The following is a 72089-nucleotide window of genomic DNA, read 5'->3' as shown; positions in this document are numbered from 1 at the left end:
TGGGGTTTGGAATTTATGTATATATTTATGGCTGCGTCCATAGCATATGGAAGTTCCCAGGCCAGGAACTGAATCTGGATCCTTTAACCCACTGTGCCAGGCCAAGGATCAATCCCAAGTCTCTTCAGCGACCAGAGCCCCTGCAGTCAGATTCTTAATCCACTGCACCACAGAAGGAACTCCCTGGGTTTTTAATTTCGATGCAACAACTGAGTTCCTTAAGTGTCAAGGCTGAGACAATGATGGACCATGTACAGGCTAAAGCTGAGGAAGCCCTCATCCCCATAGGAGCTCTCCTATGGGGAAAAGCAGAAGTGTGTGGGCCCCTGAAAGAGAGGGCAATAGAGGGAGTGGCTCATGCCAATCTGTATATTGCTCAAGAGTAGAGCTTCAGAATCGATTAAACCTGAGTGTGAGCTCTGGCTCCTTATCAATTAGCCTGACCTTGCCCAAATTACTTAACCTCTTTAAAACTAATTTTCCCATCTGTAAAATGGAGCTAGTAGGTAGTATCATTCTCACAGGGTCGTTATTAGAATCAAAAGAAATATGTATATGAAATACTGCACAGTGTCTGACCCATAGTAAACTAACAATGTTAATAATATAATTATATATAATGTGTTAAATATAATATGACATTTACAATAAAAACAAAATGGCATATAATAAAAGTTAAGAGCTTCCAATTTCAATTCCCAACCAGTCCCAGATTCTATTCTTATTTCTCAATGAAATCTAGGTATCCTTGTAATAGCCCCCACTTATCTCCCCCCTCCTTCCGTGTGTGTGTGTGTGTGTGTGTGTGTGTGTGTGTGTGTGTGTGTGTGTCTGTTTTGTGACACTGAACACCTGTTTTCCCCCTACTTCACTGCTTATGGTTCTTGCTGGCTCATTTTCTTCTGCTTGATCTTCAAATGCTGTACAATCTCAAGACTTATTCCTAGCTGTCATCATCTTCCTCACTCATTTTCCTAGGCAATAAAGCAAGCATGTGGTATCAATTTTCATCTAATTGAACCCTTGACTTCCAAAAGGTTATCTTTAGCCAAGACCTCTCCCAATCTCATATTTGGAGAAAGACAAACTGAAAAGCAGCTGAAAGGCAACTCAAAATCTACAAATCCAAAACTGATTTCATGATCTTTCCCCCCAGGGCTTTTTATCTTGATTCTGCCAACCAACCACCCATCAAGTTTCACAAGTCAGAAACTTGTAAATTATACTAGACACCATCCTCTTCCTTAACAACTGAATCTATCACTAAGTCCTGTTGATTTTACCTTCAAAACATTTTTTGAGTTTTTCTATTTCTCTTTCTCCATTGCTATCACCCCTGTCCAAGCCATCATCATCTGCCACTTGGGCCCTTGCAATAGCCTTGGAAGTTATTTCATTATATCTTCTCCCATTTCTCTCCAATTTTTCCCCATATTATTGCCAAAGTTATATTTTATATTTATTTGTTTTTATTTTATTTTATTTTATTTTTTTATTTTTTGTCTTTTTGCCTTTTCTAGGGCCACTCCCATGGCATATGGAGTTTCCCGGGCTAGGGGTCTAATCGGATCTGTAACCACCGGCCTATTCCAGAGCCACAGCAACATAGGATCCGAGCCCCATCTGCGACCTACACCACAGCTCACGGCAACGCCAGATCCTTAACCCACTGAGCAAGGCCAGGGATCAAACCCGCAACCTCATGGTTCCTAGTCAGATTTGTTAACCACTGAGCCACGACGGGAACTCCTAAAGTTATATTTTAAAAACACAATTCCTTCTATGGTTTTCGGGGTCCTTTGAGATAATAAACTCCTTATCATGGCATACGAGGCCCTTGATGATCACATCCCTGTATGAGAAAAGGCGAGTGTTGGAGTTAGCTAACACTGTCTGGCACTGGCATGCAGACGGCTACATTCTCTGGAATTTTGCAAGCTGATTGTTTAACCACTGGTAGTTTAAATTTGGACGTAGTAGGAACCTGTATCCTATGGAAACCAGAAAATGCTACAAAGCAGCGCTCTTCCCCCCCTCCCCCCGCCCGCCCTGAAAGAACCACCACTGCCTACTCCTCTCTCCAGCCTCAAGTTCTTTCTTGCGTTCTATGCTTTAACTTGGCACAGACCAACTTTAAGTTCCTCTAGGAAATCATACTTCCTCCTATTTAAGAGCTAGCAAATATATTGGCCCTTCTGCAGGAAACTACAAACTCTAAGATATCGGTAACTATGTTGGCCCAACATCATATCTTCAGAGCCTAGCAGTGCCTGGACGTAGTAGGTGTTCCGTAAACATCTGATAAATAAACACCTACTTTCACAGGGATTTTTATGAGTTTCATGATGCCTATTAGAATGCCTCAAAAGTGATAAAATATGTGAATGTGACTGAGTATATTAAAATATACTTTGCTTCTCAAACAAATGTATTTCTTCCTGTTTTTATTAGCTTTTTCTATTTTTCACTCGTAGTACCACAATTCTTTTTCAAAATGATCAATTTTTAATTTCTATGAAAGTAGTAATAACTGATGGTGATATTAATATTTATTTAACTTAAATTTGATTTTTACTATCATCATAGAATTATGTCAGAACAGATGAGGATGATATCTGCAATGAATTCTTTGAAACTTCTTTCCATTTTATTTTATTTTATTATCATTTTTTTTGGCCATGCCCATGGCATGGAGAAGTTCCCAAGCCAAGGATCAAATCCATACCACAAGCAGCGACCCAGGCTGTGTGGTGACAATGTCAGATACTTAACCTGCTGCATCGCAAGGAAACTCCTCTTCTTTCCATTTTAAAAGGTAGCTTTCCAGAAACACGTATTCTTCCTCTTTAGACAATGGAGTAGTTGAAACATAATGTTAAACTATTTCCTCTCAAAAGAAATTTGTTTAAATGACCAGAATTCTCTTGGAAAACACTTCCAGTAACTTCTAATGAAGTGCAAATGCGTCATCTTCATAATTATTGAGATTATATCTACTGGTAGAATGTTCTGTTTATATAGAAAAGAATTATACTCATGTCTATTTTGCTATCCATACTTTTAGCTACTCATACATTTTTCATGCTACTCTCTTCCTCCCAATGAATGTTTTCTTTTGTCCCTGGAGTACTAAATGCAAATCATATTTAATTTAGCATGTGAACTTACTTACTAACCAAGTCAATATTTTACAAAAGTCATAGTTTTTCTTGATATATCTACTTCTTTTGCATAATTGTCTCTTAATTTGGTGAGACTAAGATGCTCTGTCATGGAGTAAAATGGGAAAATAGTTTAATATATAAAAGTAGTATGGGATAAAAAGCTACTCCTTACCTTGATTACCGGTTGTTTTTAACATTTTTTGTACCAGATGTGATTAAGTAGATACGCTCTAGATTAATATTGAGGATCTAGTCAATCCCCTGTGTTTTCAAGTCCAAATTATCTACATATTAGACATAACATAAACAAAAACAAGTATAGAATAATCTTCTCAAGCTCACATAGAGCATTCACCAATATAGACTACATTCTGGCCCATAAGACACATCATAACAAATTTAAAAGAATAGAAATGTCTGCTTTCAGACCACAGTGGAATTAAACTAGAATAACCAGATGTGCTCAGGTCTTTTTTTTAATTTTATTATTTTTATTATTATTTTGTCTTTTTAGGGCCGCACCCGCAGTGTATGGAAGTTCCCAGGCTACGGGTCAAATTGGAGCTACAGATATGCTCAGCTCTTAATCCATGAGTTGTTTTCTTTCCTTTGCTTTTTTGTTTTGTTTTGTTTTGGTGGGTTTTTTTTAATTCTGTTTTTGTTTTTACTGCACCTGCAGCAAGCAGGGATCCAACACCCCACAACACCCCCCCCCACTCCCCCTCCCACCCCCCGGCACAGCAGTGACAACGCCAGATCCTTAACCTCTAGGCTACCAGGGAATCCTTATTCTTGTACCTGGACACTCTCCAGCAATGCAGTGCCCCTTGACTGTAAAACTGCATGATTTTGCCTCACCTTAATTAAAGTTGCTTGTGTCTATCATTCTAAAATTGTTACCCGTTCTTCCGTGCAGCACTGTTCTAATTTGATGCCGGCTTCACTGTCAGTACACACTGCGAGTTGCCATTAGTCTCTGGCTCTAAGTCTGCAAGTTGTCAGTTGTGTTTGATCATGGTAGACAACAAGCCAACAACTTAGATGAAAATAACTTATTCTTTTCGTTAATCATAGAAATGCTTGTAGTTTTTGCTTGGGTTTTCTATGGACTTCAGGTGTCCTTCTATGTTTGCCCATGTAGATTTACCTTATAGAAACATTCTGCTTTTTCTTTTTTAAGCTGAGTCTTATAATTGAAATACTAGTCATGGTTTTCTGTTCAGAATTTAGATTTTTTTTTCCTTTTCATAAGACTTACAGCTTATACAACTTACTAGACACTATTGTTTCATAATTCATCTTAATTCAGTGCTAAATATTTTCCATTTGATTGTATTATTTCACTTGACTGTTTCTCATAGAAGACCTTTGTAATTGCTCCTTCAAACCCAAAGACTGCATCAGGCAGAAAAAATTTATGCAGAAAAACATTTAGGTTATGGCCTTCAAAAACTGGCTTAATGTAAAATCATTATTTTTTAAATATTCAACACATCTCAAGTGTTCACTACATTCTTGCTCTTTCTCAATCTTCCTGACCCCCTCTAAGTCATATCTCCTCATAATATGCTTTTATAATACTACTTTATCTTTTTTTTCCTAAATTTTATCTGTTTGTAAGTATACATTTATTTTTAGATTGCTTAATTAATGTCTAAGTTTCCTTATAGTTTGTAAACTCCATGAAGGCAAAGATTGTGTTAGTTAAAGAACCGAGTCAAATGTTTTAACAAAGAGGACCACAAAGAATGCAGTTTATACAGGTTGCAAGTCTTTTTCTCTTTCATATAACACTTCAGATGAGGGCAATCCAGAGCTGGTGGAAGGGCTCTGCTTTCCTCAACACAGGGCCTCCATCTCTGAATGAGGAGGGCTCCAAATTTCTTACTATCCCCCTGTCAATTAGAAGAGGAAAAGGACAAAGCTGCACAAGTTCAACAGTATTTTAAAAGGGGAAGAGTTCCCCGGTAGCCTGGTGGTTAAGAACTTGGCATTGTCACTGCTGTGGCTTGGGTTACTGCTGTGGCTTGAGTTCAGTCCCTGGCCTGGGGCCTTCTGCATGCCACAGGAAGTAAAATGAAACAAAGAAAGAGGAGATTAAATCTAGAGGGACAATTAGCAGTGTGCCACAATATCTGGGTGTGTCCTACTCAACATTATTTCCTCAGAGCCTAACACAGTACCTGTTCCATAGCAATTGCTGAACAAATATTCAAAGGATAAATGGATGGATGGACTTTACATCTTCACACCATCGCTGACCTTAATCCATATTTGACCCTTCCCTCTCTCCCAACCTGAGAAAACTGTGGATCCAGAAGAAGAGAAGTTACTGTAACTGGAAAGTTACAGTAACGAGAGAATGGTTGCATGCGTTTACAACAGCAAGCAGTTTTCTGGCAAGGGTGAAGCTGATGAAACTCACAGATATTTATAATGTGAGAATCATTAATCCTTAAGGTGAAATGAAGACATTTCAGAACATATTCAGGCGACTAGGGTCTTCAAGTCTAGTCATCCTTTGCAACATTACCCATAACTCTAAGTTGAAAGTGTAGCAATTTTTTCTTCCAATTGAGTACAGAGGATTGTTGGAGGGAACACACACACATCTCCAAAACACAAATTTTAATTCTGAGAGATAGTTCTGTATGAATATATAATAAGGAAAAAGAAATGTTTCTCTCATAACTGAATTGTTACTTCCCACCATCAGATAGAAATAAATGGGAAATAGGACCATGGCTCTCCAAGGAAATTTTAATTGGAACATTCTCCATGTCCACTTAGCACCTTCTACAGCACTTTTTTTTTTTTTTAGGACCATACTTGTGGCATATGGAAGTTTCCAGGCTAGGGGCCAAATTGGAGCTGCAGCTGCCACAGCAACGCTGTATCCAAACCACATTTACAACCTACACTGCAGCTGTGGCAATATCGGATCCTGAAACCACTGAGAGAGGCCAAGGGATCAAACTGGCATCCTTAGGAGGACTATGTCAGGTTCTTAACTCTTAGTCCCTCTTCTTCACTGCTGAGCCACAGTGAAAACTCCTACAGCACTTTTCATATATTGTTACAATTAATGATATTGCAAGGTATTTGAGAACCGAAAGTATATCTTGTTTATATTTATATTTCCCCCCAGTATCAAGTAGCACATAGCAGTACACAGCAAACATCAGTGGAATGAGTCAATGAATAAATGAGGAATTCATGAATCTCCTGAGTTATTGTGCTAAAAATGTAACTGGAAAAATAAAAGATAACTTGAAGAAACAAACCTTCTCTCTCCTCTCAGGAAAACCTGAAGGAATCTCAGAGCTTTGGTAGGGTCTTCATGAAGAAAAGGCATTAGTCATTAAGAGGAATATTTGGAAAAAAATGGAAGAAGGGAAATACCATTTTTTGCTAGCCTAAAAAATGTGAAGTATGATTGTGAGAAAAATATTTCTCTTATTGTTCGATTGGAATTCACAATCAATCAGAATTGAGATGTGCTTTGGGAGGTGGTGTGTGTGTGTGTGTGTGTGTGTGTGTGTGTGTGTGTGTGTTTGTGTGTGTGTGTGTTTTAAATATTCCTCACTGCACAATTGGGAAAAGGCATTGCCATTCTGTGGGCTCACAACTCTCTCAGATCGACTTGTACTAGAGACCTCATACTCATTCTGGCTCTTGCCAAGCCACTTAGGAAATGTCAGCACGGACCATCAACTCTCTTGCCCAATCCACCAAAAACATAACTTTGAAATGAATATCTCATGTTTGAAAAAATTGCACCTCTGTAGAAGAGAAGAAAGGGCTGTGGAGGAGATCCACCTCTGTGATTAAGAGGCATGGTTTCCAAAAGGAGGGTATAGATTTGCAAAACAGAAGTCAGAAGAACGAAGCATATGGAATGGAAGGAGTCAGATTAGGAACACAGATGTGTCGAAGACGGTTTCCCTTGGGAATGTCTTAGCTTCTTGATCTCTCTGGACCTCGGAAAAAGTCATTTTTGGTACATATTTGGCAACATCCTTGAATTACACTGAACTGTGTAATGAAGTTTGAAAAAAACTATTCTGAGTATAGAGTGGTGGGTGGCAGTGAAGAAGAGAGAGCCTGCACTTAATCCAACTTGCCCACCTTGGTAACCATCGATAGAGGCTATGGCCTCTTACCAGGCCTGGGATAGAATGAGAGGAGGGCAAGGGTGCTGGCGGTATCACTCCCACACACAGGAGAGGCAAGATTTCAAATTAAAGAAATCAGTTCCCCTTCCCCAACAGGCAGATAATTTTCCTCTAATTTCCTCAGTATTTGAATCTTATTTGAGTTAACTTGTGAAGATGTTTAAAGACCAAGAAATTCTTATTTCCATTTCCAAATAATTTTCCTATAAGTAAGAGGCCAGAGACCCTACTGGTATTAAACAACTTGTGTTTGTCACTGTTATCTGAGTGATCCCAGAAATTCAATGGGCCACCTGTGGGAAGAAAGGGTTGTAATAATGCTCTGGATTTAAAGAACCCAGTACTCTGAGGACCTAAAATAGTTTCACAACTAACCTTTATTAAATAGCATTTATTTCTTAAGCTCAATGTAACAGTTATTAGTGCAGTAACTATTGAAAAAGATTATAAAAAGCTTTTAAAATATTATAATGCTTTAACTATAAACTAATTAGCACCTGTTCTCAATTTGAATGTGTCATCTCCAATCTGGAACTCTAATTCGAAGCCAAAATAGCCATTTGGCTATCAGTATTCACTCATTTCACACAGATGTATTTATTTACATGTAATTTTCATGTTTACTATGTGACTGCTCATTTCTCTGTTAAGTCTCCTAGAGGAGTTCCCACTGTGGCATGGTAGGTTAAGGACCTGGCGTTACCCCAGCTGTGGCTCAGATGTGATCTCTAGCCTGGGAATTTCCATATGCCACAGTGTGGCCAAAACAAACTCCAAAAAGTCTCATAGAAATTCCCTATCATCTTTCCATGGTTTACAAGAGCTGCATATTTCCTAGTTAAAGGGCATGTACCCAGCAGGCATTCAATAATTAAACATTGATGACGATCAGGCTCATGGTAATGGAGGATGTAAGATGAGTTAAATTCAACATTTTCTTTATCCAGCAGAGATGTATATTCTCCACCCTCCCACCCACCCCCACCCCCACCCCCGCCATGGCAGAATTCCCATGGCAATGATGCAATCTCAAGGCTTCCAAAGTGAAAATTTCCTCTCATCTGCCTGCACTTTCCTTCCTTTAACTCAAAGTCTTCCCCTCGGGGACTTCCTCCCATCAGCATAATAGGCTATGTGAAGGTCCCTGCCTGCGGCCCCTCAGCTGCTGCTCGGAAATGGGTTAGCTAGCAGGGCTGGATTCCCTCCCCACCCCATCATCAACATCAATTAGCAACAGTTCCCAAACTCTTGCTTGTGAAGGTGGCATGTGGCCCCATCTCTTTGGAAAAGCTCTCTGGCCCATAAAATGGTTCATTAGTTAGATAAATCAGTACAGGGCCATCACTAACATTCCGGGAAATGCAAACCAAGTTGCACAGAGAAATCACCACTTTTGTGTCTTATGAAGTCTGCACATTCATTAATAATTTGTCAGGAAATAAATTGTGAAATTTTATTTCTCTTTCTCTCTCTCTTTTTTTTTTCCAGTGGCCACACTCCATGACATATGGACGTTCCCAAGCCAGTGACTGAATCCAAGCCGCAGCTGCAACAACACCGGATGGTTAACCCACTGCACCACAACGGGAACACCTGCAGTTGGATTCTGAACCCACTGTGCCACAGTGAGAAGTCCAGTTACGAAAATTAGATTAACTCCAATTAATCTAAGTTTTCCTCTTAAGCTTAAAGCCAATAACCTTGGATTCTCTTTTTATAACTATATTAAGTATATTCATTGACTAAGTAATTTTTTAACTGAGCCAATTATGCAGATAAATTTGGGCCTACAGGAGGTGCAATGCCGACCTGATTTTTTCGGTAGTTCTGTCTTTAATCTCAACTAAATATCATGTAAAGTCTACACTGACTCATGGTATGTACCCAGCAGGCATACCAGGAAAGCAACACTGTGTAGAGAGGATTAATCATGTTGAATCAGCATGATACTCTAGCTTCCTATTCATCAGATTATTTCCCATTTCCATCCTCAGATTACATTTGAGTACTGAAAAGTATTTGCCTGGCAAATAGTGGGCATATAAATATTCATTCCTTGAATGAAAAAACCTCTCCTTTGTAAGACAATTTTTTTTGTTTATTGTTTTATGTGTATGTTTGCCAAATTCTGTACCATTTGTTTTATTTTTTCATATATAATGATTTTTTTATTATAGCTGGTTTACAGTGTTCTGCCAATTTTCTACTGTATAGCATGGTGACCCAGTTACACATAACATATATAGATTCTTTTTTCTCACATCATCATGCTCCATCATAAGTGACTAGATACAGTTCCCAGTGCTACACACCAGGATTTCATTGCTTATCCATTCCAAAGGCAATAGCCTGCATCTATTAACCCCAAGCTCCCAATCCATCCCACTCCCTCCCCCTCCCCCTTGGCAACCACAAGTCTATTCTCCAAGTCTATGATTATCTTTTCTGTGGAAAGCTTCCTTTGTGCTGTATATTAGATTCCAGATATCAGTGATATCATATGGTATTTGTCTTTCTCTTTCTGACTTAACTTCACTCAGGATGAGAGTCTCTAGTTCCATCCATGTTGCCCATTTGTTTTAATATGTACTACAAATAAAAAGAATTTCTAAGGTCAAGTATTTTTGAGAAGATTTGAGTAAAATTAAGTTAGATAAGTTTATTTACTGAATCATTTGTGAAAACTACATTGTTTGAGGTCATAACAATTAAATTATTTAGAAATGCCCAGAGCATGATTTAGTTTACTCCTTAAGGTGTTAATTTTTCACTGACCATCATAATTCAATATGTCTTGCGGCACAGTAGGTTAAGAATTGGGCATTGTCATTAAGGAAGTGGCTCAGGTTGTTGCTATGGTTCGAGTTCGATTCCTGGCTTGGAACCCTCCACATGTTATAGGCACAGTCAAAAAAAAAAAAAAAAAAAGAATTCAATATATATTGGCTACGCTAATTAAAAACCAGATAATCTGAGTTTGCTTATTCCTAGAAATGAAAATAATTTTCAAACAATGCCACTAAAAATTGTTCTAAAGTTAAAGGCCTGACAAGCTTAGAATTCGATATATGGCCTAGATTTATGTATATAATATATATTATAAATATACATTTAAAAAATTCTTTTTACTGCCACATCTGTGGCATATGAAGTTCCTGGGCCAGAGGTTGAATCAGAGCTGTAGTGAAGCCTATGCCACAGCTTGTGGCAACATCAGATCCTTAATGAACTGAGTGAGGTCAGGGATCGAACATGCATCCTCACAGAGACAGCGTCGGGTCCTTAACCTGCTGAGCCACAGCAGGAACTCCTAAATATACTTTAATGAGTTATCTGATTCTGGGTTCTTTTAAATTCCTAATTTATTTTATAGTGTCAACACAGCAGTAATAATACTTATTCAGTGCTATATCATTTTCTGGCATGATATTCACAAGGTGCTGGTTCTTAGCACTTCATACAAATGAAGATGGATATATGCAGAACATTTGTCAAAGATGTGGAAGTGGTCAGTAGAGGCTACTGGGTGCCCTTTCAGTGGGGTTCTGGGTATTAGCAGGAAGATCCATAAGACCATTCCCACCTCAGATGCCAGTTGAAAATTCTGGGTCTCCCATATTTCCAACAAACCAGCTATGATTTACGGCTTCCCAGACCCCCACCTCAGGTTAAATAATTTGCTATAATGGTTTACAGAACTCAGGAACACATTTTACTTATGTTTACTGGTTACTTCAAAAGATATTATTACTTCATAGCACAGGAAATGCTACTCAATATTCTGTAATAATATAAGGGAAAAGAATGGATATATGTATATGTATAACTAAATCACTTTTCAGAACACGTGAAACTAACACAACATCGTTAAGTCAACTAACTATACTCCACTAAAATTTTTAAAAACAATAAAAAATATAGATACAAATGAACAGTCAAATAAAGAGGCACACCAGACAAGGTCCAGAAAGGTCCGGGGTATAGGAGCTTCTGTCATCCTAGAGTTGGGGTGTACACTAATCTGGCACATGAATGTGTTCACCAACCCAGATGCCCTCCTTAACCCCATCATTTAGAGATCTCTACATACGCATGATTAAGGAAATAATTGGCCATTGGTGATTAACTCAATCTCCAGATGCTTTTCTCTCTGGAGGTTGGGAAAGTAGGTCTGAAAGTTCTAAGCTTTGAATGAAGGCTTGGTCTTTCTGGTGACCAAACCCCACCCTGAAGGTATCCAGGGATTCCCTAAGAGTCACCTCATTAGAACAAAAGAAACTTCTATCACCCTATCACTCAGAAAACTCCAAGGGCTTTAGGACTTCTGTGCCAGGAATGGGAGATAAAGACCAAATATCTTTCTATGATACAACAAGAAGGTAATGCAGCAACTGCTTTTTTTTTTAAAAAAGGAATCGGTTGTTAATGTTGGAAAACACCCTAGAACTGTTGGTCAGAATTTAAGGACTTGACTGACAGATGAATGAATTAAGATGTGGTACATATATATGATAGCATATTACTCAGCCATAAAATGAGCAAAGTAATGCCATTTGCAGCAACATGGATGCAACTAGAGATTCTCATAATAAGTGAAGTTAAGTCAGAAAGAGAAAGACAAATACTATTGATATCACTTATGTGTAGATTCTAAAATATTGCATAAATTAATCTACCTACAAAACAAAAACAGACTCACAGACATAGAGAACAGACTTCTTTGCCAAAGGAGACGGGGGAAGAAGTGGGATGGATGGGGAGTTCAAGGTTGGTAGCTGCAAAGTATTACATTTAAATGGATAAGTAATGAGATCCTACTGTACAGCATAGAGAATTATTTCCAGTATCTTGGGATATACCATAATGGAAGATAAACATGAGAAGAAGAATGTATATATATGAATGACTGGGTCACTATGTTGTATAGAAGAAATTGACTCAACACTGAAAATTGACAATACCCTAATAAAAAATAGGTTTAATTAATAAAAAAAGAAGTTAAGATCTTGTACTAGAAAAGGAGATATGGCAATGGAAGGAGAGGAGCAATGTGAGAAACACTGTCAAGCTAGAATTAATAGAATTTAGATAGCCAAATGAATATGTGCAAGAGAGGTGGAATGGCTTAGACATGGCTCTTAAGTACCAGTCTACATTGCTGGGAAGATATTGAGGCCGCTTACTGAAAGGTAAAATTAGAGAAGATTTGGTAGGAAAGATATTCAATCTTATACATGCTGAGTTTGATATACCAGTAAAAGATCCAAGTACAACAGCTCAGATAGGAAGATGGAAATATTAGGGTACAGTCCAGTGATAATTTTATACTGTACTGAAAAGATTGCTTCTTTAAATTGGATCAACCCACATGTAACTTTGACACATGTTGACATTTTATCCTCTCCATCAGATAACTTTTAAAAGAAACTCAAGTATTGGAGATAATTTTCACCATCAAGAATGCAAGTTGAGAAAAATAGTCATTCCCAAGATAAGAAGAAAATATAAATTATAAATGAGTCCCTGAAGGACTCATGTAGATATTTTCAGAAAAGGTAATATTACTGCCTTAGGGGCCCAGACGATGTTTTTGTTTTGGCCATATGTTAATTATATCCCTTTTTCTAAAGATCGGCTCACATCTTCCTCTGCCCCTCCATGTAGCATTGAAAGGCTTTCTTTTCATTCTGTTTTTCTGTGTTCTGTCTGATTGTACCCTTCAAATTTTGAAAATAATGTGTAGCTTAGCAATGTCTTTTGACATATTCAACTTTTTCTCAAATAGTCAACCTTATCTAATCCCTGTTAGAAATTGTTGAAAGATGCAGTCGAAATATGGCAAGAGGAAAAGGGGAGGGTCAGAGTGGAAGGAGAGTTTTTGAGGCACGCTAGGCCAGCAGGTAACTTCTGCACAATTTTAGACACATTATTTGGCAATGAACTCTGAGTCTGGTGATCAACATTGTCTTCAGTTTTGCCAAAGATTATAATTCACACCTCCCTAATCAGTGTGAACATGCAAAAACAATCTTCCAATTCAGAGAGTGAAATTGTCATTCTCAAACTTTTTGCATACCTTGCTTCACAAAGTCTTTGGCTGACTATTCTCTCACACTGGAGATGAAGCCCCTCTTTAACCAGTTTTACCGCTAAAATTTTACCACTGAAAAAAGCTTCCTCAGTGCCATCAGGCTCTACCTAAATCAGCCACACTGACCCTTCTGTCATTACTGATTTATGAGTTTGTGAATGAATATTTGTCCTTCTCAGACCACAAGCTGAGTCCTCCATTGACTGGGGGTTTGTAGACCCAAGAAGGGTCATCTTTCAGCTCATCTATAAAATGAAGCAATCACATGGCACTGTCCCATTAGCGGCTTTTCCCCCTCAACCACAGCTGTATGCCCATAATCTTTCAGTGGCTTTCCAGAAGAGCAACCAAAGAAACTACAACATTAATTCTTCGATGGCTTTGGCTTTTGAAAACCATCTCTCTCAGATTTAGCCTCTAGGCTCATAAAATATTTAGACTTAAATCATTTATTTCTTTCCAGAGGATGTTACACAAATTTAATCATTAGTTTAAGTCATTTCCTTTATTCTGACCTGAGGTAAACTGGATTCTGTTGAACCAGCATCAAAAACATCTCAAAGTTTTGAGCTCTTGCTTTTTAAATTATAATTTTTGCAGAACTTGCAATCATCCTTTTAAAAAATTCCAAAACAAGAATGGGTTTTGAGATTAGTTGTCATGTCAAGAGTTATGTGAGCCAGAACTTTTCAGGGAAAAACACAAGGCATGTTTCCTGTGAGCAAAAGAAAAGAATATTATCTTTCAGCTTTATGTATTTCCTTTAAAAATACAAACTGTTGTGATAAGATTGGGACCAACAGATGATGACATTCGTGTTGAAATTCTGCTTGGTGTCCAGAATGAGCCCATCTGTTCAGAAGAGAAAGAAAGTAGCAGGAGTCACAGACTTTTACAAGGAACATCTTTTTCTGTAGAAACCTCTCTGGAGCATTCCATTTGTTTAATGAGTTCTGTCTATGGCAAAATGCCAAATATTTATTACATAAATTGAAATTTGATGCTACATAAGCCAGTAAGATTCTCTGATAAAATTCCAGGTAGGGTGAGAGACAAGTCTGTCCTTAACAAAATTCAAGAAGAAATGTGAGAAGCTTCAGGATAATTTCTCATGATGCAATGAACTGCCTTTTCAACAGTAAGAGACACAACACAACATTCCATGAAGAGTTCATATTAACATGTTATCCTAAATTCTCTAGAGGAATTGTACCTATAAAAATTTTCACAGAATTTATTTGGACACCATGTCATCATTTCTTCTATCAATTTAGAGTAGCCAATAGTCACTAGAAACTAGTTCATTCACTCATCCATTTATGGTTTTATTCATTAAATTAATAAAAATGTATTGCATGCCTACTACATTCACTTGTTTTACAAATTTTATGGGGCATTGGCCATGTGCCTCATACTGGACTTTAAAAAATACACATAATAAGTTTGTGCCTGCCTCCAATGTATTTAGTCTCATTAGGCCAAATAATGAGTTTTTTGTGTTGTTTGTTATTTTTATGGCCACACCCACAGCATATGGAAGTTCCCAGGCCAGGGATTGAATCCAAGCTGCAGCTGTAACCTACATCACAGCTGTGGCACTGCTAAATCCTTCGACCCACTCTGCAGGGCCTGGGATTAAACTCATGCCTCTGTACAATCAAGGCACTGCAGTTGGACCCCTAACCCACTACATCACAGCAGGTACTTTAATAATGAGTATTATTAAGGTAGTTATTAAAATGAAATAAGGTAGAGGTCTTAATTTAAAATAACTTCAGGAGTTCCCTTTGTGGCTCAACAGTTAACAAACCCAAATAGGATCCATGAGGATGCTGGTTCAATCCCTGGTCTTGCTCAATGGGTTAAGGATCCAGCATTGCCATGAGCTGTGGTGTAGGTCACAGACATGGCTCGGATCCCATGTTGGTGTGGCTGTGGTGTAGGCCAGCGGCTCCAGCTCCAATTTCACCTCTAGCCTGGGAACTTCCATATGCCGTGGGTGTGGCTCTAAAACAAAATAAAATAAAATAATTTTAACTACTATTTATTTAGAGTTTACCATGTGCCAGGCCCTGACAAAAGCATTTTATCTCATTTTAAATGTATTGTCTCATTTATTCTCATACACGCAAAAAAAAAAAAAAAAAAAAAAAAAAACCCTAAGTGGTAGGTATTAATTCCAATTGGTAAATGATAAAAGAGGTTTAAAGACATTATCTCTCATCACTTGGTGACCACCAAGTACTCTGCATATTACCATTTTTTCCAGTTAAAATATTTTTTACTTAAAGTAGAACAATTGGGTAAAAATGTCTTAAATCATAAGCATATTAAATGAAGTCACATAAAAAGAAATCTGGAGACAAGATGTTCCAGGGTTAGTTAAGTTCTCAGCTTCACAATAGGAGGGTTCTGCTTTTCCATGTTCTCTTGACTTTTACCTCAGTGTTACAAGAGGGCCAGCACAGCTTCAAGCATCCCACTCTTATATAAGAAAATCCAAGAAAGGGAGGGACAGAGAACTTGTTCCAGCTTTTGTTTTTTAATTAATCTTTCTCATAAACTCTACATCAGACTCTGGCTTACATTTCATTGGCAAAAAACAGGCCCTCACACCCATCCCTCCACAATTTACAGGCAAGAAGTGTGGAATTATGGTGACTGGCTAAGATTGATTATGATTCATCCCCTGAAACTGAGTATGAATTTGCCTTTTATATGAATAAAATCAGTTTTTGATTAATAAGTGAGAAGTAAGCAACCTAGAGGCTCTCCATTATACACTAAAGTATTCATAGATTCCAGATAATACAGCATTTTCTAGCTTGCTACAAGACATCACCTTCCGTAAAACTCTAACCAAGATAGAAATGTTGAATGGGCCATTAACCTAAATACATGAAACTGGAGAGGAATAAAACTAAGGACATCTCCCTAGGATAGACATATGGCCAAAAAGCACATGAAAAGATGCTCAGCATCATTAATTATTAGAGAAATGCAAATCAAAACCACAATGAGATATCATCTCACACCAATAGGAAAGGCCATTATCAAAAAGTCTGCAAACAATAAATGCAGGAGAGGGTGCAGAAAAAAAGGGAATCCTCCTACACTGTTGATGGAAATTTAAATTGGTACAACCACTATGGAAAACAGTTCCTCCAAAACCTAAAATAGAACTACCATATGATCCAGCAAACCCACTTCTGGGCATCTATCCAAAGAAAACCATAATTTGAAAAGATACACTCACCCCAATATTCACTGAAGCTCTATATACAATAGCCAAGACATGAAAGTAACCTCAATGTCTGTCAACAAAGGAATGTATAAGGATGTGGTACATATATATACAGTGGAATATTACTCAGCAATCAAAAAAGAAATGAAATCGTGCCACCTGCAGCAACATGGATGGACCTAGAGATCATACTAAGTGAAGTAAGTCAGACAGTGAAAGACACATACCATATGATATCACTTATATGTGGAATCTTAAAAAATGATACAAATGAACTTATTTACAAAACAGAAACAGATTCGCAGATTTCAAAATCTGTGAGTTTGTTTGACTCACAGACTTTGAAAACAAACTTAAGGTTACCAAAGGAGAAAGGTAGTGGGGAGGGATAAATTAGGAGTTTGGAATTAACATATATACGCTATTATACATAAAACAAATAATCAACAAGGACCTACTTATAGCAGAGGGAACTCTACTACTCAATACTCTGTGATGACCTACATGGGAATATAACCTGAAAAAGAAACCAACAAAAAATTATAGGACACCTTGATAGATTTTGTGCCTTGTATACCATATGTAAACGTGCTGACACCAAATTTAACCTGAAGATGGGGCCAGCCATTAAAAGAGAAGAAAATATTGTACTACACCATCAAACACAATAAGAAAATGTAAACTAATTATATTTTTGTTTTAGAACAATTTAAATTACTGAGACAAAGATTTTAAGTCAGAACTCTTCCAACACCTTTTCTTTAAACTTTGTTAAGAACAATTAGTCTTATCAATTCAGATTTCTTGACTGACATACTACATGTAAAAAATTTTGGCCGCACATTTAAAAAAATTCTTAAATTTATTGAAATTTCAGCTTCTAGTTTAAGATGTTGGACTGAAGAAACATTTATTTAAGCACCTCATTTGGAATCCCTTTAAAACTACAATAAAGAAAATTTAAAAATAAATAACCCCATGAGGAAGAGGACAGAGGAAAAGAACAAAATATTAGAAATTAGAAAATAAATGCATTAAAGATGCACTATAGATGTAGATCTCTAAACTAAAAGTAGGAGAAGCTGATAAATTTATTTATACCACAGAATGCTCAAAAGCACCATATAAAGTAATGAAATTAAGCATGCTTGGGGGTGGAGCAGTTGCAGCACTTAAATAAAGAGGATTTTGTAGAAATGATTTCTAGATTCATAATTCTACTCTTAACCCCTAGGCAACTGCCCCATGTGCTACCACAGCACAAGACTGCAGATTTATTTATAGGAAGCACCAGGAGTTCCCATTGTGGCTCAGAGGTGATGAATTTGACTAGTATCCATGAAGATACAGGTTTAATCCCTGCCCTCACTCAGTGGGTTAAGGATCCAGTCTTGCTGTGGCTGTTATGTAGGCTGGCAGATGCAGATCCAATTCAACCCTTGGCCTGGGAACTTCCATATGGTGCAGGTGTGCCCCTAAAAAAAAAAGAGAGACACCAGCACAGCTAAAGTCCTAGGTACCATGTGAAAATAAGAGATTTAATTGAGCTTATATACACTGATTACTAAATGCTGAGAGACTGTATTCCTTATACATAGCAATACATAGCAGTTGGAGTCCTGCCCGTTAAAAAATTAGAAGGCCTCTCTGGGGAAACTGACTAGCCCAAGATGAAAGATCTACAGATTTTGACTTTGAGGATTCCTTAACAATTGTTTCATCTAAATCACCATGTATGTAGTAATCAATTTTAAAGTCCTGGCCAAACTTGGCATTCCCTAGCTTGAAGATACATTACACCATTCACTGCCTTCGTAATCAAATGGAATTCTTTCTGTGTCTCATCACACATCCTTCTTCTACACAGCTCTGCTCATCTTCTTTCTAAGTCACCTTCTTTTTTTTTTTTTTTTTTTGTCTTTTTAGGGTCATACCCACAGCTATGGAAGTTCCCAGGCTAGGGGTCTAACTGGAGCAGGAGCTGCCAGCCTATGCCACAGTAATGCAGAATCCAAGTCGTGTCTGTGACCTACACCACAGCTCATAGCAATGCCGGATCCTTGACTCCCCTAAGCAAGTCCAGGGATCGAACCTGTGTCCTTGTGGATTCTGGTCAGGTTCATTATCACTGAGCCATGATGGGAACTCTGACACCATCATATTGAATTAAGAACCCATCCTACACCCAGTGTGACCTGATCTTAACTAATTTCATCTGCAAAGACATTAATTCTAAATAAGTTCACATTTTGAGGTTCAGGGAAGGATATGAATTTTGGAGAGACACTATTCAACTCAATGCATTAACTAAAATGTTATTTTTAGAAACTGCATTTTAGTACAAATTAGGCAAATGGATTAATAGAGCAGAATAGATCATTCAGAAACCCATATATTTATTTTAGAATAAAGATTATAAAAACAAATCAGATTAGTAATTGGCTATCCATTTTAGAAAAAAAGAAAATAAATTTTTAGGACTTCTTCCAAACACATTAAAAATTAATTTTTATATAAACTAAAGAGCTATGTTTTAAAAAGAAAAACAAAAACTATTAGAAAGTTAATGTAATTCATACAAAGAAAAGACTTTTCAAACAATGAAATAAAACCAAACAAATGTAAACAAAGCCACAGGCTTGCAGGAAATTTTTGCAGGATTTTATATATACATAAAGTTATCCTTCCTAATAAGCAAAGAAATACAAAATTTGTTTGGCAAAATTCAGATATTTTGTTATTTCCAATATAGATAAAGATATAGAGGGACAAAAAAAAAAACAAAAAACAAAAAACAAAAAAAAAAAACCCTGGCACATTAGCGGTGAGAGTTAAGTGAATAGGGAAAGTCTTATTGGGAGGTGATTAGCCAATATCTAATACTTTGAGCAACATCTTCTAAAAATCTATCCCTCCACACAAATTACTAATATATGTGTACAATGCTGCTTATTTTAGTATTATTTTAATAATCAAAATTATTTTAAAATAATGAAAAAACTCTACTTCACAGTATTAAACAGGTGCTTAAATGAATAAATCATAGTGGCATATGAAGACATGTAAACATCTCCAAAGCACAGTATTACATGAGGAAAAACAACATCACTAAATAATGTCTATATTATAACATACTAGCAGATTAGAAAGTAGTTTAAAATATTGTAAAGTAATATGGTTCTTTTTATTTTAAAAATTGAATACATGTGTAAAAGTAGAGAGAGATATGCCTCCTTTTATAGAAATAGAATTACAACTTTATATACCGCATATTTTTACCAAATTTACCTCTGGATGGAAGAGGACTTCCTAAGTCCTTACTCATTTTTGTTGTGGGAAATATATTATTTTTCAATAAATTTATATTTTAAGAAGAGATACTAATAAAGCTGTGGGGTTCACCTTGACCTACTAAATTAAATTTTCCGGGAGCCCTGAATCTATGTTTTCAAAATCTTCCTTCATGATTTGAACAAGAGGTCAAGTTTTGGAGTCACTGAATTAAGATACTGTTTCAGATATAGAAGTGAGAAATGAGAATTGTCTAAATCAAGCCATGTAAGTAAAAATGAAAATACATGGGGAAATAGGAAGATTTTTATTTATTTTACAAAAATGGAAAGAAGTGTTCATTAACACATGGATTAGGTAAATATTAACTCAAAATTCTGTATCAAGAATAGATAGTCTGAGGTTTGCTCTGTGGCACAGTGGGTTAATGATCCAGCTTGTCTCTGTGAAGGCACCAGTTCAATTCCCAGCCCCACACAGTGGATTAAGGATCCACTGTGGTGAAGGTCACAGATGTGGCTCGAGAGTTGATCCCTGGCCCGGGAACTTCCATATACCGAGGGGGCAGCCAAAAAAGGTGGAAAAAAGGAAAAAAGGAAGAAGAGATAGTCTGCATGAGCATGATGGGCCCTCAAATGGCCTAAAAGAACTAAACTGAGGAGTTCCTGAGTGGTCTGGTGATTAAGGATACTGTGCTGTCACTGCTGTGGCTTGGGTCACTGCTGCGGCTTGGGTCACTGCTGCAGCTCAGGTCACTGCCCTGGCGCAGGTTCTATCACTGGCCCAGGAACTTCTGCATGCCATGGGTGCAGCCAAAAGGAAAAAAAAAAAAAAAAAAAAAAAAAAGAGCTAAACTGAGTTTTTGACATTGTGCTTACTTAGAAATATAACCCTCAGAGTTCCCGCTGTGGTGCAGTGGAAACGAATCTAACTAGTATCCATGTGGAGCCTCGCTCATTGAGTTAAGGATCCAGAGTTGCCATGAGCTGTGTTGTAGGTCACAGACTTGGCTCAGATCCCAAGTTGCTGTGGCTGTGGTGTAGGGCAATAGCTGTAACTCCATTTCATAGCCTGGGAACTTCCACATGAGTGCAGCACTCAAAAGCAAAAAAAAAGAAAAGAAATCGAATCCTGAAACTTTGCCCCTACAAAATTACTGTGTGACTTTACTACATTCAGGTAGTTTGCCTCCCATGCTTCTAAGTGAGTGCATACTCAATGTTCTGGGAAATATCCCAGCAGGCCTAACCCACTGTCATAGAGCTGACACTTAAATAAAATGACTTTTCTTCTTATCGGCTTCATGTACAAAGAATTCAACAAAGCTGCAGTCTGCAGAAACCCAAAGGTATGTCCTCTCCAAGACTCCCAGCTGACCTTCTAGGCCTAATGGAAAAACATGAGCAGAGCCACTGAAGCACAATTATTTCTTTCACAGTCAATATAACAAAATATGGTGTGAATGGCAACATAAAAATTCTTGCTTGTCAAAATTTCCCAGGTTTCTTTATATCTGGTGGAGCACCCAGACATCAAGATCACAAGAATCCCACTCCAGAGATTACCTGGCTGTGATCTTCAAGTCTGAATCATGATTTCTTTTGAAGTGCTGCTCCCATCCTTTTAGGAGATATTGCTATTTCTACTACTATACACACACTACTTCCTGTGGTTGTGTTTGAGATCCTTCCAGAGGGCATATTTAGTTCCACCTCTAGCATGCACATGACTTAGTACCCACAGAAAGAAAGCAAAACAGGATGGTCTCTGTGAATTAGCCTCTGTGGCTGGAAGATATCACCACACTGACTGGGAGGTGAATTTAATAACTAGGAAGACTTGCTTAATGAGTGGAATAGTGACACCCCCCGATCCAAAAAAAAAAAAAAAAACCCACCTTGAATATCAGAATGGGACATTATTTGGAATAAAGATCTGTGTAGATGTAATTAAGGTTCTCAAGATGAAATCATCCTGGATTTAGGATGGGTCCTGAATCCAAAGACTAGTCCCCTAATAAGAGAAAGGAGAAGGAGATCTGACACATAGACACAGGGGGAAAAGCTCTATGAAGACAGAGGCGGTGATGCAGCTGCAAGCCAAGGGCTTGCACCATTATAGGCTAGGAGAGGGGCACGGAACAGATTCTCCCTCATGGCCTCCGGAAGGAGAAAATCCTGCCAACATCTTTATTTTGGACTTCCAGCCTCCAGAAGCAGGAGAGGATACGTTTCTGGTTTTTATAAGCCACTACCTTTGTGATCGTTTGTTATGGCAACTGTAGGAAACTAATACAGCTCTCAGAGCTATTCCAAACATACTCTGGATAGCAAAGAAGTAAAAGCTTCTCAAGTGGCATTGCTTTGAAAATTTATGATTCGAACAAGAGGTGTTATCTCTGAGTCCCTTTATGCACAGTACAGGGGAGATTACTTTTGTGCTTCTAAGTATGTTCACATACATCTGATTGATCTCCATGGTACACATGGGTCCAAAAAGTGTCATTAACTGCACTCCACAGTTCAGCAAATAAACCCCTTGCCTAACTTCATCTGAGGAATTCTATTTTTTAAAAACAAAAATGTTTTATTGTAGTAATTGCAAACTCAAATATATGCAGAACCTGGGCACTTGTAGAAACAATGCTAGTGGAATGAGGGTAAGCAGTGTTACTGGTAGAAACAGGGATTCTTAAGAACAAGAAAGCATATACCGTGCACAAAGGGAGAAGCTACAGTTCACTTCCATTCAGCTATTGGGCCAGTGTTGTACATATTCTTAGTTTTCAAGAAAAAACTCAAACCAAATAAAACACACACCTGGAGACCGGTTACGGCCAAAGACCACCAGTTTCCGGCCCTTGTGTTTTTCTTTCTTTTTTTTTTTTTTTTTTTTTTTTTTGCCTTTTAGGGCCGCACCCACGGCATATGGAGGTTCCCAGGCTAGGGGTCAAATCAGAGCTACAGCTGCCAGCCTACGCTACAGCCACTGCAACATGGGATGTGAGCTGCATCTGTGACCTATACCACAGCTCAGAGCAATGCCAGATCCTTAACCCACTGAGCAAGGGCAGGGATTGAACCCTCAACCTCATGGTTCCTAGTCGGATTCGTTTCCGCTGTACCACAACGGGAACTCCTGCTTTTTTCTTTAAAAAAAAAGATTATTAAAGTATAGTTGATTTATAACATTGTGTTAATTTCTGCTCTACAGCAAAGTGACTCAATTTTATATATATATATATATATATATATATATATATATATATATTCTTTATTGTATTCTTTTCCTGTGCTTTACAGTAGGACCTTGTTTTTTATCCTTCCTGTATATATAATAGTTTGCCTCAGCTAATCCAGAACTCCCAATCCTTCCCTCCCTACCACCTCCTTGACAACCACAAGTCTATCCTCTATATCTGCGTGTCTGTTTTTGTTTCATAGATATGTTGATTTGTGTCATATTAGATTCACATATAACTGATATCATATAGTATTTATCTTTATTTTTCTAACTTACTTTGTTTAGTATATAATCTCTAGGTCTATCCATGGTGCTGCAAGTGGCATTATTTCATTCTTTTTTATGGCTAATTCTCATGTACATATATATATATGTGTGTGTATATATATATATACATATATACACATATATATATATGTATATATATATATACACACATATATATATATGTATATATATATATACACATATATATATATATATGAATATAACATATCTTCTTTATCCTTCCATTTGTCAATAGATATATAGGTTGTTTCCATGCCTTGGCTATTGTAAATAGTGTTAATATGAACATGCATCAAAGGAATTCTTGATAGATGGCTTCAAAACAGACTCTTCTTAAAAAAAAAAATTGGGGGAGTTCCCACTGTGGTACAGTGGTTAACGAATCCAACTAGGAACCATGAGGTTGCCGGTTCGATCCCTGCCCTTGCTCAGTGGGTTAGGGATCCGGCGTTGCCGTGAGCTGTGGTGTAGGTTGCAGACACAGCTCGGATCCAGCGTTGCTGTGGCTCTGGCGTAGGCTGGAGGCTACAGCTCTGATTAGACCCCTAGCCTGGGAACCTCCCATATGCCGTGGGAGCGGCCCAAGAAATGGCAAAAAGACCAAAAAAAAAAAAATTTGACTCTTCTTTTCGGATGTGCCCCTGGCTTGCAGAAGATCCTGGACTGGACACTGAACGCATGCCACAGCAGTGACCAGAGCCACTACTTTTTCCTTAAATATGACTCTTATTAAAGGAAGATAAAACACTGATGATCAGGAGTGATACAAAGGAAATTAGAAAGCAAGATATTTGCTATTAGAAGTTGAGGTATGTGAGGACTGATCAGAAACCATTTTACAGACTAAGGCATTAGTTAACTTTGAGCATGAGAAGAGAGTCTGCATTGAATTTTTTCACAATGTTTTATTACATTTGTATTATATATTTCATTATATAATATACTATATAGTTATATATTTATGCATTATATAAAATACAATTTTGCATAATAAATATATAATAAAATTTATATATTATATAAATTATATTATATTTCATTACATATAATGAAATATAAAACTAAAAATATTCATGCTGCAATTTTCTGTGACAGACAAATTTTTAAACCCTGACTTTGCTGCCATCAACCAATTTCTTATTATCTTGTTACGAAATAAAAGTTTCCCTGAGAAGTTGTTTTTATCTATCAGACTTGCCCAGTAGAATAGGCACATCTCAGCCATAATTGTTAGGAAAGATTTAAGAGTTTAAAGTATACTGTGGTGCCAAAACACTGAACAAAATTACAACATTTAGAACAAGGGAAATGATAGCTCTGCTCTACCCTGCTGTAGTCAGACCATATCTGGAAAGTCAGCATTGTGTGCAGCATAAAAATTTAGGGATATCTTTTTACATAAAAAGAGCCTAGTGAGGGGAGGAGGGATCAAGCTTCTCAAAAGCAACAACTTTTGAATACTAGGGAGTTTAAAGAAGAGACAACTCAGGGCCATGAGATGGCTATCACCAGCAATCTGAAAGAATGTAATATGAAAAAGGATTAATTTATTCAGTAGGTAGAGATTACATTTCAGCTTCCTATTAGGAAATGCTTTTAGAAAGGCATAGCTGTCCAAGGATGGGACCAGCATATAACAAGTAGTAACCCTCCTACCCCAGGGAGTATACACGCATAGGCAGGGGTGTTACTTTGTAGGTTAGGCATGATGATTATAGAACTTTAAGCTTTCTTCCAAATCTAACATTAAACAGATCTGTAGTTCTCTTGTAATTTAAATATCTCCCAGGTCTCCAGAATCTGGAGTTCTGATTCTGAATCTGCAAAATGCAAATGACCTCTGTGGAACCAAAGCCCAGGAATTATTTTGCTACACACTGTAGGGATGTATCTATCCTTCTAACTTGAATACCTTATTGTTTAAGTTTGCATAATCCTTACCAATATGCCAAAAAGGGGATGGAGTGTGGAGAATTGGGAGGAGTTGTCCTTAGGAAGCAAAAATGAGGGATACGGGTTGCCCAAAAAAATCAAGGTTTTACAGAGAAATAGAGCCAGTAGGAGATATATATATATATATATATATATATATATATCTTTCCATTAAAGAAAGTATATATATACTGTGTGTGTATATACTGTGTGTATATATATATATATATATCTGTATATATACTGTGTGTGTATATACTGTATATATATATATCTTCCACTACATGAGCCTCCAAAGCAGTATAGGCCAAGTGGGAGACACTGCAGCCTACAACATGAAAGCATCTTGAAGTTTGTACTCTTTATCTTAAGGTTTTTTAATGCAATATTTTTTCCTAATACTTGATTTTAAGCATATACAACACATTCACTTCTCCCTTTGTGATGGTTTTTTTTATAAGACTTTTTTATAATATATACATACATACATACCTCATTTTATTGTGCTTAGTTTTATTGTGCTTTACAGATATTTCACTTTTTTTAATTGGAGGTTTGTGGCAAACCTGTGTCTAGTAAATCTATTATCATCATTTCTCCAATAGCATTATTTTTAAATTAAGGTATGTACTTTTTTAAAAGATATATTGCTATTGCACACTTAAAGACTACAGCGTAGTGTAAATATAGCTTTTATATTCTCTGCGAAACCAAAAAATTCATGTGACTCACGTAATTGCTATATTTGCTTTATTGCAGTTGGTGCAGTGGTCTGGAACAGAATCCACAATACCTCACAAGTATGTGTGTACACACACACACACACAGAGAGAGAGAGAGAGAAAGAGAGATTTATCTTAAGGAATTTGCTTACTCAGGTATGGAGGTTGGTAAGTCCAAAAAATGTCTGTATGTTGGGCTTGAAAACTGGAGAATTGATGCTGCAGTTGCAGTCTAAAGACCATCTGCTGAAAAAATTCCTTTCTGCTCAGAGGAAGTCAATCTTTCCATTAAAGTCTTCAACTGATTGGATGAGGTCCACACACATTATGCTTTGCTCTGAGTCCACTAATCTAAATGTTAATGTCGGAGTTCCCATTGTGGCTCAGCAGGTTAAGAACCCAACTGGTATCCATGAGGATGTGGGTTCGATCCTTTGTCTCACTCAGTGAATTAAGGATCCAGCATTGCCACAGGCTGTGGCCTGGGTCACAGATGAGGCTCAGATCCCACCTTGATATAGGTGGTTGTGGTGGAGGCCAGCAAATACAGCTCTGACTTGACCCCTAGCTCATTTGCCACAGGTACAAACATTTAAATAAATAAATAAATAAATGTTAAAATCATCCAAAAAACACCCTCACAGAAACATCCAAAATAATGTTTGGCCAAATATCTGGGCACTGGGGCCCAGCCAGGTTGACACATAAAATTAGTCATCACACTTTTCATAATTAACAAGTCCTTTGACATTTTGCGGACACCGTCTCTTAGGGATGAAAGGAGCTAGGGAGCAGAGTTGGCTAACGAAGTTCTGTAACATCTTCCCACATTGCCTCTGTGCTTTCTGAAAAGACAGCTCCAAACCCAGGTCCTTTAAAACTCGAAGGTAAGCTGAGGAATTTTTATGCTGAATGATAATGGTTGAATGCTACTCTTAGAATATTATCCCCTCAGCCATCTACTACACGCACTTTAGATACACAGCTACATATTTGTCGGTAGGTCATATTTTAATCAAATGAAGACATGGTAAAGTTGTTCTTCTAAAACACCTCGGAATTTAGAGAAAGGAGCACAAAAGAAAATAATCTAAAAATTTGTGCTTCTAAAAGAGCTTTTAGGTTGGAAAAAAATATATTTCTGACAGGCAAAAACCTAAGAGAAATGGGATTACTTTTCTTATCTTCAAATAAAAGAAACAGGAGTTCCCATCGTGGCTCAGCGGTTAACGAATCCGACTAGGAACCATGAGGTAGGTTGCAGGTTCAACCCCTGGCCTTGCTCAGTGGGTTAAGGATCCGGCGTTGCTGTGAGCTGTGGTGTAGGTTGCAGACGCGGCTCAGATCCCGCGTTGCTGTGGCTCTGGCATAGGCCGGTGGCTACAGCTCCGATTAGACCCCTAGCCTGGGAATCTCCATATGCCGCGGGAGTGGCCCAAGAAATGGCAAAAAAAAAATAAATAAATAAATAAATAAAGGCAAAAGAAACACCAAAAGAAGGGCTCAGGAAAATGAAGTTACTTTTGATTGTTACCTTTGATTACAAGATCACCACAAATTTGGTAGAGATAGGGTGGGGTGCAGAAAAAGAATGGAAAAGTGGGAGAGACATCACTGATGTGTCAGTGCAAACCAAGCCTTAAGCTTTTTTCAAAACAAAGGAGAAATTTGTTTATACATAATAATTTCTGTGTGATTTTCGAAAGCTAGATACTGTCCTTGGACCTTCTGTATATATTATCTCATTTGAGAAGGAAAATTACCACAAGCACTACATCAATAATGTTCAGTCAGGTGCTTAATCTTTATTTGGACCTTGTCATGCTTTTAAAATGCTATTTTTTTTAATGGTTTCTACTTCTTCTATCATCTGTTCATCAGACACATCAGGGATGCAAATATTAAATATCAGTGGTAAATAGCAAGTCATCTTCTCAAACCAAATCAATCTCAATTTAAAATGTATCAAAGGTATGTAAAACAGAAGTCCACTGAAAACACAGAGATACATGTATACATAATGCATATGTTGAGACTTCACCAAAGGTATCAAAATCAAGCACAGACTGATGGCTATTGCTACCAATGGAAATGGCAAAAACACCTGAAAAGAGCAAAATGTTTAAAATTAGATATGAAAACCCATATAAGATATCTGCATATTTATATAACAAGAAATAAGATACAAGCTAATAATAGAAAATGGGCTAAATTATCCATGTGTTTAGATAAACCTGGCTTACTACTTGAGATCTTGAAGACTCTCATTGCCAAGGTGTGGGATGAAAGGAATAAACATCTAGTATCTGACTGTTTGTGAGTGAAAGTAATCATGACCATTTGCACATACAAGAAACATCTTCTGATCTGGATGGTGTGAATTTCATAAGAGGGAGTTCCTAAGGCCCAAAGGAAGTCAAAACAATTTTCCCAGAAACATATCTCAAGGCAAGTGGAAATTCAGGTCAATAACACTGTGTATCCTCAGACCCTCTTTACTAGGGTAGCTATTGACAGGTAAATACTATGACTTTATAGGCTCAGGATATTGAAAACAAAAGAAATCAAAATAAACTTTGGTTGAAACAGTCTCCTGTTTTTGTTTTTGTTTTTTTTTTCCTCATTCTTGGCTGCCCCAGGGTATACAGAGTTTCCAGGCCAGGGATTCAGATCCCATCAGCACTTGTGACCTATGTGGCAGCTATGGCAATGCTGGATCCTTAATCCACTGTGCTCGCCAAGAAACAAACCTGCACCTGAGCACTTCAGAGATGCCACAGATGCCATTGTGCCACAGTGAGAACGCCAATCTCCCTATGTTTTGTGGATTTTGTTTGTTTGTTTGTTTCTGTATTTGCCAAAAACCTTGAAGCTCAATTCTTTGCTTTTTATTATGATTTTAGGTGTCTTGCCCCAAACATTATCCTACCTAGGGAGGAAATTCGGTAGGCAGTTACTTTGGAGATGTCTTTAAGAAATAGCTATGAATCTATACCTCCAAAGTATAACGAAGCTTGTCACAATCTACAAAAACCTTTAATTAGAAGGTCACTCATTTGGGGCTTAAGTTATTAAGAAACTCTTTTTAATGGTTAAAATACCCCTGAGAAAGATAACCTATATCGTCTCACAGTTTACTATCACCTATCTAGTAACAGGAGACAAGAGCACTCATGTGGGCATTAGAGAAAAATTTCAACCACTTCTACCTAGGGTTACATTTGCCTGCCTTATTGATGCAAATGAATATCAAATAATAATATAAAGAATAACAATAATCAGTGTTAAGCTCTGTGTTGTTTGCATGCCTTAGCTCATTTAATTCATGCCACATTCTTAGGGGTAAGCATTATTTATTCCCATTTTAGATCTGAAGACACTGAGAATTAGTGGTTAAAATAACTAGATTCTCCTCCTTCCCCACAAACTCTCTGAGCATCCTCTGGAGGCCACCATGTAGCAATGATCATACCATGGTTTTTGGTTCACCTGACTATGCAGATAGATTATACTCTGCCTGAAGGCAGAGCCAAGGCTTATTCCTTTCTGCACTCGGAATACCTGGCAAGGTACTCAAATCATAATTGTTTCTCAGTAACTGATACAGTTAGGGGATGGCTGGATGGAAGTAGAAGGAAGAACTAGAAAAAAGATGGTTGTGGAGTTTCCATCACGGCTCAGCGATAACAAACACAACTAGCATCCATGAAGATGCAGGTTCGATCCTTGACCTTGCTCAGTGGGTTAAGATGCCACATTGCTGTGAGCTGTGGTATAGGTCACAATGCTCGTATCCCTCATTGCTGTGGCTGTGGCATAGGCTGGCAGCTGCAGCTCCAATCTGACCCCTATCCTGGGAACTTCCACATGCCATAGGTGCCACTAAAAAAAGAAAAGAAAAAAAAATGTAAGTCAATCAAATTTATAATTGGAACTTTGCTTCCTCATAGTGTTCTTTGTTCTATTTTATCCTTAGTGAGAGACAAACATCCCAAAGAGACTGCCTAGATTTGAATCTTTCCTATACTCCATGCTGTGTGAGCTTAGGCAAGGGACTTAACTTGCTTTCACTTTTGCTTTTTTTTTCTTTCTTTCTTTCTTTTTTCTTTTTTTTTTTTTTTTTGCTTTTTAGGGCTGCACTTGTGGCATATGGAAGTTCACAGGTCAGGGGCAGAATCAGAGCTATAGTTGCCAGCCTATACCATGGCCACAGCAACGAGGGATGCAAGCTGTAACTGCAACCTACACCACAGCTCATGGCAATGCCAGATCCTTAACCCACAGAGCGAGGCCAGGGATCCAAGCCACATCCACATGGATACTAGACAGATTCGTTTCCACGGTGCCACTACGGGAACTCCAGGGACTTACTTCTGTACTTTAACTCTTCTGTAAAATGGGGGTAATAGTAATATTCACTCTTTGTATTAGAGGATTAAATGTGATAATCCAAGCAAAATTTCTAACACAATGCCAAGCCAACCAAGACTGGTTTACTCTTCTGATAATCAGAGTGTCAGGCCACTTTACTCCAATAATATCTTTTTTTTTTTTTTTGTCTTTTTTTGCTATTTCTTCGGCTGCTCCAGCGGCATATGGAGGTTCCCAGGCTAGGGGTTGAATCGGAGCTGTAGCCACCGGCCTACGCCAGAGCCACAGCAACGCGGGATCCGAGTCGCGTCTGCAACGGGAACTCCTCCAATAATATCTTTATGAGGTTAAGTTTTTTGCTTATTTCCTTTTCCATGATTAAAGCGCACTGCTGGGATGCAAGCTGTAACTGCAACCTACACCACAGGAAACTCTTCCTCATCCAAACAGAAAGCAAGTTTAAATGTAAGAAAAGTTGAGGAATTCCCATCGTGGCACAGTGTTAACGAATCCGACTAGGAACCATGAGGTTGTAGGTTTGATCCCTGCCCTTGCTCAGTGGGTTAAGGATCCGGCATTGCCGTGAGCTGTGGTGTAGGTCGCAGACGCGGCTCGGATCCCGTGTTGCAGTGGCTCTGGCGTAGGCTGGCAGCTACAGCTCCGATTAGACCCCTAGCCTGGGAACCTCCACATACCTCGGGAGCAGCCCTAGAAAAGGCAAAAAATAAAATAAAATAAATAAATGTAAGAAAAGTTGAAAAGATGGAATTTGTTGGTGATCAAATAAGCTAAGGTTTCAGGACAGGAGATATTATAACTTGTGACCATTCAAGAGCACCTTCTCTTATTTCGCATCTGTTAAATCTGGCCCTGACTGTGGAAAATACTGGTATGCAGGGGTAGCTACATGAGTAAACAAAGTAATCTCCAGTGAAAAGACTCATAATGAGCAGTTCCTATCGTGGCACAGTGGTTAAGGAATCCGACTAGGAACCATGAGGTTGCGGGTTTGATCTCTGGCCTTGCTCAGTGGGTTAAGGATCCGGTGTTGCCATGAGCTGTGGTGTAGGTCGCAGAAGCGGCTCAGATCCTGCGTTGCTGTGACTCTGGCATAGGCCGGTGGCTACGGCTCCGATTAGAAACCTAGCCTGGGAATCTCCATATACCTCGGAAGCGGCCCTAGAAAAGGCAAAAAAAAAAAGACTCATAATGATCTGTCTGATGGTCCAGAAAATATCATTCTCTCTGATAAACTGAACAGAACCTACAAGATTTTATATAGAGTAAAATTTATTCAGTAAGAATAAAAATTAAAACTAAGACCAAATTATTTGTTTTTCATAATTTGTTAATAGTAAAAAGATCTACTTTAGACATTCTGAGTATATTCCGCCAATACATTTACATATTATATATATATTTTGTTGTTGTTGTTGTTATATATATATATTTTGCTGTTGCTTGTTGTTGTTCCCCTGTGTTGCTTGTTGTTGTTCCCCTGTGGCATATGAAGTTCCTGGGCCAGAGATCCAATCCCAACTGCAGTTGAGACCTATACCACAGGGGTGGAAACTCCAGATCCTTAAACCACTGTGTTGGGCTGAGGACTGAGCCTATGTACCAGATCTCCAGAGGCACTGCCAAGCCCATTGCACCACAGTGGGAATTTCTATACCCAATATCTTTGATTTCATACAGAAAAAAAATGAGAAAAATCACTTTTACCTTATAAGGCCTAGGTAGATGGGGCTCCTGGTATCTCAGTTTTAGTATTCCTGTCAATGAAAAAATAGTCCAAATGGAAACTGCAAAATAAATATAGTTTATCAAGTCAATGAGGTTTGTCAAGACAATCGCAATGGACGCCATAGTGGCAAGTAGTAGAATAGACATAAATGGAGAGGAGTAAATATTAAGCATATTAAATAACAAGGGCAGCTGGCCCTCTTGGCCTGCAATATATGTTATTCTTGATCATTCAAATACATTAATCAGAAGTTTGCTAAATAAAGAGGCAGAAATACCAAAAGGAACAATCCATGTTAATGAGGGGATAACTCTATCAGTCCATGTGATAGCCACAGCATCTGCAGAAAAGCAAGAACACATGACAGAAAATGTACTTAAAAAGAGAATGATAAAACTTCAAAAATTATTTTGAAATAAAAGCAGGACTGTTAAAAGTAATTAAGAAAATTGATTTTCATTTCATTTCCCTGTTTATTTCTTCATATATGTGTCCATTTTCGCTGTTTCAAACAGATTACCATTTTCGGTGTCTCCCCAATACACTAGGAATTTCACTTCTTGAGGGCAAAGATAATTTCCTCAAGAAGCACCTCAGAGTTCCCATCGTGGTGCAGCGGAAATGAATCCAACTAGGAACCATAAGGCTGCAGGTTCGATCCCTGGTGTCACTCAGCGGGTTAAGTATCTGGCCGTGGTGTAGGCTCATCTGTAGCTCTGATTTGACCCCTAGACTGGGAACCTCCATATGCCGCAACAGGAACCTCCATGTGCCTAAAAAGCAAAACAAAAGAAAACAAAAAAACAAACAAACAAACAAAAAACTAGCACTTCATTCAGGGATAGGTATAAAGTAAATTTTCAATGATACTCGAGAAATAAATTGATTTGGTTAAGTATAGCCAGAGTCAAAAAAGCACAGTGTAATGCTGCTAATACAAGAACAAGACTTATGAAGTTCCCATCTAATGGCACAATTTGAAACACCTAACAGAAATAAAAATCAACCATGTAGGCAGGGAAAATGAATTACTCACAGATTAAAATTCTTATGACATCTTGGCACTAGTCTAAATTGCAGACCAGTCGTTCTCAGTGGAGGTGATCTTGTTCTCAGGGTTATTTTACAAGGTCTGAATATATTTTGGTTGTCACAACTGGGGAGGTAGGAGGTTACTACTGGCATCTAGTGAGTAGACACCAAGGATACTGCAAAATATCCTACAAAGCACAGAACAGGCTTCCACAACAAAAAATTATATGGTCCAAAATGTCAAGTGTTAAGATTGAGGAACTCTAGTATTGACCAAACTTTAGAGAATATTCTGACTTCTTTACTTAAAGATGAAGAGATATTATGAACACTCAATCAGTGTAAGTCAGTAGACACAAAAGGCACCAATGAAGAAAAGTATCCACTGTCTATGAGAATCTCTTTGAGTCCAATTCATATCATGTAGATACAAGGTAGGACAGATCATTAGGACTCTGAGAAATAAGTTCTTAGTTTTTCGGTGGAATGAATACAGTAAGATCTAGTGTTCCTGAAGGTAAGTGTCCTCCAGGATTATGCTCTAGTGCCAAGGCTGGTTTCCAGGACAGCCATCAGGACAGCAACACACCGGCTTATAACAAATAGTAAAACTTTTTCAATATGACAAGATTGAAATGTCATTGATGGTCTTGTTCTTGAAAAATCTACTTTTTAACCATTTTAAATAGCCTTGAGTGCTCTTTTCACTTTTTTCTTTAATGCTATTCTACAATATTGGGTCTTTTTAAAAAAAATCTCACTTATTATTCATTTTGAAAAAGATATTGTTGGTTATTCCTTCTGAACACTGGGACCTCTGCACATTTGCCATTTGCAAGCACATTTCAGAAATATTTCTTTCCAGCAGTGAAGCCCTTAGTCTCCTTTGATTTCCCATCATGCATTCTACAAACCTGGTTGATTACAATTAGGGGAAGTTGTAGTTCAGTTCTGCTACATAATCTTTATTCTACAAGTGATTTTTTTTCTTTTTTCATTTCTTTCCTCATGTCATTTGTTTTTTTTTTAATTATATTAAATATGCTTTTGAATAGCACTGAAACACATAACATAAGTAAATATCCCTCTCCTTGCCAATTTCTCATCCACACACCCTGGATATAACTGCAGTTAACATCTTTTTGGACATTCTTTCAGAAATTTTCTGTGTATATATAAGCATGGTGAGATGTATGTATATGTACATGTATATATTTGTGTATATGTGTACTTGCATGGTTAGTCTTTCTTTTTTTACCTTCCAACTTGATCATATTAGAATATATGTGTCCTAACTACCTTTAAAATTTTTTAGTATTCCATTTTATAACTAAATTAAATTCTTTATCAAGTTATTTCTCATATAGGTGGATTATTAGGTTGTTGTCAATTTTTTGCTAATTTAAAATGCACTTTAATAAACATACTTGTGCCTTCAGGTCTTGGATGTTGTGTAATTCTCCTATAAGAATAAATTTTTAGAAGTCAGACTTGTGAGTCAAAAGGTATATATATTTTTAAATAAGCCAGTTATTGTAAAATTACCCTCCAAAAATGATTGTATCAATTTATTAGTAAGTGATTCCAACATTTCCTTTTTCTCCTCAAAATACTTAAGCACACCTGGAGTTCCTGCCATAGTGCAGTGGGTTAAGAATTCAACTGCAGCAGCTCAGGTCACCGAGGAGGGATGGGTTGGACAGGCAGAGTAGGTTAGAAGGAGCTGGCATTGTCAGAGTTGCAGCATAGGTGACAGCTATGGTTCAGATTCAATCCCTGACCTGGGAACTTCCATATACACCATGGTTGCATCCATAACATTAAAAAAAAAAAAAACCCAAAAACCTTGAACATGCCTGGTTGATCAGCTCTCCACAGGCTGCTTCTGATCAGGGGAACCTTCTTAGCCTCTGCTCTCAGAAAATTTATTTACTGTTTGAGATTGTCTTTTCCTAGCCCAATATTCTTTAGTTTTAAGTGTAACACAGAACCCTCAAGAACACCATGTGGGGACACCCTTGTCAACAATTTATTAGCAGAGTTTAGGGACCATTGAAATCCTCAGGCTGAAAAAACCAGGAACAAGTCCTCCTCAGTGTGACATTTCCACACACCTCATTCTAGAGGGACAGCCTTCCTTACTGTGCTGTAGAACTCACTGAAAATGAAGACTATTTTTACTTCTAAGAAATCATACCACCACCTAGATGCTCTATATCCCTTTTCAGCTTTTCATGTGTTTTAAATATAACCATGTATTTGAAAACATTCACTCCTTAATCCTTAAAACTCTTTAATATAGAAATCTATTACTTTTGCTTATAATTTTTCTTACTATATAAATTTTGCAGATCTTTAAAGAAAATTTGGAAAATTTAGTAAAGAGTAAATGAAAATCACTCCCATTATGAATCATTATTAATTATTTTCTACTTTATACTGTAATATAGATCCTGCCTTTTCTCTCATTGTTACATTATAAATATTGCCCCTTTAAGTATTCATCAAATATGATCTTTGAAAAAGTTCAGGATAATCTACTATATGAATTTCCAGAAGTTATTTATGTATTTCAAATTTATTGAATATTATGGTGGTCTCTAATTTTTTGCTCTCATAGGTAATGCTATGGTGCTTCTCCTATACACAAACTTTTCATGTATAGCTCTGATTATTTTTTTAATTTAATTCAGTCAGGATCAAGATGGCAGAGGAATAAAATATGGCTCTCACCTTCTCCCAAAAACACATCAAAAAAAAAATTACATGTAGAATCATTCAAACAGAACATCTACTGAATGGTGGCAGAGGACCTTAAACCTCCAAAAAGGACAAGAAACCCTCATATAACTGATAAGTTCCCAAAAGGATGGAGGCAGGCCTCCCATCATACCCTCCCCCAAATGTGGTTGTTCACATTGGAGACCTGCTGCAGACAAGGGTATGGCCCGAAAGAAGATTTACACCCTTTCCTGGAATGTGGATGCTCAAGTTGGGCAGCAAGAAACAATGGCTTGCAGAAAACAACTGCCCGAATATATTAACCACCTACAAGGATTAACTGTGCTCCGTCATGGGACTCAACCCCCTACCCCTCCCTTGACCTTCCCTTCCTCCTTCTTCATTGTTCCTGCCACAAATTCCAGCCATAAACTCTGGTCACAGATTCCTACCAAAGATCCTTTATAAGCCTAGCATCTCCTCACAGTCTGGTCTGGCAGCATCTTGAGCTCAGGCAATCCACTTCAGAGGCCTTAACAAATATCTCTTTCTCTACCTACTTGGCCTTGCAAGTTCCTCCTTTGGCAAACCTAACAATAAACTCAGTAGAACAAAAGGAAAAATAGAGAGTGAGAGAGGGAAGAGGAAGAACAGGAATCAAGATGGGACTAGCACTTCTGAGAGGGAACTTTAAAGAGGAAAGGAATCTGCACCCTAGGAGGCCATCTAACTGATGGGGAGATGAGCTATGATGGAGAGGTAAGCTCAAAGCCAGGAGAAAAGCATAGCCGCTGGATTCCGGATATAGTAAGCCCTCACAAACTACCCAGGGTTGCTCTCACCTATAAATAGCCCTATAAGACCACAGTAGTAGTTTTTTCTGAACTCACAGAATAAGGAAAATATAAGCAAAATGAAGAAGTTCAGGAACTATTTCCAGTTAAAAGAACAAGAGATATCCCCTGAAGGAGCAAACAATGAAACAGGCAGGAGCAGCAATTCACCATTGTTAGGGAGGGCAAGAGGAGGAGGGGTGCACCGCCATAGGAATCTCTTTCTTTGCCTATGCACATATTCCTGGAGGGCGCGTCTATGGGTGGAAAAGAACCTCTTGCACAGGTTATGGGTGATGACCCCTCTTGCTTCAGCTATAGGTGGCAGAGCCTCATGCATGGACTAAGTGTGATGAGGCACTTCTTGCATGGTCTACAGGCAGCAGGAGCAAACAACCACAGTCATCTGTGACTCTAGAGGTAGGTGTGGCCAACCACCACAAGGGGTCTGTGAACAGGTACCAACTGCAGCCCCAGTCACTTCAGAGGTTGGTGCAGAGGAGGGCACTGCAACCATTGTTGTTGTTTTCACTCCCCTTGGAATGCACATACCCTGTTGCTACCACTTCCAAATGCTCTGTGTGCTGCCTAAACCTGCCTGAAGCTCCCAGCCACTTCCTAAGGCCCTGCAACTAGGAGCAGCCTACACAACCTTCCCATGGGTCCTCGCTACTGTCAAGGGCCCTGGAAAGAGGCACTGGCTATTAGTCCTAACCTTTGCCTTCATCTCCCTGGAAGTACACACAGCACCTTATCAAGGGGATAACAGTCTGCTCACACTGAGGAAAGAGACAACAAGCATCCAAACTCTCACACCACAAATATATGGTTAGCCCTCACAAAATACTCAGGAGTGCTCTAGCATTTAAATAGCCCTCCAAGACTACAGTATTTGGTTTCCCTAAATGCATAGTATAAGAAAAATACAAGCAAAATAAATAAGCTTGGGAACCATTCCCAGTTTAAAAAAAAAGATTTCACCTGAAGGAGCAAATAATGAAACAGGCCTCTGCAGTCTAAAAGACACAGGGTTCAAAAAGGATATAGTGGAAAATACCCTAGGAGTTAAGAGCAGATATGACCAGTAATGTAGATTACTTTAGAAAGAGACCAGAAAATATAAGGAGGAGCCAAGAAAAATTAGAAAATGTATTTGCAGAGATGCAAGCTGAGTTAAAGTCACTGAAGAGCAGAATGAATAATGCAGAGGAATGAATTAGTGTCTTGGAAGATAGAATAATGGAAATCACCCAGTCAGGACAGGAGACAAAAACAAAAACAAAAAAAAAAAAAGAAAGAAAAAAATGTAAGTGATATAAGAGATCTATGGGATAATATAAAGTGGGCCAATCTACATATCATAGGGATTTCAGAAGGAGAAGAAAAAGAAAAGGGGATTGAAAATATATTTGGAGAAATTATGGCTGAAAATTTTCCAAATCTAAAGGAAACAGATATCAAGATACAGGAAGCACAGAGGACCCCAAACAAGTTGAACCCAAACAGACCAACACTAAGACATATTATAATAAAAATGACAAAAGTTAAAGATAAGGAGAGGAATCAAATGGCAGCAAAAGAAAAGCAGAGTTAATTATTAGGGAACCCCCATAAGGCTATCAGCTGATTTCTCTACAGAAACACTACAGGCCAGAAGAGACTGTCAATACATATTCAAAGTTCTAAAAGGGAAAAATTGGCAGCCTAGAATACTCTACCCAGCAAGAATATCATTTAAAATAGGAGAAATAAAGAATTTCTCTAACAAACAAAAACTAAAAGAATACAGCAATACTAAACCCTTTCTAAAAGAAATACTGAAAGTCTCCTCTAAATAGAAAAGAAGGAGTGCCCATCATGGCACAGTGGTTAATGAATCTGACTAGGAGCCATGAGGTTGTGGGTACAATCCCTGGCCTTGCTCAGTGGGTTAAGGATCTGGCGTTGCCATGAGCTGTGGTGTAGGTTGCAGACATGGCTTAGATCCTGTATTGCTGTGGCTCTGGCGTAGGACAGCAGCTACAGCTCCGATTCAACCCCTAGCCTGGGAACCTCCATATGCCATGGGAGCAGCCCTAGAAAAGGCAAAAAGATGAATAAATAAATAAATAAGAAGTAAGCATGTATAGGATTGAGGAACTCAATTAGAAAACTATTGTAAAAGCAAAAATAACACAAGGAAGAGCAAAAGGATAAACATGAAGATGTAAAAAAGGACATCAAAAATCATAAAATGTGGGAAGGAAAGTAAGAAAATCTAGACTTTTTTTTAACAGAATGTGTTTGGGGCTATACGATCATCAGGCTAAAGCAAGCATAGAGAGGAAGGGGTTCATACTTGAAAAACAAGGCAACCACAAATCAAAACAGAACAATACGTTCACAAAAACTAATAAGAAGAGGACATAAGCATAAAATAAGTGGAAATTATCCAACCAAAAAAAAAAAAAAAGAAAGAAAGAAAGAAAGAAAGGAGAAACAGACTCAACAGGAAAACAAGTTTTAAAAGGCAATAAATACATATTTGTCAATAATTACCTCCAATGCTCCAATCAAAAGATATAGAGTGGCAGACTGGATTAATACATATATACAAGAGACTCACCTTAGGGCAAAGGACACATCTAAATTGAAAGTGAGGGGAAGGAAAAAGATATTTCATGCAAATGGAAAAGACAGGAAAACAGGAGTTGCAATACTCATATCAGACAAAATATACTTTAAAATGAAGGCCATAAAGAAAGTCAAAGAAGGAGTTCCCATCATGGCACAGTGGTTAACGAATCCAACTGGGAACCATGAGGTTGAGAGTTCGATCCCTGGCTTCACTCAGTGGGTTAGGGATCCGGCATTGCCATGGGCTGTGGTGTGGGTTACAGACGTGGGTTGGATCTGGCATTACTGTGGCTCTGGCATAGTCTGGCAGCTTTAGCTCTGATTGGACCCCTAGCCTTGTAAAAGACAAAAAGAAAAAAAAGAAAAAGAAAAAAAGAAAGTCAAAGAACACTATTTAATGATAAATGGATCCATTCAAGAAGAGAATACTACACTCATCAATATATATGCCCCAATATAGAAGTACTCAAATACATACAACAAATACTAACGGATATAAAAGGAGAAATTGATGGAAATACAATAATAGTAGGATATTTTAAACCCCCCCCCCACTCACATCAAAGGATAGATCCTCTAGACAGAAAATCAATGAGGCAAAAGAGATCTTAAATGACACAACAGAACAGACTTAATTGATATTTTCAGGACATTACATCAAAAAAAACAGAATATATATTATTTTCAAGTGCACATAAAACATTCTCAAGGATTGGCCGCATACTGGGGCACATAACTAACCTCAACAAATTTAAGAGTATAGCAATTATTTCAAGCATCTTTTCTGTCCACAGTGGCATGAAACTAGAAATCAACCACAGGAAAAGAAATGAGAAAAAAAAAAGAAAACTGACTACATTGAGAATAAACAACATGCTACCAAAAAAAAACAAACAAAAAACAATGAGTCAATGAGGAAATCAAAAGGGAAATTGAAAAATAGGAGACAAAAGACCATGAAAATACAGCCATTCAAAATCTATAGGATGCCACAAAAGCAGTGCTTAGAGGAAGTTCATGGTGATACAGGCCGTCCTCGGGAAAAAAAAAAAGTCTCGAGTCAACAATTTAATCTACAACCTAAAAGAATTAGAAAAAAGAACAAATAAATCCTAAAGTCAGCAGAGGGAAGGAAATCATAAAGATCAGAGAGGAAATCAATAAAATTGAGATTCGAAAAGCAATAGAAAAAAATCAGTAAAACCAAGACTACCAAAAAGGAAAACTGTAGGCCAATATCTTTGATGAATATAGACACAAAAATTCTCAACAAAATTTTAGCAAACTGAATCTAACAACACATAAAATCATGCACCACAACCAAGCAGTATTCATCCCAAGTTCAAAAGGATGGTTCAACATATGCAAATCAATTAATGTCATACACCACATTGACAAATGTCAAAAACCACATGATCATCTCAATAGATGCAGAAAAAAGCATTTGACAAAATCCAACATCCATTCATGATAAAAACTCTTACCAAAGTGGGTATAGAGGGAGCCAATATAATACTCAATAGAGAGAAGTTGAAAGCCTTCCTGCTAAGATGTAGATTCCCACTCTCAGCCCCCACCATTTTTTTTTTTTTTTTTTTTTTTTTTTTTTGCTTTTTAGGGCTGCACTCATGGCATATGGAAGTTCGCAGGCTAGGGGTCAAATTGGAGCTACAGCTTCAGGCCTACAAATCAGCCACAGCAATGTGGGATCCAAGCTGCTTCTGTGACCTACACCACAGCTCGTGGCAATGCCAGATCTCCAACTCACTGAGAGAAGCCAGGGATTGAACCTGAATCCTCATGAATACTAGTCAGATTCATTTCCACTGTGCCACAATGGGAACTCCCACTCTCACCACTTTTATTCAACATAGTATTGGAAGACTTAGCCACAGCAATCAGATAAACAAAAGAAGTAAAATGCATCCAAATTGGAAGAGAAGAGGTAAAATTGTCATTCTATGAAGTTGACATGATATTATATATAGAAAACCCAAAGGAATCCACACAAAAACTACTGGAACTGATCAATGAATTCAGCAAAGTATCAGGACACAAGATTAACATTCAGAAATTGATTACATTTCTGTGTACTAACAATGAAATATTAGAAAGGAATATAAAAATACAACACCTTTTAAAATTTCACCCCTAAAAATTAAATACCTAGGATAAATTTGACAAAGGAAGTGAAAGACTTGTATGCTAAGAACTAAATTAAAGAGGATTCAAAGAAATGGAAAGATAGTCCATACTCCAGGATTGGAATAATTAATATCATTAAAATGGCCCTATTACCCAAAGCAATCTATAGATTTAATGTGATCCCTATCAAATTACCCATGACATTTTTCACAGAATTACAACAAACAATCCAAAAATTTACATGGAACAACAAAAGACCTAAAATTGCCAAAGCATTCCCAAGAGGAAAAAACTAAGCATAACTCTTCCAGAGTTTAGACAATATTACAAACTACAGTAATCAAGACAGTGTGGTACTAGTACTTGAACAGACATACAGAACAATGCAACAGAATAGAGAACCCAGAAATAAATCCAGATGCCTATAGTCAATTAATCTTTGATAAAGGAGGCAAAAATATAAAATAGGAAAAAGACAGTCTCTTCAGCAAGTGGTGCCGGCAAAACTGGATGGCTGCATGTAAATCAGTGAAACTAGAACACACCCTCACACCATGCACAAATATCTTAAAGACTTAAACAATAGACAAGACACCATAAAACTCCTAGAAGAGAGCATAGGCAAGATATTCTCTGCTATCACCATACAAATGTTTTCTTAGGTCAGTCTCCCAAAGAAATAGATACAAAAACAAAAATAAACAAATGAGAACTATTCATACATAGAAGTTTTTGCACAGCAAAGGAAACCATTAAAAAAAAGACACACTATGGAATGGGAGAAAATAGTTGCAAACGATTCAACTGACAAGGGTTTAATCTCCAAAATATGCAAGTAACTCATACAACTCAATAGCAAGAAAACAAACGACTCAATTGAGAAAAATGGGCAGAAGACCTAAATAGATGTCTTTCCCAAGAAGATATATGGGTGGCCAGCAGGCAGATGAAAATGCTCAACATCATTAACTATAGAGAAATGCAAATCAAAACTACTATGAGGTACCACATCACACTGGTCAGAATGGCCATCATTAGTAAGTCTACAAATAAATGCTGAGACAGTGTGAAAAAAAGGGAACCCTCCTACACTGTTGGTGGGAATGTAAATTGGTACAATCACTATGGAAAAAATCATTAAGGTACCTCATAAAACTAAATATAAAACTACCATATGAACCAGCAATCCTACTCCTGGGTATATGTCCAGACAAAACTTTCATTGAAAAATATATATGCACCCCTATGTTCATTGCAGCACTATTAATAATAGCCAGGACATGGAAACAACTTAAATATCCATTAAAAGATGAATGGATTAAGAAGATGTGTTACATGTACACAATGGAATATTATTCAGGCATTAAAAAGAACAAAATAATGCCATTTGCAGCAACGTGGATGGAACTACAGATTATCATACTAAATGAAGTAAGTCAGAAAGAGGAAGACAAATATCATATGATATCACTTATATGTGTAACTAAAATATGGCACAAATGAACCTATCTCAGAACAGAAACAAACTCATGCATATGGAGAACAACTTGTGGTTGCCAAGGAGGATGGGAGGGAGTGGGAGGGACTGAGAGTTTGGGGTTAGTAGATGCAAACTATTGCATTTGGAGTGAATAAGCAATGAAGATCCTGCTATACAGAACAGGGAACTATATCCAATCACTTGTGATGGAACATGATGAAAGTTAATATGAGAAAAAGAATGTAAACATATGTTACAACTGATTTACTTTTCTGTATATCAAAAGTTGACAGAACATTTTAAACCAACAATAATAAAAACACTTTTAATTAAAAATAAAAAGTAAAAGTTCATAGTTCAATAAAAGGTAGATATTTAAAATTAAAAATCTTATTTCAGAATTCAGATAAGAACTAAAGACTATATGTTTAAAAGAATGAATATCGTACAACAAATTACAAACAATTATAGTCAAAATACTTCCCAAGTCTTCCACACACACCAAAACTATTTTGCAACTATTAGATAAAGCTATTATACAATGCTGTAGCTATTCTGACACACAAGAAGAGATTGATAACTTTTAACAAAAAAATAATTTTTATTATTTTTAATTGTTTTCACACTGGCCATAACAGATTCAACTTCAGTGAACAATTACAGCTTAGTCAGCTGACCAAGAGCCTATACCCGCAACTAGCTTTTTAAATTTAGTTTTTAATAATTTTTATTTTTTCCATTATAGTTGTTTTACAGTGTTCTGTCAGTTTTCGTCTTTTGTCTTTTTGTCTTTTGTTGTTGCTATTTCTTGGGCCGCTCCCGCGGCATATGGAGGTTCCCAGGCTAGGGGTCGAATCGGAGCTGTAGCCACCCGCCTACGCCAGAGCCACAGCAACGCGGGATCCGAGCCGCGTCTGCAACCTACACCACAGCTCATGGCAACGCCGCCAGATCGTTAACCCACTGAGCAAGGGCAGGGACTGAACCCTCAACCTCATGGTTCCTAGTCGGATTCGTTAACCACTGCGCCAAGACAGGAACTCCCACTGTCAGTTTTCTACTGTACAGTCACACATAACATGTATACATTCTTTTTCTCGCATCATCCTCCATCATGCTCCATCGTAAGTGACTAGATGTAGTTCCCAGTGCCTTATGGCAGGATCTCATTGTTTTCTACATAATCAAAGTCGTTAATAAATCGCTACTTGTTTTTTATCCAAATTAGCATTGGGCTTGTTCCCACAAATACTTAGAATCTTAATTATCTCTAGAATATAGCTCCCTCCCTAACAGAGCTAGATCTTTATGATTTAGGACTGGTACGATGCATATGACAGCTTCCTGCATATGATAAGAATTGAGGCAAAGTGTGTTAGGACTTTGATATTAAACCTCCCTTACATTTATTTTCAGTGCTTCAAAGATTTACTGACATGGTAATAGCTGTTCAAAAGAGATTACATCTAAAGGTATTGGTTGCTAGCTTACCACATTAATTGGTAACTCAAGGTTTAATGCCGGTTTGAGGAAATTGCTAGTCTTTCATGTATCACGTTTCTTGTTTCTTTCCAAATTTCCTCTTACTCCTTGAATTTGTTACTCATTTTTAAGTATATATGTATGTCCTTAAAATTTTCTTATTCTTTCATTTTTTATTCTACAATTAGAGCCTGAAAATAGTTACCTTTTAGTCAAATATCCAATATGTTTCAGGGCCTTTTGCCATTATAAATTTTAGTTATTGATGGTAAATAGCATTTTATTACATATTAATGATATTAATTATGTGCATAAATAGACCAGTAGCAACAATTCTTCTAACTGCTAATATCCTACACCTCAAGTTTGTCATTCTTAATGTCACCTAGAAGAATGTTTGGAAAATCTATGCTGTGAAAATGTTAGTAGATATAAGCACTGATTACATTGTATCAATCTGGTGAGAAGAGATCATGAAAAGAATACTAATATTTTGAACCCCAGTCTGCATCATATGTCAGCAATATATATACTTTTCCATATTTTCAGAAAGCACATTGAGATTCTTAAATGTGAAACTCTTCTTTAAGCCAAATCAAAATCTGCCCCCCATTGTTTTGAAAATTACAAGTTGACTCTATAAATTAATAAAAAGCAAATAGCTGTCCCAATGTGAAGCAATACTCACATATCCTAAAAGGACCAGAACTGTCCTTATTGTTATTTATTGACTTAGTCATTTACATACAAACCTGAAGAGAGAATTTCCTTGGGTGTCAGAAGTCAGATATGAAATGTTAACCAGTAAATAGACAATAGACACCAGAGGGGACGCAATAAATATGCATCTTGGAATTGTCTTTCTGTGTTCCTTCAGCTCCCCTATAACACATGAAAGAGCAAAATCACAACTGGTAAAATTTATGTCTTAAATTTACCTTTAATATTGACCCATATGGAGTTTCCATTGTGGTTTAGCAGGTTAAGAACCTGACATAGTGTCTATGAGGAAGTGGATTCAGTTCCTGGCCTCACTCACTGGGTTAAGGATCCGGTGTTGCTGCAAGCTGCTGCAGAGGTTGCAAATGCAGCTCAGATCCTGTGTTGCTGTGGCTGTGGCATAGGCCTGCAGCTGCAGCTCCCATTCTACCCCTAGCCCAGAAACTTCCATATACTGCAGGTGCAGCCAAATAAATAAATAAATAAATAAATAAAAATGCCTCATGTATCAAGTTTGAGCTGGATTCTTTTTATCTTCCCCACCACCACCACCACACACAAACACAGCCACAGTAGGAACTATACATACCCGCTCCCTTCAGATGTTGATACTAAGTGATAAAATATATTTATTTCCCTCATAGATGGTAAAATTTTTGAAGAAAGACACAAGAATGAAAATGAAATCTTCCCTTAAGACCATGTAGGGGAAATGATTGAGAGAGGATTAAGATGGTGGAATAGAAGGACTGCAGCTCAACTTCTCTCCTAAAAACAACAAAATTCACAACTAAAGGCTGAGCAATCTCCACCCAAATGGACCAGAAACCTTAAAAAAGATACCCTACTCCAGAAGAAAAAGAGGAGGACACATCAAGAGGTAGGAGGGGCAATTTCATGAGGACACATCAAGAGGTAGGAGGGGCGTACCTCCAGGGTGGGAAGCTCCACAGACTGAAAACTAACTGGTTCACAGAGACTCACCTACAGGAATGAGAGTTCTGAGCCCCACATCAAACCTTCACATGTGGGGATCTGGCACTGGGAGAAAGAGCCCCTGGAGCATCTGGCATTGGAGGCCAGTGGGGATTGTGTGCAGGAGCTCCACAGGGCTGGGAGAAATGGAGACCCCATTCTTAAAAGGCACAAATGGACTTTCACATGCACTGGGTCCCATGGCAGAGCAAAGTCTCCATAGGAATCTGGGTCAAACCTGACTGCAGTTCTTGGAGGACATCCTGAGAAAACAGGGGTGAATGTGGCTTGTTGTGAGGGACAGACATTGAAAGCAAAGCTCTCAGGAGTATTCAGCAGTGTGTCTTTCTCTGGAGGTGGCCATTTTGGGAAAATCTGGCCCCACCTGTCAGTCAGCTGCTGAGAAGCCCAGGGCAAACAACAATCAAGGTGGGATCACAGCCCTGCCCCTCAGTAAACAGGCTACCTAAAGACCACTCAGGCAGCAGCTGCAGCTAATCTCATCCACAGACAAAGTCCCACCCACCAGAGGGATTAGAATCAGCTCCACTTACCAGTGGGCAGGCATCAGCCCCTCCCATCAGGAAGCCCCCATACTGTCTTCAGCCACAAGGGGGGCAGACACCAGAAGTAAGAGAGGCTACAACTCTATTATCTGTAAAAAGGTCACTACACCAAAAACCTATAAAAATGAAAAGACAGAGAACTATAACTCAGATGAGGGAGAAAGGAAAAACCCTAGAAAATCAGCTAAGTGATGAGGAGATTCTCAGCCTCCAGGAAAAAGACTTTAGATTGTTGACGCCCAAGATGATGCAAGACATTGGGAATAAACTGGAGGCAAAGATGGATAACATACAGGAAATACTGACCAAAGAGATACAAGATATAAAATTTAAGTAAGAAGAGATGCAAAATACAATAACTGAAATAAAAAATTCACTAGAAGCAGCTAACAGCAGAATACAGGAGGCAGAAGAACGAATAATCAAGGTGGAGGACAGATTAGCGGAAATTACGGATGTGGAACAGAAAAGAGAAAAAAGATTGAAAACAAATGAAGAGAGTCTCAGAGAACTCTGGGACAATGTTAAATGCACCAACATCCATATTATAGGGTGCCAGAAGGAGAAGAGAGAGAGAAGGGGACAGAAAAAATATTCCAAGAGATAATAGCCGAAAACTTCCCTAACATGGGAAAAGAACCACTCACTCAAATCCAGGAAGTGAAACGAGTACCATATAAAATAAACCCAAGGAGGAATACACTGAGACACATATTAATCAAACTGATCAAAATTAAAGACAAAGAGAAAATCTTGAAAGCAGCTAGAGAAAAGAAACAAGTAACATATGAGGGAACCCCAATAAGATTATCAGCAGATTTTTCAGCAGAAACTCTGCAGGCCAGAAGAGAGTAGCATGATATACTTAATGTGATGAAAGGAAAAAACCTCCAACCAAGATTACTCCACCCAGCAAGGCTCTCATTCAGATTTGAAGGAGAAATCAAAACCTTCACAGACAAGCAAAAGCTGAGAGAATTCAGCAACACTAAACCAGCCTTACAACAAATGCTGAAGGAACTTCTCTAGACAGAAAAGAAAAGACAGCAACAGGAAACAAAAATGCCACAAATGACAAGGCTCACCAGTAAAGGTATATATACAGTAAAGATACGAAACCATCCATGCACAATTATACCACCAAAATCAGAAATCATGAGAAGAGGTGGGCACAAATGCAGGACACTGGAGATGCACTTGCAATTAAGAAACCAACAACTTAAAACAATCTCATATACATATAGACTCTTATAGCAAAACTTCAGAATAACTGCAAACCAAAAATCTACAATTGATACACAAACAAGGAATCTCTGAAGAAGAAATACATCTCATAGTAAATAAACACATAATCCACCATGAAGGGGGTCATTTGACATCATTCTTGGAATGCTGAAGTCTTCTTAGATCTGATTCTGATTTCCTCTCCATCAAAGAATTTATGATAATTATAATTAAATAATGCAGCAGTACAATTAAATGATACAGTTCTACAATTGTATTATTAATAACCATTTCTCTCCATGGTACAATGTAAGGCCTATGATGTCTTGTTTATCACATCACCTAGAATGGTGTAATGCCTATATTGAAGAATCAATAAGATGTAACAAATTGTGAGGACATATTTATATAGTTACACTGTTTTTTAACCAATTTATGCATTTTATATTTTACTTATTTTCAGAGGGGTGTATTATTTTTGTTATTCTTACCAGCTAAGTTATTCTTTTTATTATGCTATATAAAATAGTTAATGGTATATAAGACTTTCTTCTTTATAAATTTTAGTTACCTAATATACATGATTTTAATACAATGCTAATTTTTAAATAAAAATTGAAATGTAATAGATAATATGAAATAGTAAGGATGAAAGCCATACAAAATGGGATAAAGTATAGAATAAATTTCCTATTTGTCTCAGCATATTTTCCATTCCACTTCCCCAGAAGAAGTGGAATCACTTAATCTCTTTCTTAAGATCCATGATATAATAATCTGTGTGAATGTAATTGTGTTTAAATATATGTATTTTATGCTGTAAAAAATTAAAATAAAATTTCAAAAAAAAAAAAAGACCCTGTAGGTTCAGAGTCTACCTGTGTCTTCAGCCTCCTCTGTTAGGTACTAGGCACTGAATTTGAGTAGTGAGGATAGAGTGAGCAAAGTTTTTGTGAGAAAAAACAAACATGAACCTCAACCTCAAGAAGAAGAATGATAATTAATTTGATAATCACATAAATAAAATTTAAAATAGTGAATGTGGTAAGGGTCACTGTGAAAAGTGAGAAAGGGCTATGAGAATTTATTTTGTGACAACTGGATGGTCCCCTTTGTAACCATGTTACAGGCATGCTGACCTCCTTTCAGTTACTCAAAAAGGTTGTGTTCCCTGTTGCTCTCAGCCCATTCTCTCACATGGAATGTTCTTTCCTTCACTATTGCCTAGTGTACTCTAATCCTTTCTTCAGATCGCAACAAAATCATAACTTCTGGGAAAATGGTAGAGAATACTCTCTCTGACTAAAAAATTGTCCTATTCTATATCCTCCTAGCATATGTGAAAAGACTAAAAGAATCAGTCATAAATTTTCTCTTTCTGTAGGCTCTTTACCTTCCCTTTGTGCCTACATTAAGTGCAAAAAATAAAAGAGGATTGTGATTTAACATCATACATAGTAATTTTCTAGAACAGTCTTATTCTCAAATATTGTCCCGTTTGTGACACCATGTTCCCCAATGTCACCATTCTCTGAGAATTATCCCTGCTATAACATTATAGCTGTGAATACATTGTGACCCTGTGCCCTGGCCACTGATTATAGGACCAAATACCGACCTCTGACTCACTGGCAGCCAATCATTGCCAGTACGCAAGAAGATTTCTTGTAAGAATTTGAACAATAGGTCAACAAAACTGAGAGAATCAGGAAAAAAGTAATGTCATGGAGGAAAAAAGAAAGAAAAGAAAAAAAAAGAAAAAAGGAAAGAAAAGCAGCTAATAACTTTGTTTTAAGTCATGGAACTTCCCTAATACCTGTTGCTCCTGAAGACTGGTTGCTCAGGTCTTCCTTGAAATCCAAAATTATTCTTCCAAGTTCCCCTTTGATTGTCTTAAGCTAATGTGTGTGAGTTTCTATTATACAATGTCAAATCCCTCTGACTAATAAATATTTTTCCTTTTACATATCAGATTTCTTCCATCTGCATCTGCCCAGGGATTGAATGTAAATATCCACGGAATACAACAATATGACCTGATGAAGCACTTGAAGAGGTAAGAATTAGAAAACTCTCATTTAAAGAGTAGTAAGTGGCTTCATCAACCACTTACTACTTGTGGGCTTCTGGACAATTTATTGGCTGTCAAGTTTTCAAGTTCCTTGCCTGTATATTGAGGGAAATGGAAAATAGAGAGACAATAAAATTCCAAACAATGCCTAGCACTTAACAAGTTATTAATGACTATGCTTATTAGTTAAAGCTTTGAATAAGCAAAAGGGCAATTTTGGGGATTACCTATACTTTCCTCTGGGCCTTTTGTTCTTTCTCATATGTATTAGATTTTTATAGAAGAGATAAGGAATATAATACAATTATAAGGTTATAATAGCTAGGCAGGTAGTGAATATCATTGGCTTTGAACTTAAAAAGATGGATGTTCCCACAGCATGCAAAGTCAGCTGCCTAAAAATTACCATTTTACTGGTAAAAGTGTTACTTAGAATTTAGTTATACTTAAAATACATTAAGTAAATTAACAAACCCAGCAGACACTCAAATTCCTCCAGTTTTTGTTTACTGCTTGCTAGTTTTGAAAAATTATATAATAGTTTATAAGTTAGCAAATTTTGTTAATCTGTTTTAAGCAGAGAAAAATTATCCAACAATGAAACATCTTTGGCAATGGAACAAGATGAAATTGGCACAAATAGAAGCCAAAGATATATCTTCTATCATTAAAAAAGAGAAAGACAAAGTGAGAGTAAGAGAAACAGAGAAAAAGAAAGTTTTGCTCATATGCTAGGCTCTCAAATTGCAGTGGCCCATTTAATCATAAAAGAGTAATCTCTCATAGCTTTCTTTTCTCAATACCTCACTTTTTTGGGGGGTTGGGGGGGGCATGCCTACAGCATGTGGAAGTTCCCAGACTAGGATCAAACCCATGCCACAGCAGCCACTTGAGCCAAAGCAGTGACAACACTGGATCTTTAAGCTGCTACACCACCTTGGAACCCCAATACCTCACTTTTAAATTCAATGCAGCCTGCAACTTTACCAAATTGATTGAACTTTAACAGTTTTCTGGTAGTGTCTTTAGCATTTTCTATGTATAGTATCATGGCATCTATAAACAGTGATAGTTTTACTTCTTTTCCTAATTGGATTGCATTTATTTCTTTTTCTTCTCTAATTTCCATGGCTAGGACTTCCAAAACTATGTTGAATAACAATGGTGAGAGTGGGCATCCTTGTCTTGTTCCTAATCTTAGCAGAAATGCTTTCAGCTTTTCACCATTGAGAATGATGTTAGCTGTGGGTGTGTCATATATGGCTTTTATTATGTTGAGGTAGATTCCCTCTATGTTCACTTTCTGGAGAGTTTTTATCATAAAAGTGAACTGAATTTTGTCAAAAGCTTTTTCTGCATTTGTTCAGATGATTATATGATTTTTATTCTTCAGTTTGTTGAGGCAGTGTATCACATTGATTGATTTGCAAAGATTTAAAAATCCTTGCATCCCTGGGATAAATCTTGACCATGGTGTATGATCTTTGTAATATACTGTTGGATTTGGTTTGCTCATATTCTAATGAGGATTTTTGCATCTGTGTTCATCAGTGATATTGGCCTATAGTTTTCCTTTTATGTGCTATCTTTGGTTTTGCTTTCAGGGTGATGGTGGTCTCATAGAATGAATTTAGGAGGGTTCCTTTCTCTGATATTTTTTTGAAAGAGATTCAGAAGAATAGGTGTTAACTCTTTGATGAATGTTTGATAGACTTCATCTCTGAAGCCCCTGGGTCCTAGACTTTTGGTTTTTGGAAGTTTTTTAATCACAGTTTCAACTTCAGTACTTGTTATTGGTCTATCCATATTTTCCATTTCTTCTGCGTTCAATCTTAGTAGGTTGTACTTTTGTAAGAATTTGTCCACTTCTTCAAGGTTGTCCATTTTACTGGCATATAGTTGCTTATAACAGCCAAAGCAATACTGAAAAAGAAAAACAGAATTGGAAGAAAAAGGCTCCCTCATTTCAGTCTATATTACCAAGCTACAGTAATCTAAATCATATAGTACCAGCACAAAAACAAAAATATAGATCAATGGAACAGGACTTAAAAAGCCCAGAAATAAACCCATGCGCCTATATTCAACTAATCTATGACAAAATAGACAAGAACATACAATGGAGAAAAGACAGTATCTTTAACAAGTGGTGCTGGGAAAACTGGACAACCCACCTGTAAAAGAATGAAATTAGAACACTCTCTAACACCATGCACAAAAATAAACTGAGAATGGATTAAAGATATAAATATAAAGCCAGATACAATAAAACTCTTTGAGGGAAACATAAGCCAAAGACTCTCTTGTATAAACTGCAGAAATTTCTCCTTAGATCCACCTCCTAGAGTAATGAAAATAAAAACAAAAATAAACCAGTGGGACCTAATTAAACTTAAAACCTTCAAAGGAAACCATTAAAAAAATGAAAAGACAACCCACAGAATCAGAGAAAATCTTTGCAAATGAGGTAACTGACAGGGATTAATCTCCAAAATATACAAACATCTTAGGAAGGTTTATATTTTTAAAAAAATCAAAAAATGGTCAGAAGATCTAAATAGACATTTCTCCAAAGAAGACATACAGATGGTCAAAAAACATGAAAAGATGCTCAATATCCCTCATTATTAGAGAAATGCAAGTCAAAACTCAATGAGGTATCATCAGTCAGAATAGCCATCATTAAAAAAGTCTACAAACAATAAATGTTAGAGAGGGTGTAGACAAAAGGGATCCCTCCTACACTGTTGGTGGGAATGTAAATTGATGCAACCACTGTGAAGGACAGTATGGAGGTTTCTTAAAAAACTAAATAGAGAACTACAGTATGATCCAGCAATCCCAATCCTGAGTATCTATCCAGAGGAAACCATAATTTGAAAAGATGCACACACCCCAATGTTCATTTCAGCACTGTTTACAATAGCCAAGATATAGAAGTAAACTAAATGTCCATTGACAGAGGAATGGATAAAGAAAATATGGTACATATATACAATGGAATATTACTCAGCCATTAAAAAGAATGAAATAATGCTATTTTCAGCAACATTGATGGAGCTAGAGATTATCATACTGAATGAAGTAAGTCAGAAAAGGACAAATATCATATAATGTCATTTATATATGGAATATAAAAAAAGAATTACACAGAAGAACTTACTTATAAAACAGAAACAAACTCACAGATTTCAGAACTAATCCTCTAGTAACCACAGGTGAAACTGTTGTGGGGTGGGAAGAAATGGGAGAGCAGGAATAACATATACACACTACTGTATAGAACTGATGATTAATGAGAACTCATTGTATAGCACAGGAAAATCTACTCAATAAGTTGTAATAACCTACATGGTAAAAAAAAAGAGTAGATATATTTATATGATTCACTTTGCTGTATAGTTGAAACTAATACAACATTGTAATAAAATTAAATAAAATTCAATGCAGACTGACTTTCATCTTACACTCAAAGTTCACCAATGTTTTCTTAGTAAAATTTTTTCTGATCAGTCCTCACACTCTTCAACTTCTAAAGCATTTTGCTATATTGATTACACCCTCTTTTGGAAACATATGATGATTTTCTCTTTCAGAATTCTTGAAATTTCCTCTGGACTCTTCATTGGATCTTCTTTTTTTTCCTATGCCTAAAAGTTGGCATTTTCCAGTCATCTGTCTCCATTCCAATTGGTTCTACCTCTATCTAGGTGCTTAGGTTAGCAATCACATCTATTATCAAGCCCATCAGGTGGAATCCATTTTGCAGTCACCTAACATTACCTGCCATGTCCTCTACACACCTGCACACTTCTGATCTCCACAGCTTCACCCATATTTTTCTACTGCTGGAATTTTTTTATTTAATTAAAATTGCTATATTTTCCATTTGATGACACAGCAATTATGACTTAGCTTCCACGGAATTTCCATAGTAATTATATTGTTCCCTTATAGACACTTATTAAATACTATCATGACATTATTTGTTCATAAGGTGAAGAATTACAGTGATTTTAAGCCATAAAGCCCAGTTTTCAAATGAAGGAGAGAAAAAAAAGTAAATCCAGATAGTTAAAGATCCTTACCACATCTAGTAAGTGGCAGAAATCAGGACAAAATCTAGGCATGGACACTAGATTCAAGTGTCTACTAAACTATAAGCATCTTTAGGGGTAAAGAATACATCTTACTCATCTTGAAGCACTAATATAGGGCTTTCAAAATAGTTAGCATTTAAAAAACACCTGCCAACAGAGTGATTTAATGAATGATGGACACATCAGTAACTGCAAGGAGTCTTAAGATTAAAGGAAAAATGTGTTCAGTAGTAGAGTCTGCTTCATGTTTCAGTGTCAAAGAACTGATCTAAAAGGCTGAAGTTGAGAAAAATGAAATAAATCCATGTGAAATTGTCTTATGGAGGTGAGAGGGAAAGGATACAGGTGGAGGTCAAGAGAAGAGACTGATTTTGAAAATAGAAAACTATTGTCCTGATGTTGAAGGGAAGAGAATTCAATCCAGCCTTAGAGCAATCAAAGGTATCTATGATTCTCTTCTCTTTAAAAATACTTAACGGTTGGAGTTCCCACTGTGGCACAAGGATATTGGTGGAATTTGGGGAATGCTGGGATGCAGGTTCAATCTCCAGCCCAGTTAAGGTGGGTTAAGGATCCAGCATTTCCAACTCAACTGTGGCTTGAGTGGTGCCTGCAGTTTGGATCTGATCCCTAGCCTGGGAACTCCATATGCTGCAGTGAGGCCGAAAAAGAAAAAAAAAAAAGTAGGGTCTCAGTGTGGCACACCCACCCACAACACAAACACTGTCTGGCATTGGAATTCTTGGATACACAGTTTCATGGAAGGGAGATATTTCCACAACCCCAGAATTCACCCATTAATAGAAGAGAAAAATTAGATTGACACAGAAGTCCCATATCTGAGGTTCCAGAAAAGAAGGCTGAAAGAGATATTTTTATTCAAGAAAATAAGTACTTTGGAATGACTGTGGGAAAAATGAAGAGTAGATGTTAAGTACAAACCTGGCATATTCTGATCTGATTTAGAAAACAACAAAGAAGAAAAAAATACAGTGAATCACTTACTTAAAATGAAACACAAAATTTAATAAAAGATGTGCATTTCATATTGCATGCAGTAAGTAATGGCTTGAGATATTTTTCTCAAGATATTGTTGATTACCTGCTATGTAGGTAAAACATCCTCCACCTGAATTTGCAAAGTATCCTTGAAAGGTGGCTTCTATAAACTGGGAGGCTTCTGGAAACTCGGCATCAAAAGAGTTCTGAAATATTTCTACATTCTCGTTCCACTCCCTCACCAGCAGCACTACTTCATTTAGTGAAATGAGGCCAAGTATGGCCATTTTCAGCACGGTGCTAGCTATCTGAAGCCAGGTCACCTCTCTCACACCACGACAATTCAGAATGCCCACAGTCCACAATATGGCTAGTGCCAGACATCTTTTTGGCAGCTTTGGAGCGGAGCAGCTGAGATAAAAAGGCTGGATGCTGTACTCAGCAAGGAGCAGAGCTTGACTGGCAGCCAACCCTGACCCCAGAAACAAGGCTGTCCAGAGATTCAGGAAAGAGATCAAGTTGCCATAACCTTTCTTGAGAAAATAGTAGTGGGCTCCACTGCATGGGAAGGTTATACCTATCTCTGCTGAGCAGAGAGTGGTCATAATGGACAAGAGGGCACAGGGCCAGCCCACATACACAGGGAAAGCCCCACATTCACGCAAGAGTATGTCAGCAGCAAAAATGTCTGCTCCAATTATATGAACAACTAAAAAACTCATGCCCCAGAAATATCCAAATACTCTCCTGACCTGTATCTTCTTCTCTTTACCCATTGTAATTGTATATAAATTACAATTTCTGGATTTTCCTTCATATATTGCTGGAAAGGATGTTCATAGATTCTCTGAGATAAAAGTGCTGCCCTTTTTGTTCCACCTTTGTAAAATATGGCCCATGTCCAATCATTGACAGAATATATGTGATGCATCCAAGTAAAATAATGTAAGATTACTTGGAAGAGTTCAGGTTTGACTTGTTTTTTAATTACTATCAAAATAATACATTCAGGTGGGGGGGGGGATTTCAATAAGACAGGGCATTACAGAGAAAAGCAGGGGGTTTGCTTCTTCCTAAACACAGTCCCAGGTCTTTTCTCTGGAAACAATCATTTAAAAGCATATGCGGTTATGATTCTTTTCGGTAGTTGCTTCCATAACTCTAAACAACACAAAGACACTTTTGTTCTTAAATATTTCAACTTAAGAAAGTTGGCTTCCTCCCACCAACACTGAAGAATTAGCTTGTTTACTATCCTCTCATTCACACTGTTCCCTCTTCCTCCCATTTTTTTTACCACCAAGTTTTCAAGAAACCAAGTATTTATGTTTCATCAGATCCATAGAAACCAGTTAACAAGGTGAGAGAGTGAAACACTCTGTAATGTAAGCCTGTCCCCTAACCAGCCATAATCCTGGTTGTCTGGGTCACATATGGAAAGATGTGGATGAGAGGTACAGGAGGAGACTTGACCCCATGGACAGAAGGAAGGAGGGTCCCGAACATCTGAGCAAAGCCTGGACCTTAAAAGCTCTTACATATGTTGACACTACAGTGCAAAGTGTTGTCCTAAGTGTCTCTAAAGCCTCATCAGCTTGGAGCTTACCCTCCACCTTGGAAGTAAATTATTTCAGAGTTATCCTCTAAGATTAAATGAAAATGGAATTATTTATATTTTTCCTTAAGTTGTGGGTAAACTAGCTATTTTCTGGCAGACTGCATCTGATCCATCTGAAAATACAGTAATAATACTGTACAGATCTCAATAAATACAGGTCCACGGCCAAATGAAACCATTCCTCCCCTCCTGTCCCAAAAGGAAGGACCGAGGAAGTCCTTATAGGGAAGAAGACTAGAAAGCTCACCTTAAAATAGAAATACAGTGTGTGAACTAAGCCACACACAGAAAGACAAGTATTGCATGATTCCACTTATATGAGGTATCTAAAATCATCAAACTCATAAAGTCAGAGGCTGGAACAGTGGTTACTAGGGGCTGGGCCCAGAGAGGAATGGGTAGTTATTAACCAACAGTCATAAAATTTCAGCTTAGATGTATAATACTGTTGTACAACATTATAATTATAGTCAACATTCATATACATAGAAAATTTAAGATCATAGACCTCTATTACATTTTTATCACAATAAAATCTTTTAAGAGAGAGTAAAATATATTTTAACTCATGAAAAAAAATTTGAAACAAAGTAGAAGCAGGGGGTAGAGTTAGCCAATGTCCTGTCATTCAATTTCCCACCACCTACTTTCAGGAGAGACGGTGATGGAATTCCCCACCCAAGCCCTGGATTTCACAACACATTTCTTTTCTTTTTAAAACGAAAAGAAGAGCCATTGTCCCCAAATAATAGTTTGGTAACTCTACAGTGTGAGACCTACAAATTTGGCTATGTGGAACTACATTTTCCAAATTTCTCAATAAAAGAGGAAGGAAGCTTCTTGTGTGAGACTTAGAAAGCAGAAGTGAAACAGCAGTCACTTTGATATTTCACACTGACCAGGAAGGAACCCCTCCTTGACCAAACTTAAGCAGGCTGCTTTGAGTCCTCTTCTCAACTAGGCCTCATTCGTGGACTGCTCAGCAGAGTTAGGCAACAAGACCCACCCCAGTGATATCTAATCAAGTTCCTCTTAGTCCTTTTCCATCCACTCACCCCTCACTCTGCCTCATGGCTATAAATCCCCAGCTGTCTTTGCTGTATTTAACAGTTGAGCTCAGTTCTAGACTGGAGTCTTTTCCATACTGCAGTAGTTCAAATAAAATGTCTTGCCAGGAGTTCCTGTCATGGCACAGTGGGTTAAGAATCAACTGCAGTGGGAGTTCCCCTCATGGCTCAGTGGTTAATGACTCCAACTAGGAACCATGCAGTTTCGGGTTCGATCCCTGGCCTTGCTCAGTGGGTTAAGGATCCGGCATTGCCGTGAGCTGTGGTGTAGGTCACAGACGCGGCTCGGATCCTGCGTTGCTGTGGCTCTGGCGTAGGCCAGTGGCTACAGCTCCGATTAGACCCCTAGCCATGGAATCTCTATACGCTGCAGGAGCAGCCCAAGAAATGGCAAAAAAAAAAAAAAAAAAAAAAAAAAGAATCAACTGCAGTGGCTCAGGTCACTGTGGAGCTGGGGGTTCAATCCCCAGCACAGCACAGTGGGTTAAAGGATCCGGCATTGCTGCAGCTGCAGCATAAGTGGCTTGGATTCAATCCCTGGCACAGGAACTTCCATGTGCCATGAGTGCAGCCATAAAATTGAAAAAAAAAATCTGTCTTGCCAACATTCTTTGACATAAATCATACCAATATTTTCTTAGGTCAGTCTTCCAAAGCAATAGAAATAAAAACAAATAAATGGGACCTAATCAAACTTACAAGATCTTGGACAGCAAAGGAAACCATAAGCAAAATGAAAGACAACCTACAGAATGGGAGAAAATATTTGCAAAGAAGGTGAGTGACAAGGGCTTAATTTCCAAAACATACAAACAGCTAATACAACTCAATGACAAAAAAACAAACAACCCAAGCAAAAAATGGGCAGAAGACCTAAATAGACATTTCTGCAAAGAAATACGGATGGCCAAAAGGCACATGAAAAGATGCACAATATCATTAATTATTAGAGAAATGCAAATCAAACCTACAATAAGGTATCACCTTACACCAGTCAGAATGGTCCATCATCAAAAAGTCTACAAATAACAAATGCTGAAAAGGGTGGGAAAAAATGAGAACACTCCTACACTGTTTGTGGGAATGTAAATCAGTAGAGCCACGAAGGAAATCAGTATGGAAGTTCCTCAGAGAACTAAAAATTGAATTAACATAAGATCCATCAATCCCACTCCTGGGCATATATCTAGATAGAACTACATACATGAACACCTATGTTCATAGCATTCCTATTCATAATAGCCAAGACACAGAAACAACCTACTTATATCTGCTAATGTCTATTGACAGATGAATAAATAAAGAAGGTGGGGTACATATATATACAATGGAATAATACTTGGCCATGAAAATAATGAAATAAAGCCATTTGCAGCAAGACATGCAACTAGAGATTCTCATACTAAGTGAAGTAAATCAGAAAGACAAATACCATATGATATCACTTATATGTGGAATCTAAAATATTACACAAATGGACATATCCATGAGACAGAAATAGATTAATGGACATAGAGAACAGACCTGTGGTTGCCAAGGGGAAGGGGTCTGGGGAAGGGATGGAGTAGGAGGTTGGTGTTAGCAGATATAAGTAGGATGCATAAACAAGGTCCTACTCTATAACACAGGGAACTAAATTCAACATGCTGTGGTAAACCATAATGGAAAAGATTTTGTGTGTGTGTGTCTGTGTGTGTGTGTCTGTGTGTGTGTGTCTGTGTGTGTGTGTGTGTGTGTGTGTTTTAGGGCCACACTCACAGCAGGGGTCAGCTGCTGGCCTACACCACAGTCACAGCAATACAAGATCCAAGCTGCATCTGCGACCTACACCACAGCTCACAGCAACACTGGATTCCCCACCCACTGAGTGAGGTCAAGGAATGAACCCATCTCAGCATAGATATTAGTCTGATTCATTTCCACTGCACCACAAGGGAACTCTGGAAAAGAATTTTTTAAAAGAAGCAAAAATTAACACAATACTGTAAACCAACTATACTTCAATAAACATAAAAAATGAAAAAAATCTGTCTTGTCGTTTGTAACCAGTGGGCATTTTTTCTTTTATAATATACAATGTGTTATACAGGATGGCCCACCTGTTTGCTATAGTTGTCCTATATCTGCTGGCTTATCTCTATAGCCAAGGTGGTGCCTCAGCCTACAATTGCTTCATCTTCACCAAGATCCTCCTTCAGTTTCTCCAACTTCTGGGTCTAGCTTATCTTTAGCTCCATCAGGAAGGGCCCCAACTTAAGATATTCACATGATCAAGGTCAGTGGTAATAAAAGTGACAGATTTCAGTTCATCTTGTGGGCCTCAGCTTGTTCTTATTCTTCACTTTTACATCCATCTTCCCTTCTGGATGACTTCACCTTCAAATTCCCAGCATCAGACTTGAGGACAACAGCCTTAATAGAGACTACTTAAGCAGCTGCCACAATAGCATAAAGTCAAATCTCTGTAACAAGTAAATCATTTGAATCTATATAGATACATAGTTAGAGATAGAAATAGAGATTCAGCTATAGACACAGATAAAACATAAAAATATAAATAGATGTAGATAAACAAATACATAGATAAAGAATAGATGTAGAGATAAATAGACTATAATTTCCTAGTGGTTCTGCTGCTTTTGTTGATACAAGGAGTAAAAGTCTATGCCATCTCATGCATTCTTGGAGTCCAAAAGTATTCAGGTATGTCTGTGATGATGAAAAATAAGAGCAGGCTGGGATATCAACTCACATTTCTGGCTTTCTCAGGACTATTAGAGAGTCTCCAAACTCACAAGCATATTTTGAAACACTGCCCCTACTCTAAGTGTAGGAGAGGGAGTATTTGTTTGTTTTTGGTTTGAGATTTGTTCGTTTTGGGTTGAATTTTTATTAAAGTATGGATATAGTTCCCTGTGCTATACAACAGGACCTCACTGTTTATCCATTTTAAATGTAATAGTTTGCATCTACTAACCCTAAACTCCCAGTCCACCTCACTCCCTCTCACTTCTCCATTGGCAACCACAGTTCTGTTACCTATGTCTGTGAGTCTGCTTTTTATAGATAGGTTCATTTGTTCCACATTTTAATTTCCAATGTCAGATTGAGGACCCCCGTATGTCTGCTCTTTCACAAAAGCAATAAAATTCTGAAAAATCAGACAAAATCAACTTTTCCTATACTTTAGAAAATAACCCAAGACTTGTAACTATCTAGGGTGAATTTATTCAGGAAAATCTTCCGAAATTCAATTAGAACAGCTAAGTTTGTGGATTTTTAAACTTGGCATGCTCCCCTTCTCCTTTCCCCAGGTCCAGATTAGCCTCAAAAACTAGCAGTCCTGAAATCACAAATCTGTAATAATGAGCAGTGTTGCAGCCACCAAAAAAGGGGGGGGTGCAAACTAGGAACTCCAAAAAAAAAAAAAAAAAAAATCATGTCCAGAGCATTCTTCTCATTGGACCTATCTCTTGCCTCCTTGAGAAAACTCAGAATACAGGGTTTGGAAAATCCTTATCAGCAGAGTATTTATCTCAAACAATTAACTGAAATTGTTTGAAAAAGCAATAGCCTAAGACAGCAATGTCAGTTTAAGGAGGAAAAAATCCCAGCCTAAAATTTGAAAGGAAGATCTGGGGAAAGAGATGTCCAGAAGGGCCTTTGAAAACATGGATATATTCCTGAGAAGGCCGTGTGCACATCCAGGACTGTACATGGTCAGGAAAGACCTGACAAGGCTCCAATCTATCACCTCTGTCTGACACTGGGGCCCTGTAAAAACAGGAAATACAGCCCAAGTTAGACTAGTCATTTGCCTGAGCATAGAAGGAACACTTCAAGCCACATCGAGAGCTCCTTGGCCAAGAGTGGCAGACTTATTCATTCCAAGTGTTTATGGAACTCTCTGATCAGTCATCAGCTGAATACTAAGCCCCACTAGTAGAGAATTCAGTGGCTGTGCATTATGAATATAGACTGTATTTGTTTCTCAGGGCTGCCAAAAAAAAAAAAAAAAAAAAAAAAAACCAAAAAGGGGTGACTTAAAACAACAAAAGTTTATTTTCTCATTGTTCTGGAGACCAGTGGTCCAAAATCATGATCTCAGCAGGGCCACACTCTCTCCAACAGCCCCAGGTAAGAATACTTCCTCATCTCCTCTAAGCTTCTGGTGATTTCTGGCAATCCATAGCATTTCTTTGGTTGTAGATGTAAGACTCCACTTACATGCTCTTTTTTCCCTGGATCTTCATATACTCTTTTCCTCTGCACTTTTTTTATTTCATCTGATTCACAAAAATTTTTGTTAAAACTGGACATTTTAGGAGGTTCCCATTGTGGTGCAGAGGAAATGAATCTGACTAGGAACCATGAGGTTGCAAGTTCAATCCCTGGCCTCGCTCAGTTGGTTAAGGATCAGGTGTTGCCATGAACTGTGGTGTAAGTCATAGACATGGCTGGGATCCCATGCAGCAGTGGCTGTGGCATAGGCCAGCAGCTACAGCTCTGATTTGGCCCCCAGCATGGGAACCTCCCATATGCTACAAGTGCAGTCCCCCCACCCCCAAAAAAAAGAAAGAAAGAAAGAAACTGGGCATTTTAAATAATATAAATGTGACAGTTCTGAAAGTCAGGTCCCTCCCTTCAAAATTTGTTTGTTACTGTTTTGCTATTGTTGCTGGTGTGTGTGTGTGTCCATCCTTGACAAATTCTATGAAATTTATATCATGGGTTGAAATGTGTCATTTTAAAAGACATGTTTAATAAAGGCTTCATACCTGGCACCTCAGAATGTGGTGATATTTGGAAATAGAGTCTTTACAGAGGTAATCAATCTAAAATGAATTCATTAGAGTAGGCCCTAATCCAATATGACTAGTCCTTTCAAACCGATAAAACCAAATGAGCCCCAGGTAGAACAACTTAAACAGGTACACACCCTAACACATTATATTCAAATTTAGAAGACATAGACAAAGAGAGAATCTTGAAAGTATCAAGAGAAAAAAAAAACTCATCATGTATAATAAATTCCCAATAAGATTAATGCTAACTTACTAGAATCTATGGACACCAAAGGAAGAGGGATGACATAATCAAAGTGTTGAGGGGGAGGGGGAAATCAAGAATTCTAAATCTGGAGTTTCCCTCGTGGCTCAGTGGTTAATGAATCCGACTGGGAACCATTAGGTTGCGGGTTCGATCCCTGGCCTTGCTCAGTGGGTTAAGGATCCGGCGTTGCCTTGAGCTGTGGTGTAGGTTGCAGACGTAGCTCGGATCCCACGTTGCTGTGGCTCTAGCCTGGGCTGGTGGCTGCAGATCCGATTAGACCCCTAGCCTGGGAACCGCCACATGCCGTCATGTTGTGGGAGCAGCCCAAGAAATAGCAAAAAGACAAAAAAAAAAAAAAAAAAAAGAATTCTAAATCTAGCAAAATTACTCCTCAAAATTTTAAGAGAGGTTAAGATAGTCTAAGATAAATGAATACTGAGAGAATTCACAACCACTGATCCTAATGAGAATCTTTCAGCCTAAAATGAAAAGACACTAGAGGGTAATTCAAATCCACATGAAAAAATAGTTGATCAGTAAGGGTAATTACATAGATAAATATAAAACACAACACCAATGCAATTTTTGTAAATTTTTTTCTTCTCAAACCTGATTTAGAGGACAATTTTATAAAGCATTTAATATAAACTTGTGTTATTGGCCTTATAATGTTTTTGTTTGTTTGTTTGTTTTTTTGCCATTTTCTTGGGCTGCTCCTGTGGCATATGGAGGTTCCCAGGCTAGGGGTCTAATTGGAGCTGCAGCCACCAGCCCACGCCAGCGCCACAGCAATGCGGGATCTGAGCCACAACTGCAACCTACACCACAGCTCAAGGCAACACCGGATCCTTAACCCACTGAGCAAGGCCAAGGATCGAGCCCACAACCTCATGGTTCCTAGTCAGATTCCTTAACCACTGAGCCACGACGGGAACTCCAATGGCCTTATAATGTTTAAAGATATAATTTATATAACAATAATATCACATAAGAGAAAGGAGGGAATGGAGCAAAGTTTCTGTATACCTCTGAAATTAAGTTAACGTTAATCTAAATTAGATTGCTTTAAATTAAGATACCAGTTGTAATCCCCAGGAAGAACACTAAGAAAATAACTTTTAAAAATGATAAATGGGAAAAATAAAACAATCAAATGGTACAATAGAAGGAAGTAATGGAGAAAAGGAAGAATAAAAAAGACATACAGAAAACAAACAGCAAAACTACATATATAAATGCTACCTTATCAGCAGTTAACATTCAATGTGAATAATTACATGCTCTAATGCAAAATGCAGAGACAGGTACAATGGATTTTTTTGAAATGATTCAATTATATGTGGTATATAGGAAACACTGAGATTCAGACGCTAATAAGTTAAAAGATAGAAAAAGATGTATAATGCAAACAGTACCTCCAAAGGAGCTGGAGAGGTTATACTAATAAAAGACAAAACAGACTTGAAGAAACAACTGCTACTAGACAGGTGAAACATTTTATAACAATAAAAGAATTGACTTGGCAGGAATGAACAATAATTATAAACACCTAATGAATGAGCCGAAAATATATGAAACTAAAGTTGACAGAAATGGAGGTAGAAACAGAAAATTTCTCAATAAATCAACAATAATTGCTCTCAAAAGTGACAGAAAAACTAAGAAGAAAATCAGCAAGAATACATATAGTTTAAAAAATATCATCAACCCACTTACCCTGGCATCAGCAGAATATAAATTATTTTCAACCACCCATACATTATATGTTAAGTCATGAAATAAGTATTAATAAACTTAAATGGGCTTAAGACATACAAATGGAGTTAAATTACAAATCAAAACCAGAAGGAAGCTACAGCAATCAAGACTGTGTGGTGTTGGCAGGAGAACAGACAAATAGATCAAAGATACAGAATAGAAATCCCAGAAATAGATTCACACAAATATAGTCAACTGATCTTTGACAAAGGAGCAAAGGCAATTCAATGGAGAAAATACAGAGTCTTTTCAAAAAAGAATTCACATAAAGACCATACACCTTTCATAAAAATTAACGGATCATAGTAGTGTGTATATATAGACACTACTATATATAAAATAGACAGGTAACAAGGACTTACTGAATAGCACAGGAAAATTCACTCAATACTGTGTAATATCCTATATGAGAAAAGAATCTGAAAAGGAACAGCTATGTGTATATATATAACTGATTTACTTTAATGTACACTTGAAATTAACACAAATTTGTAAGTCGACTATATTCCAATAAAATTAAAGAAAATGGATCATGGGCCTAGAAGTGAAACACAAATCTACCAAACTCTTAACGACAACATAAGAAACACTCTAGGTGACCTTAGGTTTAGTGATGACTTAGGCACAACACCAAAAACACAATCCATGAAAGAAAAATTTGATAAATTAGACTTTTACTAATTTAAAAAACTTGGCTCTTCAAAGACACTGTTAAAAGAATAAAAAAACTAGCCAGAGTCTGGAAGAAATTATTTGCAAAATATATCTGATAAGGAATTGCATCCAAAATATAGAAAGAACTCTCCATGGAAAGAAGTTAACAATACCTTATCAAATGAGATATACAGATGTCAAATAGCATATGAAGATATACAGATGGCAAATAGCATATGAAGATAAACAGATGGCAAATAGCATATGAAGAAAGGCTCCATGTCATATGTCATTACGGGATTGTAAATTAAAGTACCACTATGTACATATTAGAATGGCTGAAATCATTGGGTACAGCACTGACAACACCAAGTGCTAGGATGTGGGGGCAATAAGAACTCTCATTTATTGCTGGTAAGAAAGCAAAAATTGTATAGCCACAATGAAGACAATTTGATAATGATAGATTCCCAGGAGGATGGTGACAGACCCCCACACACCCCCAAAATATGGCTGTTCACCTCAAAGACCTGCTGTGGACACCCTCTCCCAGAATGTGGATGCTCAAGTTGGGCAGCAAGAAACAATGGCCTGCGGAAAACAACTGTCTGCATAGATCAACCACTTTTGAGGATTAACTGCCCTCTGCCATGGGACTCGACCCCCTCCCCCTCCCCTGACCTTTCCTTCCTCCTTCTTCATTGTTCCTGTCACAAGTCTCCGCCATAAACTCCAGTCACAGATTCCCACCACAGATCTTTATAAACCTAACATCTCCTATCAGTAGGAGCTGGCACCATCTGAAACTCAGCCCATCAGCTTCGGATGCCTTAATAAATCTCTCTTGCTTTAGCGATTTGGCCTTGCACATTCCTACCTCAACAAACCTAACAGATAATGTCTTTTAAAACTAAACACCGACTTATCATATGATCCAGCAGTTGCATTCCTTGGTATTTATCCAAATGAGTTGAAATTGTACCTCCACACAAAAAAATTGCACACAAAGTTTTATTCATAACTTAAAAAAACTTGGAAGCAACAAAGATATCCTTCCAATGTGGAAGAATAAACAAACTGTGGTATATTAATGGAATATTATTATGGTGTATATAATGCAATATCATTCAGCAATTAAAAGATAAGACATGGAGAAACCTTAAGTGTATATTGCTAACTGAAAAAAACAAATCCAAAAGTACCACATGCTACATGATTCCAACTGCTGGGAATTTAACTAATCTGCTGGGCATCTTTTTTTTTTTTTTCAAGAGAGTTAAAGTGGCCTTAAGCTGACCTTAGCCCCTCATGCAAACTCGTTGCCCAGACAACAGCCTGCAGTTCCTGATATGACTTCTCCAATAGCCCTTGTAATAAAGAGTCACTCCTCTACCCAAGGCCTTCTACTTGTATACTCCTTATACAAGATAGCTGGGGAGTTAATTAAAGTCCCATTCATTTTGGTTTGAATTGACCAATCTGGCTTAGCCTGGGAATCCCAAAGCATTCCACCCATGGCTCCATGTCCTGTCACTCTCTCTGCCTACACCCTGACTTGACCTCCCCATGTCGTCCCTGGACCTATTCAGGGTATTTCCTTTAGGACCTGTGAGCAATAAAATTCTCTATTTCCATTCCCTTTAGTCTTTTGTTGAACCAGAGCTCACCATCTGTCATCCTAGGACTCCACTTAACAAAAACTAATTTAACAAAGTCACAACAATGCCATTCTGGAAAAGTCGAAATTACTGAGACAGTAAAAAGATAAGTGTCTTCCAGAGGTTTGGAGGGAGGGAAGGAGAAATGAACAGGTGTTGCACAGGTAATTTGGGGGCAGTGAACCTATTTGTATAATACTGAACTAGTGGAGGCATTTGTAAAAACCCATAGGATGTATGACATAGAGTGAACCCTAATATAAACTATGGACTTTAGTTAATAATAATGTATCATTATAATCTCAAGAAGTATATTTATTACACTTGATCTAGAAATTAATTGCTGGTAAGCCAATGTTTAGTATTAGATAACATATTATCAAGATGTTAATAATAGGGGAAGTTGTGGCGGGTGGAGGGGAGTGGTGGAAGATGGAGGGAGTATATGGGAACCTCTGTACTGCTTAATTTTTCTGTAAACCTAAAAATGCACTAAAATGGTGTTCCCATTGTGACACAGTGGATTGAGGATCTGGCATTGCTGCAGCTGTGGCATAGGTTGAAGCTGTGGCTGGATTCAATCCCTGGCCTGCTAACTTCCATATGCCATGGGTGTGACCAAAAAAAATTTTTTTAAATAAAAATAAAATGCAGTAAGAAATAAAATCTATTAATTAAAAAAAGGTAGAGCAACTGCTAATACAATATCAATATATAAAAATCAACTGTATTTTGATATATGAACAAAATTAAGAAAAATCGTACTCACAATAGCACCAAAATGAATAAAATACTCAGCAATAAACAGAAGATACGCAAAACATAGACTTAAGGTCATAAAGTTTTACTGAAATAAATTAAAGAAGACCCAAATAAATAGTCATTCTGTGATTATGGATTAGAAAACTCAATATTGTTAAGATGGCAGTTCTTTCCCAAATTGATCTATAGATTCAATACAATCCCCATTAATATTCTGTAACATGATAGAGGTGTTAATTATTACCACAATGGCAACCATATTCCAATATATAAATGTATTAAATTAACATATTTTACACCTTAAATGTATACATCATATATCAAAGATATCTGAATGAAAAAAAAACTTGTTTTTTAAGAAATTGACAAATTCTAAAATTTATGTGAAAACAACTAAAACAGTCAAAATAATTTAAAAGCATAAGAACAAAGTTATAGACATCTTGCTTACTAATATCAAAACTAACAATAAAAGCTAATGTAATCAAAGAAGCCTGGTACTGGCATATGGACATATAAATATAATTGACCCTTGAACAACACAGGTTTGAATTGTGAGGGTCCCCTTATATGCATATTTTTTTTCAACAGTAAATACTCTGGTATAACAAGATCTGCAGTTGGTCGAATTCACAGATGCAGAACTGCAGGTATAAAGTAACCCCAGGTTTGGAGGGCAGAATAAGTTTTATGTAGATTTTCAGATGTGAGAAGGAGCAGTGCCCTGATCTCCAGTATTGTTTAAGGCCAGCTGCATGTAGATTAATGGAATAGAATTGAGAGTCCAGAAATAAAGCCTTATATTTTAGCGAACTGATTTGTTTCACAAAGATGTCAAAGCAATTCATCAGGGATAGTCTGTTCAACAAATGGTGCTGGTGGATTTCCTGCTATGGTGCAGCAGGTTAAGGATTGACATCTCTGTGGCAGCGTAGGTTTGATCCCAAGCCCAGTACAGTGGGTTAAGGATCTGGCAGTCACAGCTGCAGCCCAGATTTGATCCATGGCCCATGAACTTCCATATGCCCCAGGAACAGCTGAAGAAGAAAAGAAAAATTGTACTGGGATCATTAGATAGTCACATACAAAAAGATTTACTTTGACCTTCACCTCAGAACATACACAAAGATTAACTCAAAATGGATTATATACTTGAATGCGGGAGTTAAAATAATAACATTTTATTTATTTTATTTTATTTTTAATGTGTTTTTTGGCTGCACACACACAGCATAAGGAAATTTCTGGGCCAGAGATCAAACCAGTGCCACAGCAGTGACCCAAGCCACAGCAGTGACAACACCAGATCCGTAACCCTTAAGCCACCAGGGAACTCCATCAATAAAACTTTGAGAATATAGAAGAAAATCCTTAAGACTTTGTGTTTGGGAAAAACCAAAGTCATTATTCATAAAAGAAAAAAACATTAAATTGGACCTTATCAAATTTTAAAATAATTGCACTTCAAAAGGCACCATTAAGAAAATGAAAATATAAGCAATAGATAGGCGGTATACCCAATAAAGGACTTATACCCAAAATTTATGAAGAATGCTTACAACTCAATAAAAATAATCCATCAAAAATGTGGACAGACATTTATGAAAGAAGATACACAAATGACTAATGAAAAAATAGTACATGAAAAGATGCTTAATGGTATCAACTGCAATGCAAATTAAACTCACAATTAGATATCATTTCACACCTACAAGAATGGCTCTAATAAATCAGACAGACATTAACAAGTGTTGGCAAGGATGTGGACAAAGAGGGACCCTCCTATGTTGCTGGTGGAAATATAAAGTAGTACAGCTATTTTGAAAAAGAGTTCAGTTATTTCTCAAAATATTAAAGATTAAACTACCATATCATGCAGCAATTTCACTCCTAAGCCCAAGAGAAATAAAAATATATATTTGCACAAAGACTTGCACAGAACATTCATACCAACATTATTCATAATAATCAAAAATTGGAAACAATCTAAGCATCCATCAGCTGGTGAATAGATGGGGGAAAACTCAGAACATTGTACTGTACATTGTACAGTATATCCACACAATGAAATACTATTCAACATTGGAAAAGAACAATCTATTGACACATGGTATCCTAAAACATGGATAAGCCTGAAAAACATTGTGCTAAATGAAAACGTTAAACAAAAGAAACCACATATTGCATGTTTCCATTTATATGAATAGCCTAGTCTTTTCTGGCAAGTTCACAGAGATAGAAAGTAAATTAGTGGTTGTCTGAGGCTGGAGTTAGAAATAATAATGAATTGTAAATAGGTATGAGGGATCCTATTGGGAAGGAAAAATGTTCTAAAACTGTTTTATGGAAATGGTAACAGTACTTGGAAAAATTACTAAGCATTGTATACTTGAAATGGATGAATTTTAAGATATGTAAACTATGCCACAAAGAAGTTTTTCAAAGTATGGTAATGCGCTATATAAAGTATTTTCTCTTATTCTTCCTGGTTTCCTATTGATCCTCTCAAATATAACTACATGGTAGGCAAAAGTGTATATTTCCTCAAGTGATTTCCAAGGTAAAGGGAAAAGAAAATAGATACTAAATCTTTCACTGTTAAGCTGAAAAGGACCTTTCCAGACAAAAAATATCTAAAGGAGAAAAAAAATGATCTCAGCCCCTAGCAGATAAGAAATCCTCTGAGCAAAGAGGGGACTTAGGAGAGGAAAAAGAGAGTTAAGCACACAGTAGAGGTTATGCCTCTTCTAAGGTGACCAACCCCAGGACATTCGATGTGTTCACACTGAAAATCCTGCATCTTGGGAACTCTTTTTCTCAGGCAAATTGGAAAAGTTGGTCACCCTACTCTTAGCCCACAGCTTGTGAGTCAAGTTCTGGGGGCTTGATGCAAGGATGTGAGTGTGGAATAAGTTTCTAAAAGTCAGGAGCCTACACACCCTCAAGGAAATAGGAAAATGGTGAAGTGCAAAATGATAATAATTCAAATGACCAAATATATATTTCTCAGACATATTTGGTCTTCATGCATAGTTCCTGGCTCAGAGATCCTCAAACCCTTGGAATTTTCTGATCAATAAGAGGAATGGGATCATATTTTAAACAATAATTTGTCTCTTGTCCTCGGTTCTTTCCTTCAGGGCCATAAAGTTGAAATAGTTGTTGTCTGTGAGAAGCCCTTTCCATCACAGTTGGGTTTATGTTAATGAGGGCATTGGATCACACACTAGGAAGGGGACTGGTTGCCAGTAGAACCAACCACATGATTAGAGCGTTGGAACATTCAGTGCCACCCCTTGATTTCCAAGAAGCAGAGACGGGCTGGAGGTTGAATCAGTTGCCATTGGCCAATGATTTAGTCCTTCTTGACAATGTGATGAGCTTCCATTGAAACTCCCAAAGCACAACTTTTTGGTCCTTTTTTCAGAGAGCTTCCGTGTGGGGAAAGCAGAATGCTTACACCTGCTGCTCATTCTACATCGTTGATTCATATATATTAAATTGGTTGCTTAGTGAGTAAATGGCTTTTCCTGAGTTGTATGAGTTGTCTAGCAACTTAATCAAACCCAAAGAGGAGTTTGTGGGAACCCATTTTTTACATCCAGTTGGTCAGAAATATAGGTTAAAAAAAGTGCTTGTGAATGGCATCTGATGTGGAGGGTGATCTTGGGCTGAACTATTTACCTATGGGATGTGATTCTATCTCCAGGTATGTAGTGTCAGAATTGAATTGAATTCTAAGACATCAGAATTGCTTGTAGGAAGTATGGGGAACTTTCCTCCCCTGTTGGAAACTGACTCTCAAAACACCTATTTAGTGGGCAAACTGAGATGGTAGGGTGGTGGGCTAGGAGATAAAGAGACACACATCCTCCAGAGATACCTGTGGCACCTGTGGAGTAAAGGAGGGGTCTGAAAGGTCCTTTAGGTCCCACATGAGACATGGATGTTAACTGGGAGAAAGTAGCATTACCTTTGCAGATGGTCCTACAACTGGGATGAAGAGATACCCATCCAACAGACCCTATGTAGGCTATCCTCAAAAGAGAAGAGATAGAATGGGCTCAGGGCATCACCAGTGCTATGAAGCAGAGTAGATGTTAAAATAATGCCACATTCTGTCAGCTTACCATTTGAGAAAGCATCATACACGAGCACATTAGCCTTGGCCAAGAGTCTGATAGGATAAATTACATAGAAAATACGATTTGAGTTCAGTCAGTAAGACTGAACAAACCAAGAACTGCATGACAATCAGGCTCCTGTCACATCACCTACAGTAGAAGTT

At 37.5% G+C, this 72089-nt stretch overlaps 1 protein-coding gene across 1 annotated transcript; it reads right to left on the bottom strand.

Annotated features, from left to right (window-relative positions):
- Nucleotides 1-26161: 26161 nt before the first annotated feature.
- SLC7A13 (solute carrier family 7 member 13) lies at nucleotides 26162-56008 on the bottom strand. The gene is given in 7 exon segments (XM_013996640.3): nucleotides 26162-28254; nucleotides 32247-32608; nucleotides 45330-45358; nucleotides 45360-45459; nucleotides 55336-55858; nucleotides 55861-55912; nucleotides 55914-56008. Coding segments are annotated over 7 exon segments (1446 nt in total). The 3' UTR covers nucleotides 26162-27969.
- Nucleotides 56009-72089: the final 16081 nt, after the last annotated feature.

The sequence above is a fragment of the Sus scrofa genome, chromosome 4 (genome assembly GCF_054392235.1).
Source record: "Sus scrofa isolate SSC_HxYL_T2T_F1_AM1 chromosome 4, Sscrofa_HxYL_maternal_Yorkshire_Landrace_v2.0, whole genome shotgun sequence".
Lineage (NCBI taxonomy): Eukaryota > Metazoa > Chordata > Mammalia > Artiodactyla > Suidae > Sus > Sus scrofa.
Note: the sequence above shows the minus strand (reverse complement) of the source record. Positions and strands in the feature narration are given on the sequence as shown.